The 72089-nt window shown below is 39.1% G+C and overlaps 3 protein-coding genes across 3 annotated transcripts; 1 reads left to right on the forward strand and 2 right to left on the reverse strand.

Moving 5' to 3' along the window:
* Positions 1-20993: 20993 nt before the first annotated feature.
* Positions 20994-23404, reverse strand: LOC147631508 (autophagy-related protein 18c-like). The gene is made up of 4 exons (XM_086809906.1): positions 22462-23404; positions 21666-21870; positions 21455-21581; positions 20994-21368 (listed from the first exon to the last, which is right to left on the reverse strand). Exons 1-4 carry the CDS (start codon positions 23302-23304, stop codon positions 21275-21277), a joined length of 1269 nt encoding a protein of 422 aa, XP_086666032.1. The 5' UTR covers positions 23305-23404; the 3' UTR covers positions 20994-21274.
* Positions 23405-26026: 2622 nt separating this feature from the next.
* Positions 26027-27163, forward strand: LOC147631509 (uncharacterized). The gene is made up of 2 exons (XM_086809199.1): positions 26027-26505; positions 26720-27163. Exons 1-2 carry the CDS (start codon positions 26095-26097, stop codon positions 27161-27163), a joined length of 855 nt encoding a protein of 284 aa, XP_086665325.1. The 5' UTR covers positions 26027-26094.
* A 2303-nt stretch (positions 27164-29466) lies between these two features.
* LOC147631510 (uncharacterized) lies at positions 29467-32297 on the reverse strand. The gene is made up of 10 exons (XM_086809200.1): positions 31809-32297; positions 31593-31721; positions 31423-31509; positions 30755-30906; positions 30532-30660; positions 30309-30453; positions 30053-30192; positions 29873-29966; positions 29661-29762; positions 29467-29553 (listed from the first exon to the last, which is right to left on the reverse strand). The coding sequence occupies exons 1-10, from the start codon at positions 32295-32297 to the stop codon at positions 29467-29469; spliced, it is 1554 nt and encodes a 517-aa protein (XP_086665326.1).
* Positions 32298-72089: the final 39792 nt, after the last annotated feature.

Genomic DNA, 72089 nt, shown 5'->3' on the forward strand with positions numbered 1-72089 from the left:
GATCTATCCCAGTGCCTACCATGACACAAGAGGGGGTTACACTTCAGCGTGCTGCGGACCTCCGAGCTAGATGGAGACAGCACTAGGCTACCAGGCTCCCAGACTACATCAGAGGGAGATCACAGAGATACGGGCTCGACATCAGCACCATATCCACCAGGAGCAGCTAGCTCACTCACACTCACACCCGAAGATCATGCTCCGAGGTATTTTTGCCTCGCCATTGCCTATGTATCACATATTACACCCCCATTATGATACTAGGTGGAGCTAAATAGATCTGCATTTCATTCTTGTATACCCTACGCATATAGGTTACTGAGCCTCTAGTAGTAGTGCTCCATCCATCACACCCCCCCACTAGCTTAGCACTTTCATAGTTTATTTCATGTTCATTTTGTCCTTTTTTTTTCTGGACATCCAGAGGACATTGACAGTTGTACATTGATTTGTCTCATAGGTCGAGTTCGGCCTCTAGTAGACGTTAATACAACTTTCTCTCTCTCTCTCTCTCTCCCCTCTTTCTCCATCCCACCTCGTCCTATTGGGGCAGATCATACATACTTGGCATTTTCACTATAGCCGGATCCACCAGCCCCCCACATACCGACGCCACACACTACCATCTACTTCACACATGACATGGCAGACATATACACTGGCAGAGTAGAGGATGGGCTCCTACTCATGGATCCCCTGGCACCTATGGATACCATTACAGCAGCAGCTGGCATCACTCCTACACATGGCTGCACTACATAGCTTCCCACATCGTGTCCACTCAAGAGAGCCTGCGAGATCTAGGACTATGCCCTAGAATAAATGGTATGATGATGAGTGCAGAGCCCTAGCCTTGGGAGCCATCACACAGAGCAGTAGTCGAGGAGAGAGATGAGGAGACTTACTCGCCGCAAAAGGCAGGCCTTCGTAGAGATATAGGAGCTAGAGATCTTCCATTTCTTCATGAGTAGAGATAGCCCTATCTCATGGTGGCACTTCAGAGAGCCCCGGACACCGAATTGTTGCAGACCCACAGACATGGTACACATATGCAGAGGGCCTATACCATGCCCCACAGCAGCCACCTATACCTCAGCCACCACAGGAGCCTTGACCTACCACAGCTAGCTTCTTTACCCACTTGATGATGGTAAAGGAAGCTATCCGCTGCCTATAGCATGGACGGGCCGCTGACCACCATATGGGCCTACAAGGTGAGCATCTCATATATGCAGTAGATTCTTTGGCTCCTTTTCTTTTCTTGCACACCTATTTAACAGGGCACTAGCAAAGGGTTTGCCTGCGGAGTGGACGATGCACACCATTGTGCCGATCCATAAAACAAGGGATATGCTCGATCCGAGGAGCAACTACAGAGGACAGTTATGGTTGGCCACGTGAACTCTATGGTGCAGTGTTGGAGCAAGAGCTTAGCTTATATGCCGAGCGAGCAAGTTTATGCTCATCAGGGCAGGTAGGCTTCAGGAGAGCTTTCTCTACCACTGACCATGTATTCACTTTGAGATGTATGATTGATCAGGCCAGAGTGAGGAAGAGAAAGCTCTATTGCTGCTTTGTGGATTTTTGCAAGGCATTTAACACAATACCATGAGAGAGGCTCTTTCAATGCCTGCAGTCTCTTGGCATACCAGCAGATATGACATGGGGCATCTATGCATTATATGAGCAGGTTTTTTGGGAGTCAGATGCCTAGGAGGTAAGTCCGAGACTATTGCTAGCACCATTGGTGTGAAGCAAGGATGCCCACTTTCCCCCATGCTATTTGGGTTATACATTGATGAGGTGGCTGACTTCATTACACGGGGAGGCAGAGATGGAGTTGATCTAGCAGGTACCTCAGTACATATTATGCTTTATGCTGATGATATTATATTAGTGTCTGAGTCTCTACAGCAGGATCTACATGCACTCGATGATTTCTACACAAAGAGGGGTCTTACTCTGTGAACCTTGGGAAAACCAAGGTTATGGTCTTTCATACATCGAGACAGGGCAGGAGAGTCAGCTGACATTTACTCTCGCAAGATTCTAGGTGGAGGTGGTGCCATCATACATGTACCTAAGGGTTACCTTCTCTGCACAGCAGAGCAGCAGCCATGTGCATCAACAGGTTCAGCAGAGCCAGACCCAAATTGACACGTGTTGGGGTAGACGAGAGAGAGAGAGAGAGAGAGAGAGAGAGAGAGAGAGAGAGAGAGAGAGAGAGAGAGAGAGAGAGAGAGAGAGAGAGAGAGAGAGAGAGAGAGAGAAGGGGGGGAGAGTGGAGGCCACATATCAAGGAAGGGGAGAGACACGAGTGCAAGGGTATGTTGAGAGAAGGAATTTTAAATAAATCATATAATATAAAAATTTAAAGTAAGGATATTAAATAACTCTATATATTAAATCTATACTAATATAATATAATATAATATTACATATATATATATAATACATAATTATAAATAAAAAATTAAAGACATATATATAGAGTAAATATATAATAATATTATATTAAAATATTATATATAAACACATTTACACACACATATGTACGCATACACACAGCCACACGTGCATGTGGTGAGAGAGAGAGAGAGAGAGAGAGAGAGAGAGAGAGAGAGAGTTTCTATGTGTGTGAGAGTGTGTAGACGGGTGTGAGAAGAGAGAGAGAGTGCATGTGCAGTGTCAGATAGAGAGAGAGAGAGAGAGAGAGAGAGAGAGAGAGATGGATATGCATCTATGTGAGAGAGTCGGGCATAAACACATGCACACATGCATATACAAACACATACCACATAAACTCCCACACGCACATACACTCATTCACCCTCACTTGTACACACATACGTATGTACCATAGATGCATACACACAAATGTACTTGTGTATGCATAAACATGCACATATGCATACAAGGAAAAACTTTATGTCACCTACTTGTATATATTATATAAAGGAAGCTTCCATGTGGGCAAGAATTTGGAGGTTTGAGATGCAGTTTGGAGGTTAGAGGAAGAGTAACCCCTATTACTCTAGGAATTTGAAAAATATTAAGTTGGGAGTTATATACGTGTGAAGCATGGGCCAGCCACCACTAGTTATCATTTGTATAAAAGGAGGACAATGGGGTAATTGGAACTTTCTAGTATTTGTTTCTTCTTTGCCTACCCATCCACCATGACCCCATGTCACCGTTTTTGGTGACTAATCTACTATTTTTATTACAACCCGAATATGTTGGTAACAACATGCACCCATCATTCGGCAAGTTACAAGGATGTCTCCACCGTAGCCATTGAGATTTGGACCCATAACCTTGGGGAATAACACAAATTCTCTATACACTGAACAAGAAAACAATTACTACTATTTTTTAAAATTTTGAAAGAGATACTTTTCCTTCTCCTCTCAAGATGAGGTGGATTTTTCATTTGTTAAGGCTCTAGGATGAAGTGAACCAAGCATCCTTTTTAAGCACTAATGGGCATCCTCATTGTCAAGTGAAGATTTCACACCTTGTGTGCACAATAATCAAAAGTTGGGTGGTGGACTTGGGCTGTAGCTATGTAAAAACTAAGATAAAAAATTGTATTATGAATAGGGTTTAACCTCCTTAAAAAAATATCGTGCACTAAATTCTAGGCGAAAGTGACAACCAAAGTGGAATCATAGACTATCCTAAACCCTAGCACCAAGACTTCTATGTGTCATTGGGTTTAACGTCCTCAAAAAATATCATGCCCTAAATTCTATGCGAGAGTGACAACAAAAGTGGAATCATAGATAACACTAAACCCTAGCACCAAGACTTCTATATGCCATTGGGTTACTACTTGTGCCATTTAGCATAGTGGCTGTATTGTATTGTACATGCCCCAACTCACATCAATGTGTATTGTTACTACATATACTATATAGCACAAAAGATCTACTATATTACATATATACTACTTTATATGTACTATATAGCATACTAGTAGTACTATATTACACATGCACTAACTCATATCAATGTATGGATCACTACATGTGCTATATTACACATGTATAAACTCATATCAATGTATGGCTTACTACACATACTATATAGCATAGTAGTTATGATATATTGCACATGTACTTTCTCACATCATTGTGTGGGTTACTACATGTGCTATATAAAGGCTGAAAAGTGTGACATATTGTATATGTACTAACTCACCTTAATGTGTGTCTTACTATATGTGCATTATAGTAGACTAGTAGTGCTATATTGTATACAAGCTTAGTGACACTAATATATTGCATATGTAATCATTGAGTGGATTGTTATAGCATAGCAATTATGGTATATTGCACGTGCCAAACTATTGAACTAGGTCCATACCTAAGAGTCATCAAGCATATGTACTAAGTGCTCCACATAAAGCTTACGACCAATCCGTTGGTGAAAAACCTCTTTTTTGTTAGGGGGCAGGCACCCTACTCTCCTTTGTCCAAAAAGTAACCACCGGCTCTTTGATTTCAGAAGTAGCCACATGATTTTCTTCAACATTGCTCAAAATACATTTGGCTTGATAAACCATCACTCTGAACTCTATCCAATGCCATGTATAGATTCCTTAGGTGTATGTGAAGAAGCAACTTTGATGCTTTTAGAATGCTTACATCTTGTTGGTCACCTAGCCTATTCACAAGTATTGCTAAAATGTTTCACTTTACAAAAAGCCCATCATTAGATCTGGGATTTTTCAACATGTGCAATGAACTTTTAGGCGTAGAAATGACACATGTATACATTTGGTTGCTCTCCTTGTCACATGCCAAAACACGCTTACATATCTCCTTGACACATTTTATCATTCAAAACATCTTGCATCACTTTAGTCTTTCCTGGCTTGCCAAATTGCTTACGCACTCCCAATATATACACTATACCATTCTCCACACTTTCCCGCTTCAATGCATCATTATGCCTAGAGTCTTGTGCTTCTTGTACCAATTTGATTCTCTTTCTTTTCTAGCTTCATACTTCCTTGATGCTTCTACCTCTTGTTCATTCATGAAGGCCACAGGTCGAACTATTGCTGCATTGTAATACCTCTTCATGCAACTCCATAAGCTTACAAAATGCACTTCTATAGGTGGTTATACAAACCACTTCCTAGTGAGCATCAAGCATGCAAAAAGAACCTGTAGGCTTGCCTCAAATACACCCTTCTTTGTTGTTGAAAGCCTTAAAAAGAACCTGTAGGCTTGCCTCAAATACACCCCTATTTGTTGAAAGCCTTAAAAACTTGTAAAGAGCACTTGTAGGCTTTTCTTAAACCTATATAGGGACCCTTCTCTATTTAATACATGCAAAAAACACTTCTCCTAGCTTGCCTTAAACCTCGGAAATGTGTCGCTTCATACATTGGAGATTATCATGTTGTCAACCTCTTGGAGCCTTCTTGAGAGAGAGAGAGAGAGAGAGAGAGAGAGAGAGAGAGAGAGAGACTCTTGAGAGGGAGGAAAGGAGAGAGATTGCAGTACTGGTGGAGATTATTCATGCTGTCAACCTCTTGGAGCCTTCCTTAGAGAGAGAGAGAGAGAGAGAGAGAGAGAGAGAGACTCTTGAGAGGGAGGAAAGGAGAGAGAGAGAGAGATTGCAGTACTGGAAGTGCCTCTCATCAAAGAGAATAGGGATTGTTAGAGAGACCGAGGTGGTGGGTTATAGCCTACTTAACTAGCTCTTTATTAAAATATACTAACTTAAATAGGGATTGTGAGAGAGACCGAGGTGGTGGGTTGTAGCCTACTAACTAGCTCTTTATTAAAATATACTAATTTAAAAAGGCATATAAAGGTTTCAAATTTTAGGGCATAGCTTCCCCAGCCCTTCAGGAGCAATTCTGATGCATTGGATGATAAATAATGTATTTTTACACATGATTAAAGGTATTCTTATCTTGTAAATTACTGTTTTTCGTTATAAATGTACTCAACTTCATTATAAATGCATCAAAAATAATCTTGAGTGGTTGGGGAAGCAGTGCCAAAACAGTGCGAATTTTAAGCTTGCACTTGTAGAGCCTAAATTTGCACTGTTCTGGCATAGCTTTCCCAGTCCTCTAGGAGCAATTCTGATGCATTGGATGACAAACAATGTATTTTTACACATTGATTAAAGGTGTTTTTATCTTATAAACTACTGTTTCTTATCACAATTGGATGACAAACAATGTATGATTAAAGGTGTTTTTATCTTATAAACTACTGTTTGTTATCACAATTAGTGCTCAACTTCATTATAAATGCATCAATGTACTCAACTTTATTATAAATGCATCAGAAATGATCCTGAGTGGCTAGGGGAGAAGCACCAAAATAGTGTGAATTTTTAGCCTACATCGCTGTTACAGAGACCAAATTAGCACTGTTGTTCTGGCACAGCTTCCTTAGTCCCTCCAGGAGCATTTCTAATGCCTTGGGTGTGACAAACTGGCACATGATAGACACTCCATGTTCAACAAACATGATAGACACTCCATGTTCAACAAACATGATGACACCGAGACATTGTAAGAGAAACTTAAAATTTAAATTATCAGAAGGTTACAAATAAAATCCAAATAGGCTTGTTACAAAGGGGGGTTTGAAACAAAAGAGTTGCTTCAAAAAGCAGGTTAACATCTCAGATCTCTAGATCGTGTCTTGCTCGCCTCGAATACGCCAAGCTAGTAGCATGTTCTTGGAAGAAATGGTAATCCTCTTTGTATGTATTGCAAGGAGGTTGGTGTCTTCAAAAATCCCAACAAGGTAAGCCTTGGTGGCTTCTTGCAATGCTTTAAGGGCAATCCCCTACACATGGAACTCTGTTCTATATCGTTGGAGAATCTCCTTCACTGTGCGAACGAAAGGGGCTCTTCTTATCAGCAACTCAGTGTTCCTGTGATAAAACTTGATTTCTTGTAGAGCCCTATGCCCTTGGCACATCCTTCTCCTTGGAGCTCTCTATGTTGTGTTGGTGTGTTGGTGAGGTTGGGATTTCCTTGGCTTCAAGAGCTCGACCTTTCTATGCTTGCGTGCACTTGCAGGAACCTCCCCTTCATCTCTCTCATAGTCTGAATCCTCCTCCTCCTCCTGTTGTGGTACCTGTGTGGTATCAAGTTCCTCTCAGGTATGTAGGGGACCCTGTCCTGGTAGTAGGGTCTTGCCACATGTGGTGCTACGCAATGTAGGAATGTTTTCACCAACCCAATCAAACTGCTCATCATTGGCCTCTCTGTCTTGATCTTTGGGGTGGCTGCATTGTGGGGTCTTCTTCACGTGCTTGCTCCCACTAGAAGGGCCTACATGTGTGTGCATTGTTGTTGTTGTGGGAGGGTTGGACTCTGGTGATCCCATTGGACGTGTCCTAGAATCCAAGGGGTCACTCTCTTCCGTGGTGTCGCCAGTATTTGGTCGTTGGGTGCCTTGCATTGTGTTTTGTGTGAAGGCATGGTAACACGTGCGGTGTTCTTGGTGCGTGCCATATCCATACACGATTATGCCTATTGTGCTAATGTAGTGATGTGTTGGTGTCCTTACGTGGTACCTACATAGATCTTGAGCTCAAGCTAAAAAAGTAAAATGAAAATGAAGTGAGAGAAGGAACTATTAATAGTTTTTTTTAAGGGCCAAAAAAAACATAACTAAACTTATTTCTTAGCCTTATTACATCTAGATTTGTGCTGGTGCATGCACAACCCAACACCTCCCTTGTCTCCTCATTCGTGCACACCAAGCACCATGCCTATGGGGAGCATTGGTCTGCAACCATTCAAGCCAAGCATGACTTTTTGCATCCTTGCATGCCTCTTGCGCAAGCTTTGATTGTTGGGCCCGCTCCCTAACCAATACCCTTCCAAAGGTTGTGCGATAAAACCAATTGAACATCTCTTGTAGATAGTTTGTACGTGTTCCTCCTGCAGAAGCTCCACCTCCATGTCTTGTATTTTTGAAATAAACCCCTCTTGCTTTATAATGTGATTTCTCCATCCCTTGGGTACTCCACATGTCGAGCGATCCATACTTGTTCGTGAAATATACACCATGCGCATAAACTATGTGCTGTACACATGACAATAGAATTTAATTAGAAAAATTCTAGGTTAAAACACCAGTTTATTTTTTTATTGTACAACTTACCATATAGTGTGTTACTTTACTCTCTCCCCAAGCACCTAGCACACTTTTGGTGAATTCTACGATATGTTGTTGGAATGATGTTCTTGGACAGTTGTGCTACTTTGATTCATAATGCAAACCATGTTATTGAAATTTATCCAAAGCTGTTCGCGCATATTTACAAGAGCTGGCATTGGATAATCCACATTTGTGGTGATTGCATACAAGTCTCTCCAGAGTCCCCAAGTCTTCTTTGAATTCTCTATGTTTGCTGGCTTCTCCAAAAATCTCCTTGCCTTTGCTCCAGTCATGGGTGGAGACCTTTTGAGCAACCTCATATGACATACCAGAGGCCTGTTTATTCACTTCAATTTTCACGTTTTCGCCATGGCAGCCCCCCAGAGAATTCAAAAGATGCTCTAATTTACCAAGGGCTGCAACTTCCTCTCTGTAGGCATTGTGAGTGCATAATCGATATGGCACTTAAGCAATCGATCGAAGATTGTCATGAATGCATGAAGTGTACAAAAGTGAATATTCTTTAGTGGAAAATTAATGATGGGGCTCCAATTTGAATTCCTGTTTGGTTCTCCTAGCATATCAAGAGACATGACACTTTCTTCCACCCATCTTGCATTTGGTTTTTCCTCATCTTCATCATCTCATCAGTTGTTGACTCGGTTGGATTTACTGCATCTTCTTGTTTCTTCTTCCCTTTCTTGGGATCTTTCGAGGCATCCTTCCCAACAAAACCAACCTTCTGCATACCTTTTCCATTTGTCTTTTTCTGCCTAGGAATATCAATCTGAGCATTGCAGTATGGACAAGGCCATCTTGATGTCGCGCCTTGAGCACAACCCATCATGCATTTACTTGTCTTCAAATCTCCCCCAAGATGCCAATTCACCTTGAACTTTCCTATGTTTTCTACATCTAAAAGTTGACCATCAATTTGCTTTTTTATTATCCAGGGAGTCCTTTCAAACATCCATGTCAATACCTCATGTGTCTCCTTCGGTGCCTCGAATGCATCAAGCCACCATACCTCTTTCTCAGATTGCACACTAAAACTTGGTTTGGTAGTATTTTCCCATACACATATCATGGCCTCATTTATGAGCATAATGCTCATACGTTCCAGCTTCCGACCTTTCATAATTTGGCACTCATCTAGCTTGAGCACAAATGAAAGTGTGCTCCCCAAAACTGCAAATAAACGGTAATTTACAATATTCAAAACAAAATAATCATCTTCATTTTCTACTGAAAAACACGAATAGTAGCAATTGCAAGTTCTCACCTTCTGGTGAAAGACCATAGAACTTCACCATAGCTTGTTGTAGTCTCTCAATATGAACAAAGATTTTATTGTAAACATCATAGTGAAATTCTGTACTTGTTGTCTTGATTTTCTTTATGCTCGACCCTGTGTCTAATGTTAGTGTGCCCTCAACGTGATAAAACTGTCCCACATCTCGCTGCACATCATCATTATTGATATGCTTGACATTTTGAATCACCTTGAGTGTAGGAAATAAAGTGCCAGTGACTCCTTGTCTTAGAAATGCATCTTTTACAACCTAACGGATTGCTTGGTACCCTTTCATGCTGATTCTAGCCGCATCACAAGCATGTTGAATTACTAAAGAATCGATGGAGGTGGTAATCTCGCTCACCACATTGCTAACAACAGCTTGGCATATTTTAGGACTGAGAGAATATCCTTGGTATTTAGAATTTGGTATTCAGAATGGCTTTGACCAAATCATTCCATCCCTCTTCGTTAACCACACACCAAGATGCTCGTAGAAGAGTACAACTATATATCTAAAAGATAAGAGTACATATATAAAGGAAAAGTACTCTCCTACAACAACATACAAAATAGTTAGTCTATAGTGTGAACCTGACTATATGATGTGGTGCTATAACTATGCCATAACCCTAGTACTCCAAAGTGGTTGTCACATAGCCTGTCATCCACTAGCGGCATATCGACCATAATATCACCAACCATGCTAGTGACATAAGTGTGGAAGCTATCACCCAAGCGGGTCATCAATGTCTATCGTAGCACTAGTTGAGTTTGATATCTTAACATGCCTCTAAAGGTAAACCCCATTGATCATGGAAAGATTCAGACCATGTCCATTGTTAAACCCCTAGAGCCTATCCACTCCGCCACCCTCTGTGTGGCACCCATAACACATCATCTCCCTTTGCCAGTGCCCCCTCCATGGACCCTAAACCAATTGTGCACGGCATCAATGCACCCACAACGAAACCACCTCTCGAGTGTTTCCTCTGCCAAGGACCCCATAGAGTGGCTAAAGGCCCTCAAAAGAAAAGCCTGTCAACGACACCACAATGCAACAGCTGTGGGATTGATCATTACTTCAAGGATTTTCCTTTGTAATCGGTTTCTCACTCCATAGTTGAAGGCATTCCATCCCTCAACGTGTTGTGCATTCAACATGGGAAGATATCCACTATCCCATTGAATGTCATCACACGGTTGTAGGCACGATTGCAGGCCAAGCTAAAGAAGGCTACATCCCAAACAAAACAACGCTCTAAACACATTGGCTAAGGTGACAATCGAGCGAGCATCTGCACTGGCTTAACAAAGACCACATCCTCCTCCTCCTCCGGGAGTGATGATTGTGCCAAAATGCCACTCTCCCATGTAGGCCCCCAAAAACTCACCAAACGGCAAAAATGGATGGCCGCATATCCCAATGCCATCCTTGAGAAGCAACATCTTAAGGAGGCTCAAGCACTGGTAGAGCACTACTAGGCTCAACTTGAACCGCTGCCTGTTTTTGTGACCTTTGACGCAATACTTGAGTGCGCTTTGCCCCCCATACCTACTCAATGTCCAGCTCAAGAACCTAAACTTCCGCATCAGGTAGGGTAGGAGCCCCCGCTTATGCTCAAGGCTGAGGAAGATCCGTTGACAAATGAAGATCTTGCCCCTCATGTGCCTCCTAATCCTTCAGTGCCTATTCCACAATGCCTGTTTGAACAATTCAATGTGAACAGTGACACAGAGTCTAACAGAGACTCACGAGGTTCCCACACAATTTGTTGAGGCCTTTTACCCTCCTACAGCACCCAAATCTCAACCTCCACCCCTATCGAATAAGGACCAAATTGAACTTCCATATACCATTACTGTTCCACCTTATCAAGGCCCTGCACTTTGCAGAATCTCCTCATCAATGCAACCTTGTCGACCTCTCAGCCTTCCTTTCTTCCCAAATCCAAATGCCCATTGGAACCTTGTTCAAAGGTAGTCTAAACTTATGGAATGACCTTCGAGATTGGATGGAACAAAAACTATAGGCTTCTGTGGAGGAGATAGCCAACTCAAATTCCTCGAATGAATCTAACCCCCATTATCCTAAACTACTCCATCACCACAACCCAAAAACTAAAGGCGCACTGATAATTTGAGTAAATGCATTAGGTCACTACATTGAAGGTGATGACAGAAACACAGCCTTGCCCATTTCCTATAATGGACATGGTCAAAGGCATCCTAGATGGAGGTGCTATCATAAGCATCCTCACAAGAAGATGTTAGGAAAACTGGGGCCAACCATGCCTTCATCCCACGACATTGGTGATAAAGCATACGAATGGGAAATCTGTACGACCCCTAGGCCTACTAGTGCATGACCTCAAGGTAAAAGTCTATGACATGACCTTCAACCTTATGTTTGTAGTTATGGACTTTTGTAACGCTGCCTATGACAGCATCTTGGGCAGACCCTTTATATACAACAAACACATCTGATCCATGACTGGGACATACATCATGCCTACCTCCACAAAGGGACTCAAACACTCAAAGTAAATTTATATACTTGGCACTCACATCTCGTGGCCAAAGGTCCCTTTGTCGAAGACTTTTTGACCACTTCCAAAAGCGATGATCTCTTTGTTTGTGATGCCCATTATCAATCCCTTGATGATGCGTGGGTGCCATACACGGTTGTTTCGGTCAATAGTGACGAAGTCGATCAAACGGATAGATAAAAATTCTTGCTACACTTGATACCCTCCCAGATCACAAACTTGGCACGTAATTCTTGCTACACTTGATACCCTCCCAGATCACAAACTTGGCACGTAATTCGTGCTCACCAATGGCTAGTCCCTTCATGAACCCTACAAGGCCCCCCCTCACCTCGCTTAACACCCTGAGTGTAAGCATAGCTCCCCAATACGAAACGATCACCCTTCGGGTATGGCTTGATTTTCCCTTTGGTAGAAATATGCAACAAAAACATGCCTTACTATCGCCCCCAGGTAGCCACAATCTTTTGCCATGGGAAACATGGGTCTCCCTAGGCAAGCCATCTCTTAACAGTGCCCATGCTAAAATTCAATTGTCTACTAGTGGACAACATATACAAAGCCTTGGGTCTTTTACACGGGTCTTTTACACAAAGTGTACATACTATCTCTAACCCATTGGGTTGTAAGTTTTATATGTGGTTCCCATAGGTGAGACCAATGAAGTAGCCATCCTTAGAGGAAGCTGGGTCCAAAACGCTCCAAGTATAATCAACTCCACTGACAACACAGCTACTCTCAAGCTTCCCAAGGTAAGGTAATGATGATCCTCTAGGACGGGGAGTACATCGAATCCGATCCCTTGCTCGCCCCAACTGCTTCTACAACAACGAATACTCTCTCACCCCCAACAATAACTGGTAAGTCTTCCATCGCCCTTGAACTTCCACCAGAACTAAACCCACCAAGAATATGGGTTGGATTCCCGACTATAAGAACGGTCTACAAGGGGCAAGCCCACATCTACCCTATGGTTCACAACAATCTCATATTCTTGGATGGAAAACTCTTGGAAAACCCACACTTACCCTAGAAAACACTTACATTCAAATTTCACATGAAATCTGTTTAATGAGTGTTGGGTATTTTATGCCTAAAATTTCTATAGGAAATGACCAATTGGAGTGCAGATTCCATGCAAGAGCACTTCAAGGCTGGATAATCATTGGAAAAGAGTGGATTGATGCCACTCACTCTGCCAAATAAATTGGCACAAAGAAATGGCCACCATGGACATCAAAGGCAGAAAAACCATCATCCTCTTGTGTCCCCCAACCAAGAGGACATCATACGCACACCCTCACCCTCGACTACCCTTTCCCCTCATGCCCCATCCTCAACATTAGCAGTCTCCCCTATTCCCCCACCCCATGCCTCACTAGAGCCGATGGAAAGGACAATGTTGACACCCTCTAACAATGACAATCAAGCCTCGTCTCATTGACATTCCCCCTCAACCCCCCACACTGCAAGCACCCTGACCTCATACCTTTACCAATCAATGGTGGGTGCCCAAGAATCTTCTTACTTCTTAAGGTTTTTACGATGGCTACATAGAACTATGGATCCCTAAATGGCCATCTCTGAAACCCAAGCGCAAGAAGCCAACAAAGCCAACCAAAACCAACCCTAATCCAAAGCTTCAACATTGGCTGGCCCGACCACCCATTACAAAGCACAAGGCTACTAGGAAGGAAACACTCACCTTTGGCTACCCAAAAATGCCGCTTGTGCTCATCCACCACCACCACAATAACTCCCTGAAGGAAGCTGCGACAAAAGACCCCATGGACACAGGTTAAGCAACCCCAAGCACAACAAAGCCACCAACGCTACTATGTACCTACCAACAAGTAAATGCATGACATACTCTTCAAGAATACGAATGTGTAAATCAACCTTCCGTTTTCTAGCTTCACAAGGGGCTACACACACAGCTTGCAAGGACTCCATAGCTAAGCAGAGGAAGAAGCTAAAGTAGAGAGATCCTCAGAGGGGGAGAGAGAGAGAGACAGAGAGAGGGGGGGGGGAGAGAGAGAGAGAGAGAGAGAGAGAGAGAGAGAGAGAGAGTGTGTTAAAACTTTGCTGTTTGAGGTTTAACACAAATCCATTTTTCTAAGTAGAAAATGATATTTTTGATATACAAATATACTAATATGAAGTTTTTCATCAATAAATTACATTTATGAGAAATTAAAAAATAATAATTTTTTGGGTCCCCACAATTTTGGGATCTCATGGATGTAGTGGTTCCTGACAGTTAGTTATGTTTATGGGGTTGTGGGGACCTGACAATTAGTCATGGATGTACTGGCTCCTGACAGGCTTCTGACGTGACCCTTGAATTACAAGCTTTTTGGAGGAAAAAAAGTATTTTCATCATACATATTGGTTGGGTGGTGTTTTTTCCACCTCAAAATGTAAAAAAAATTTTAAAAAGTATTTTCATCATACATATTGGTTGGGTGGTGTTTTTCCACCTCAAAATGTAAAAAAATTAAAAATTAAAATTTTTCACTTTTTGGGGCCCACCTAAATACGAGAATGTTTTGCTGATGTGGAAGGAAGATATGGTGGGAGTTAATGAGGAAGGAGATTTCAAACTGACAAGAAAGATTCAATTTGTAGAGAGTGAAGATAAAAAATTCAAAAAGTAAGAGAGAAAGTATGAGAAAAGTCAAAAAGTAAGAGAGAGAGTATGAGAATATTCCCTTTAAAAAGTGAAACTAGGAGGGTATGGCTGATGTGGCAAGGCAAAAAATAGGGGTCATCATAGCCTTTGTCTCCCTTAAGCCCAGCTTTTTAAGCTCTAATCCCTTAAAATTAGGAATCCTTAAGAGGCTCTTTTTGGGTCCAAAAAATTCCTAATGGGGTCAGGTTTGGGGGAGAGGTGATTAGGTTACAAAAATCAATTATCTAATATAACTCAAGAATTAAATAAATAATATAAAATATAACCATTAATTGATCCAAGAAGTAATACTCGGATTGTATCTCTTGAAAAGGTATGAATGTGTAGTTCTCTACAAAATTGACTTCAGAGACAACCACACCAATAGGAAACTTCGCCCAACATGCTTGGAGCTGATGATCCTGCCACTTAGCACAGTGAATGTGCTATATGTAGGGGTAGATTTCCTCCCTAAATATCACGTGAAGTGACAATGTGGTGTATGTTTTTCCATGAGCTGCAACTTCTTGGACTATCCACCACTCTCTATAGTAGCTGACACATACATAGAGCCATGATGTCACTACCTCTTGGTCACTTACATCAAGATCTACCATCTGTAGCCGTGTAAGTGAACCACATAATGTGAAACTTTTCTCCACACAAGGAATCATATGGTAATGATGCATGCATATAAAAGAGATTGGATAAAATTATGAGCGAAACAACTCTCTATGCCCACTAAGAGAACGGAACACATCATAAATAGTTGAAACTCAACATGGTAATGACAATAACATGTGTCACATTATTGTGAGTGCCTCACGAACCAAGGCTTACACCCCTCAAATGACATGTGCCTAATTTTAAGGTCTAAAAATGATGCCACAAACTGAGAATACAACTCGGTTTGAAACATTTTAAGAAAACAAGCATTGTACTCAATGAACATTCCTCTTGTGACTTTCTTGCGCAAACTTCTTGAAAACTAGTGAGGTGCATCAATTCTCCTCCAAAAACCTTTTTATTAAGGCTCTAGTGGTTTCGTCTAGTAGGCGACCATGCCTAGCTACATGACCTATAAAAAGGATGCAAGATGTGACACTCACCATACCTTTTTGGAAGCTACTTATGGTCGCAATAGCTTGTCGAATAACCAAAGCATTTGCATAGTTCCCCTTCTTGATAAACCGCAAACGATGAACACTTTATAGCACCACCATGCCAACTCTCCTCTCTCTTCGACCTCCAATGTTAGATAGCACCTTGCACTCTCCCATGTTAGGATAATCGATCAAAGCATCAAGAACACATGGCTGTGATGAAGGCATGAGGTCTTTGAAATAGGATTAAAAGATTACATTGGCACGGCATTGCACCCTCGACTTTGATAGTTCTTTCCTATCCACACTATGGCACCTAGAGGAGGAGGTGGGTTCTTGTAGAAGAGAAGCGAGGGTTCTTGGAAACGAGGAAGGGATGGTTCATGTGGATTATCTAAACTAAGGGATAGTGGAGAAGAGAGGAGAGAGAGAGAGAGAGAGGAAAAGGAGTGACAAGGCTTAGATTATCCCCAAAAGTATCTCTTGCTCGTTAACATGCTCTCCACTCTCTCATTTTCACGAGCTATCTTTTTTGTCTCTTCCTCTTGAGCTTGTTGGTGGCCGCCCGGTGGAAAGTCTAGCCTATCATGTTTTCGACTCCTATGACTTTGAGAACCCATTCTCAAGAAAGCTAAAAGAGAAAAAATTATGAGGGCTCAATGATGGGATAGTACTAGAAATGTGTGCGTATATAGAAAAGTTACCTTATTCACTTTACAGTTTATTGGATTTCTTATCTAAATAGTACATGATTGATTTAATAATTAAGATAACATATAGATAAAAAGAAACTTGTTATTAAAATAAATATTTATAAATATATATATTTATCACATATATATATATATATAATTCTTTTCTTTGAAAATATAACTATATTTTCTTCTTTTATAAATTTTGTTCAGAGTTTTTTCCTATAAAAAATAATATTTTAAATTGAAAAAACTACTTTTGAATTTAAAATAACATGAAATTTAAAAAATACTATTTTTAAAATTTAAAAATATAGTCCTTTAAAATTATTTATTTTAAAACTTTAATATATTTATAAATTAAATATTTTATTCTTTAAAATTTTATATTTTCTTTTGAAGATAACATCATACATGAGAAATATACATAGAAAGAATATATACATGTACATGTGTGTGTGTGTGTGTGTGTGTGTGTGTGTGTGTGTGTGTGTGTGTGTGTGTGTGTGTGTATAATTAATTAAAATTTAAAATATTAAAAATAATTTTTCAATATAAAAAATTAATGAGAAGGGGGGGCGGTACCATGTGGCAGGCGTACATGCCACGTCCTCCCACATGGCATCACTATGGCTGATGTGGCTACTCCCCATGTCTACATGTGTGGAGGATAATGTAGAAGGGTGCATGACATGGAATTACATGATGTGACATGCCATGTCACTAAGTGTGAGGTGACATGCAAAGGTGGTAAGATGATGTGGCATTAATGATGACTAGGATGATGATTTGGATAGTCAACTAGGTTGACCATGTTGACCATGGAGGGTGGAGGTGGCATGGTGCTTATGTGGATCCTCTCAAAGCTAATATGGACACAGAGTGGCATGTATATGTAGGATTTGTGCCCACCTAAGGCTCACACATCACATGATCTCTAGGCTTTGTAGATTACGAAACCTAGATTTTTAAACCTAACTAGGATTGGTTTTAGACTTGGAAAGGGAAAAGTGGACACAATATAAGGTTTTTTCCTTGGGAGAAGTGAAAATGGATCTTCTTGTACTCAAATTAAGCCATTTTTAAAATAAAGTCATGGTAACAAGTATAGTAATCCCTAGAGTTTTTAGATAAAATGATTTAATATTTGATTTTTTAGAATTAAATTACAATAACTGAGCCTTTGACAATAATTTTATCTTAGATCCACATTCTAGTAATCTTTTCTAATCCAATAGACACAAATTGCTTATTTTAAATGGTAGATGTGGTGGGATGTCAAAAATAGTATATTTTTTAATAATTTTAATATATTTAAAATAATATAAAAAATAAGAAAACACATCAAAAAATACTTGATAAATCAAGTTAAGCTCTATGTCATGTGAATTTGTGTTATGAAAAGTGGGAACATCAAATAAGTAATGATGTAAAAGTTATAAGCAATTTACTCTCATTTAGTCTACCTTTCCAAACCTAGGATAGGACCTACACACAGATTTTATACCCAAATGAAAGGAGCTTTGCCATTATTAGATATTCGATCGAATTATAATTTTAGGTGTCGGCCCAACTTTGCATGTGGTGCTTCATTTAAAAGCCCTTGATGTGAAATTCATTGGCTAATGAGGAGAGATTGACCATTCTTTATGAAAAAATACTTATTTATAGGCTGGCCCGTCTTGCCACTAAACAAAACTAGATAACTTATCTTGCAACCACCCATCATGTTTAAGGATTAAAAAGTGTTTAAAAAAGTGAAAGAGTATTGAAGTGTCTTTACCTACAATTTATTAATGTACGATCCTAAACTTTGTGCTAATTAGCTTTACATACCTCAGTCTATTCCTTTACCTTAAAGGTATTCTTTTTAAAAAAACATTGGTTTTATGTATTTATTACGCTGGCACACGGGACAATGTCAAAATGGCAGATGAGAGTAAGAGAAATGAAGACTAGAATATTTTATGATTCCAAAGAGCCTAATGTTGATGTTTAAAGTAATCGACCAAAGAAGAGTTAGGGTAGGCCTAAGAAGTTATCAAATGTTAACAATATTACAAAAAGAACAAATGTTTACATAATTTGAGTGTGACAATATCAATAGGTGGAAGTGATATTGATGAAGCATTAATAATTAATCTTAATGAATTTCTCACAAAAGAATAATGTGTCGTTAGGCTCACTGGAAAGAGGAGGTATAGTTTTCCATTTACACTATCAAATGGTTATTGGAATTAAACCAAAGTCAATCAATGCAGTTTACTAAACTGATCAAAAAAGTAACTTGGATGGGATAAGAAGGCTCTTGTTGGTGGAATCGTAATGTGTAGAGCTTCAAAGCAAAAGAACATGCACAATTTCATGGGATGGTGCATTAGGTAGATGCTAACCCTATGTTTCATCTACATGACAGCACACCATTGTTTATTGCATGAAAGATCCGGATAAGCCTTATTAGAAGAATATTTCACATAATATTAGTACGAAAGATATTACTTTAGGAATAGAAATTTACATGCAATATGGTGCATATGAGTGAAAGAACGAAGTATGCCTCACTCCTACGAAATATTTTGATAGGGCATTGATGTTTTGGAAGTTGAACTTAAAGCATCCTTTAGGCAATAATCTTTGTTCTAAAATTCACAAAATGATCGATAGAAAAATAGTATCCATCTTCTTCTAATTGGGTAACACCATACCAAGATAGAGGGATGGAGCTAAGAAAAAAATATGCTTTATGTATCCACAACAACAATGGAAGATATCTATGATATTTTTATTAGTAATCAAAATTTTGATGCTTCACATCTAAGGTTAGATTGGTTTATCAATAGATGGAAAAGATAGGCAAATAAAGTTGATGATGTAAGGGATGCATATGAATTTGATGAAATAGTAGAGAATGTGAACAGAGCTACAAAAGAAACAATTTAAATAATAGAGCAAGCGCAAACACACAGACCTAGAAAAGAGAAAAAAAATCATTAATATAAAAAGTGAAGATAATGGGACTAACAATGAAGTCAATATCCATAAGTTACTTATATGTCCAAAATGTGACCTAAAGATATGGTAAAGAAAATACTTCCGTATTGGGTTCGAGTCCCCCTTGTGCAAGCGATGGCACGTGTGTTTGTTCTTTCAAAATTTCCAACTCAAAAAAAAATTGGGACCATCAAAAAAATAGTCTCTCAAAAAATACATCCCCTTAAACCTCCCTCCAAAAATACATAAAGCACGAAATTAGTGAACATGAAAAAAATGAGCAAAATTTCTCCTTGCATGCTTGTTGATTGGGCCCATGTGCAAGGTCTTGCTAAAGGCTGTGAAGAAATGGTTGTCCTTAAAATACTAGAACATACATGTGAAAAATAAAAAAAGATAGTTAAGCTTATTGGTAATCTTTTTAATTCGAAAATGATAAAGGCTTTGACAAATGGATGCTTTGTTTTTTAAGAACATATTTTTTTGATAAAAAAGATAAATGAAGCTAACTAACAATCTTTTAAAATTAATGATAAATGTTCTAATGGACAACTCTTTTAACTCCAAGAAGACAACTAAGGCACTACCACAAGACGCCTAGTAACTTTTTTTACAGTTCCTAAGCTACAGCTTGCAATGCAATTCAAGTTTAAGTTAGAAAAGCTTGATCCTCAAACAATTAAATATCTTTTTAAATACATCTCATCAAGACCATATACAACAAGGTAGATGGCTTTGAGGCACGGCTTTTAAAAACATTAGAATGGGGAGCTAATGTCTAGAATGTGCAGCACCTCTACAACATTTTTCTTAAAACATTTTTATTGCTTCATGATAGGAATGTTATCACTTTGTGGGGGGAAAAAAATTCTACTTATTTTGAATTGGGAAAAACAAATCATAAATCTTCCTTAAATGTAGAGAAGAAATAGGCAACCTAAAACCCCATAAATTGAATGTTCCAAGAGTTGTTCGGCCATGTGATAAGAGGCATTTTGACAATGAATGGGCACATAGCCTAACAATGAGGGTTTGTGACTTGAGCAAGGGAGGTCTCTAGTTAAAAAAGGGGTATCCCCTTCCATTGTAATAAGCCTCCAAGAAACTCCTTATAGAAAGCGTCTCCCCCATCTTTGGTTGTTAACACCAAAACCCTCCCTCGCGACCAAAAGGGGAGTTGTATGCCTTGGATCCCATGATAAGCTCATTTTCAACATCCAAACTTTCCTACAAAAACCTCCTCTAAAGTAATCTGCTTCACCTGAATCACCAAAATAAGGAATGTGATTGACTAAGACGAACGTGTAACGTGTTACTAGGTCCAGCGCTCAATCTTAGCCCTTTGATAGGTTGCAAACTTATCCCTTGCTACTGCTTACACATAGAAGATGCCCTTCAAGCATAAGTCGGCAAAAATACAAAATGAGTAAATTGGGAGCATAGTTCAGTCATGACAGTGTGAGTGAAGATAGCTTGTTGGAAGCTTAGTCAGCCAATAATTTGCAATGAAAAAAGTATTCACATGAGCTTGGTCAGCCAATAATTTGCAATGAAAAAAGGATTCACATGAGTTTTAATTGGAGGTCGGATCCCTCCAGAAATAGAAGGTTGGATATTTTACAAAGAAAAGAGGCTAAATATATTGGGCTAGTGGTAGAAGTGCAGAAACTTCTTAGTGTGAGCTCAAAGCCTTAAAAAAATCGGCTAGTACTGAAGCCTTTACATTCAGAACATACTTCTGTACAAAAACTTATGAACAAATAAGGCCAACCCCACACTGCATATACACACACTTATGGACAAAAGATGTAAATGTGCCTTCCATCAGCATGTTTCATTTCTTAGCTTCATGAACTTTATGTACTCCTTCTGAACCATCTCTCCTCCATGTATAGGATCAAAGGCACACTTGTAAAAGCTGTTAGTGCACAGGCGAGGCATAGTTAGCCCAGAACCAAGTAAAGTAGCACAAAATAAACCAAAGAAAACCATACCGTATCTTACCTTCCATCAGAACCCACAATATAAATGATATGCTTTTCAGGTGCAAATGCAACAATGGACTTGATCTCCTCCGGTAGCCTAAACTGAGCATAGGACCACTCTGAACTAAAGTATTTGGGTAGCACACCTGCAAATCCAAAATAAAAATTGTAAGTCCCTTGGCAAATAAGCATCTGACACGCAGCCTCGAGTGCCTGAATGTGAACATTACCTCTCATGAATGAAAATGTCGATCCAGGGTTCGCGTTAACCGTGGCCGACACTACATTCTTGCTGTTGGTCCTGTTTGTCCTGCTATTCCCATTGCTAAGACCGAAGAGATGAACAGTGCCCTTGTCACTTGAAACGGCCAACCAATGTGCATTAACTGAAAATGCGATGCTGTAAATTTCTGCTCTGTCAGCACCTCGCCGAAGCTGAAAAAATAAACAGTCACATGAATCAGCTCCTCAATGCACTACTAGTTAGGGTAACTGTTTGACATAAGTTCTTAAATCATGCTGAGAGCACGAATTAGAACAGGACAAAGGAAGCTATGAAGAGGATACACAGCAGCAGGCTGCCTACAAAGTGCGAACGCAATCGATGCAACTAATAGATCAACTTATTGGTGGTCTGTTATGTCCCTCAAAAGGGATAACTATTAGATAAGGAGCTAATCTAATGTGGCCTTTCTTTTGGACGGCAGGCCACAGGCCAACTTAGGCCTTCCTTCTGCAAAAGCAAACTATATCACTATGTCTACCTTTGCAATGCAGGCCACAAGTAAAAGATTGAAGACATGGCAAAAACCTTTGAATACGTCTAATGCTGGTTTCACATGGATCCCCACCCCCATGGCATGAACAGGGGAGGGGGGCTCGGGGTTAAGATCGCCCTCACGGCGGCCACTCTCATATGCTGGGTCGGCATGGCCTTCATGTGTGTAACCAGCCTAAGCTTGAAGACGTTGCAAAAACCTTTGAATAAGTACAAGGTCGAAGACACTGCAAAAGAAAAGTGACTACCTCCCGCAAATGTGTACCATCGAATGTGCTGAAAACCCTGATGAGGGTCCCTTTGTTGCTTGCTGTGGCGAGGAGGCGCCCATCGACGCTCAGGGCAATGCAAGCAAGGTGTGAATCGTGAGCGGCAATCATGGTAGTGTCCCTAGTGAGCTTCTTTTCCAGGTTAGGGCGGAACCGCTCAATTCTAACTTCTCCTTTCTGAAGGCCAGGGCAGGCGAACACAAAGGGCGCAGCGGTGGCACCTGAGAGCGCACAGAGTCCCTTGGGGTTTGATAGGGTTTCTGCGTCAAAAATAAGGTTGAGGGTTTCAAATTCATACACAAACATCTTCTTTTCCAGCACCACTACCAGTTTGTCAAACCGGAGCTTGACAGCGCGCACAGAGGATCGGAAGGAGAGCTCTCCAGTACAGCGGCCCTGGTTAAAATCCCACATCATGACCTTGTGGGGAGGGTACTTGGGCCTGGTGCCCCCTCCTACGATCGCCGTGAAGTTGCGGTCGTACATGAGCTCCACGATGGCGATGCCCCCATTCATGAAGGGCTCCCAATTGGCGCACTCCTGCATGGTGGGGCCAAAGCCGTACACCCTGAAACCCTTCTCTGTGCCGCAGGCCAAGCGGCTGCTGTCCTGGTTGAATCCTAGAAACAGAGGGGGCCTTTCATCATCTTCATGGTGGTAGCGGTAGCCATGGTGGTGTCGATCTGATGCAGCAAGGATGGTTGGACTGTTCTGCTGCTTCTTCTGGTGATGGTGTTGCTGAGGATGGTGGTTATGGTGATCTCCATCTCGAGGGTCTCGTAGAAGAGGAGAGTCGTTGGACGCAGGGGACACCATGGCCATAGCACACTTCGGCAGTTCTACCTTGGAAGGTAATTGCCAGTGGCTATGATGTATTTATACGACCAAAAGCAGAAAGACGGACGACTCCACACAAGTCGTTCCCCCCAAAAAATAAAAAATAAAAAAAATAAAAAAAATAAACAATCGTCGCTTTATCGCACGGTGCCTTTAAGAGGCGCCTCAGGTGGGATCGACGGCTGAGATGAGCGCGCGATCATCGGCCGTCGGATCACTCCCTCGAAAAAACTAAACTAGGACGAGCGCAGGTAAACTGGGAGAAAAAGGATCCGACGTCTGAGATGTACGCGCGATTCGTCTGAGATGTACGCGCGATCATCGGCCGTCGGATCACTCCCTCGAAAAAACTAAACTAGGACGAGCGCAGGTAAACTGGGAATCGATCTCAGCCGTCGGATCAAGCTAAACTGGCAATCGCGGATCGTACGTCTGAGTTGAGCGCGCGATTCGTGGCCGTCGATCAACACCTGTAAAACCTAGCTGGTGAGGGAACGGCTGTTTTGGAGACGGAGGAGTCTGAATGACAAAGCGTAACAAGCACTCGGCCGTCGTAGAGGTATGTGAAAAAACATTCTTATGTTTTGTTCGCCAATGGTCATTAGAGACAATGCGTTGGTTTACATAACTAGAGATAATTAACATTTCAAAGGCATAAACTTGGAGTTTATTGACAATGCAACAACTCCTCCAAACGCATATGCCAAGTTGCCAACAATGATGATTTTATGGATTGACTTTCAATAGTGTGTCCTTTGTATAGCATGATATATGGCATTTTTTGTATTGGATCAATTGAGACAAGTTAAGATAAACATTGTAGGTGCCAAAACAACCAAACCTCTATTGGGTTTAGAGATTTTTGAATCTTAATCATTTTTCAAGATTTTCTTCTTAAGAAATATATTGGTTGCATGTAGCGTTCAATTAATCAGGTTTGAGCGTCTTTCATTGTCATTCAAAAAATGCCCGCTTCCACCTTGTCATATGTTCCTTCCACCACCCCTTTTGATCCCTTTTACTCAAAGAAGCTTGCTTAACATTCAAGGTAATTTGCTCTCTCTCTCTCTCTCTCTCTCTCTCTCTATATATATATATATATTTGATATGTGGTAGGAAAATAAAAAACAAGGTCTGCGCAGTAAACTAAGAAAAGTAAGGAAAGTAGGACTGTGTAGTAAACTAGGACTGTGAGCAAACTACGACAGTCTAGCATTATATTAAGAAAATTTTTTCGCGTTCTCAAACATGATAACTTTCTAAATATGTCCATGTGTGTGTAGGATGAGCTTGTGGATTGAAGATCGTGGGATTGAAGATGGCCCAAGTGAGCAAACTACGATCGAAGAATACTTGGTGCCTGATACAAGTAGCCAAGAATCTAGTTGGAGTCAAGAAGAGGATGGTTTCTTTGCACAAAGGGTTGAAAGCAAAGAAATTGAAGAAAGTGCCAAAGAGTCACTTAATCCACTGCGTTATCTATCGCCTATATATTTCTCCTTTGATAGGAGAAGTTATGATGTGATGGTCAGTGTTATTCAAGGGAATTTGTCGATGACCATTGAGAGTCTTAAGACGTTCGATTCTAGAGGAATCCTTGATCTGAAGAAATGGAGGCGAATGAAGGAAAACCTTTGCTTGGATCAGAATCAAGATGGCTCCCTTGTGCTTTGCTTAAAGTCATTTCCAAATTTAAGGATATCATGCATAGAGGAATGGGAAAATATTGTCATGACATGTCATAATATATTGGAGTGTGGAGATCATAGAGGGATAAAGGAAACCCTTGAAACCATTAAAGAAACATGGTGTGTTGACATTCGTCAACATGGAATCCCTATTTCTTATGTAAAGGACTTCATTAATTCTTGTGCTTGCAGAAACATGGTAAAAGGAGTTGATGGAGATTCTATTCCACGTTGGCTTCAAAAGAACCCAAAAAGAGAACCCACTACCATTTTGAATATTGATAGCTCCAATGTGGAGAGGCATTTGATAGAGATAATGATAGAGCACAAAGTGAGGCTTGTGAAAGTTCGCTCAACAAAAAACCAAGGGCCATCAAAGAGGGTTGTTGATTACTTGTGCCATAGAGGTGGAGAACCTAGTCAAAAGGGGACACTAAGGAGATTGAGGACCTCAAAGAAGTGTCGCTGTCCATTTAAGGTACAAGTGGAGTATTTGAATACAAAAGACAAAGCAATTATTTCATTATATGCTTCTCATAAGGGACATGTTCCTGGCACTCAAAATGATCTATATCATTTGCCAGTCCATCCTATTGTCATTGAGCGTTGTATAGAGGATTTGTTTGACATTGGTAGCTCTCGCCATGTGGCAAGGATGTCACTCTCAAAAGAGAGATTGCATATGGAGAAATCTTCAGACCTAGATCGCACGATCTTTAGGTTTTTCATGATTCCAAAAGAGGTCTCCATGTTGTCATACCAAGTACGCAATCAAGGTAGAATTCTAATACTCATTGACATTCGTGGTTTCTTTTCTATGTGAATAGATATTCTTGACATTCATGTTATTGCAGACAAAGCTACAGAAGATGATTGGGCATTGATGTACATGGAATGCTTGAAACTAAAGACACAAAACAAGGTAAGTTTGGTGGTTTTTCTTGACATCATTGGAGTTCCTTTATTTCTTACCATACATTCTTAATTACAAGTTTCGTGGATATAGGTGCTATATTGTCAGCCCTACAATCCTCAAGCGAAGGAAGACAAAGACAAACCATTCATTCTTATTATTCAAGATACGTGGATGTTACAAATGGCACTTCGATTCTCCTTGCATAACTCATGGGCTATTGATAGTACTTTCAAGACAAATAAATTTGGCCTACCATTATATGCAGCTGTGCTACCAAACCAACTTGGAGTTGGCATTCCAGTGTGGTGTATGATGTGCACTAATGACCCAGGCTCTCATCAAGAGAGCATTGCCTTGGAGATTACTATGAAAATGGTTTTTTCAAGAATGGGAGATATTCGTCCTACAGCTCTAGTCATTGACAAGTGTCCACAAGAACTACAGCCATTGCTTAAGGTGGTTGACGAAGATCCCCATTGTTGGGTTCAACAAGAGCAAGAAACTCGCCAACAAGTTGCATGCCATGTCATCCTATGTTGGTTCCATGCTAAGAAAGCTTGGGTTGAGAATTTGTTACCACAAGTAAGAGATTGCAATATTTCAAGGCTATGGACTGTGGGTATACAGTTAACTAGGACTGGATAGTAAACTAGGACTATGCATTAACTAGGACTGTGCAGTAAACTAGGACTGTGCAGTAACCTAGGAGCAAACCATTGAGAGTAGCTTAGGATATTTGATTTAATATGAGTTTTGGGTTATAATTTAACCTCTAAAAAAAATGTGAAAAATGCAGGTTTCCAAAGAACTACAAGATGAGATCTACACATCAATATCAAATCTCATGCACTCGGCCACAGAAATGGAATTCGAACAGAAGTATCAACATTTCTTACAATGTTACAATGCCCATGACAATATCATTCGATATGTAACAAATGGTTGGTGTGGGTCGACTTGTGTTTGGCGAAGGCGATGGCCAAAATTTGGCCGATTGTTCTCTTATGGGAATGTTGATACTACTAACTTGGTGGAGCGCCTATGGCAGTACATAAAATACACTCTCTTGGATGCACAAATCAACCGGTCCATGCTTGAACTTATACATGCTCTTGTGGGCGATTCAAAGACTGGCAGGCGCATGGGTGGAACTATGCTTGAGTTCTACAAGCAAAAGCAAGAAATAGGTAATATCACTAGTTCTTTAACATTTTTGCGGTATTCATTTAAAGTATCTTAAATCCTCTTCTTGACATTTGTATTTCTTGATCTAGCCGATTCTGGGCGCTTTAGTATTCGTGGATCGTCAAAGATGCACACTTCAAGGTTGTCTGCTAGGGAGAGAATATTACAACGGTTTGAAAGTGACCCCTCATCGTTGAAAGTTATCAATGAAATGGCCTTGTCGTTCAAGATTCAAAGCACCTCTTCTTCAAGCCAATGGTATCATGTGAGTATGCAATCTAATTATTGTGATTGCCCCGATTGGACAAGTGACTGCAAGCACTTATATGGCATAAGATTGATAATGAGGCATCACTTTCCTGAGTTATACAAGTTTCTTCCCATTATTGACAATGCACGCACCTTGGGAATGGTTTCTATGGATCATGAGATTTGTGAGACTTCTGCAAGCCCTTGTAATCAGATGGACATGAAAGAGGCCAACACAAGTGAAGACATTCATCTCTGCATTGAGGAATTTAGAAGAATTTTAAGTCAAATAGAGGAAGAATTGGACACAAAGGACTCTACAGAAAAAGAATTATGCTTGACACAGCTACAAACCTCAAAGGAGTACCTTTCAAATCTTATCAAGCCAAAGGAGATTGACATGCCTAGAAGAGGGAGTGTTCGTCAAATTCAAGCACATGTGACGACAACTAGGCTTGGCCATGGAAGGCCAAGAGAGCCTTTCAATACCATTCCAACTTCATTTCAGGAAGCTGAATTGTGTCCCCCCAACAAACGAGCTCATGTATCCGGTGTATTGAGAAGAAAACATCAACGTGGTAGACATCGTATTCAATTTGATAAAAGACCACGTATTTGGTGCCCACATTGCTGCACAAAAACATTGTTGGTAGACCCCCTTTCTACCCTCTCTTGTCACACTTGCCATGGTTTATTGCCTTTAACTGAAAGACATGCTCCCATCGGTGTTGAAGGCATCCTCATAAACAAGTATGTGCTATTATGCGATGGATTACAAAGCTTGCAATGTAAGATCATGTCTTGTTTGTATGGTGATTGTAAGGATGAGGAGAGACACTTTTCTTTGACTCTTCCAAGTGGACAAGTCTTCGAAAAGATATACGCATCGCGCGTTAGACTTATGTTATTGTACACTTGATATATGAGGATGGTGGCAAGTACTGTGTTATTTTTCAGTTTTTGTGTGGCATTGGATGTATGTATGATGTCTCTCATTAGTAAGCCTTTCCACATAAACTAGGACTGTGCAGTAAACTAGGTCTATGCAAAAACTAGGACAAGCCGAGGAACAAATGTTGTGAAATGGTGGCAAGTACTGTGTTATTTTTCAGTATTTGTGTGGCATTGGTTCTATGTATGGTCTCTCTCATTGGTAAGCCTTTCCACAAAAACTAGGACTGTGCAGTAAACTAGGTCTATGCAAAAACTAGGACAAGCCGAAGTACAAATGTTGTGAAATTGTGGCAAGTACTGTGTTATTTTTCTGTATTTGTGTGGCATTGGATCTATGTATGGTCTCTCTCATTGGTAAGCCTTTCCACAAAAACTAGGACTGTGCAGTAAACTAGGTCTATGCAAAAACTAGGACAAGCCGAAGTACAAATGTTGTGAAATGGTGGCAAGTACTGTGTTATTTTTATGTATTTGCGTGGCATTGGATCTGTGTGACATAAACTAGGACTGTGTAGTAAACTAGGACTGTGCAAAAACTAGGACAAGCCGAAGTACAAATGGAAGTATTTGTGTGGCATTGGATGTGTGTATGATCTCTCTCATTGGTGAGTGTTTATGATCTCTCATTGGTAAGCATTTGGATGATCTCTCTCATTGTTTATATGGTGATTGTAAGGACTTTGTAGTAAAGTAGGACTGTGTAGTAAACTAAGACTGCAAAAACTAGGACTGTGCAATAAACTAGGACTATGCAAAAACTAGGACTGTGCAGTAAACTAGGACTTTGCCTTTGAATTTGCCAATGGATGATATTGAAGACTCATAAAGCCAATAAGGTTTGCAAGCAGCGCACATTTGCATAAAGTAAAAACCAAGGAGCAAACCAAAAATAACTACTGCATTGACACATGTATTGAACTCATCCAATACAAAATTTTTACAACCAAAACATTTAGCATTCCATGGAAGTGTAGCCTTTCAAGAAGTGCACATCTTATCTCAAAATGTAATTTTGTACCAACTATAAAATCCCAAAGTAAGACTTATCTTCACTATCGTGGAGACATACAATGTCATATATCATAAAATGGCATAAGCCATCCATTGATTAAGTGCCCAAAAAAACTAACATAGCAAACTAAGGTGGTCACGATGCTAAGGGCAGATGCTCATCCTAAGCCCAGAACTGAACTCATCCTTCAACTTCATGACATATCCATGGTCGAACCACTTCTTTGATAGCTACACAAGGAAAAAAGCAATGTTAGAGTTTATAACACCAAATTCACATTTAGCTCATACATAGCAAGAGATTTCGTAAGGAAGCTTTTTAATAAGCATGTGGATACCCAATGCTTTGGAGGTGTATGTATAAGGCTCCCATCGATTAGTTTCTTGATAAATGCCATTACATAAAATCCGCAATCAATTGCGTTTGGTTGTTTTGGCACCTACAATATTTACATACATATGTCTCAATTGATCGAATCCAAAAAATGCCATATATCATGCTATATATATCATGTCTCAATATTGAAAGCCAAAATTAATTTTCACATACCTCTATACACTTCAACTCAAACCCAGTGGATGGGCATGCAAGAGACTCTTGTAATGGTCCATGTGTGCAACTTGAAGAAATTGACTCAAGAACTCTAATAGTATATAGATGTAAAATGTTAGCTAGCATTTACCCAAGCATTATGGATTCATGAACTTCAAAGTAAAGCTCTTGTCTTACCGTTGCACAATGGAAACATACTCGCCCGAATTCCCTACATGCAGTGAGTCTAGGTGTAGGAGAATATTTTTTCTCGATGACAAGCCTCTCACCTTCATGCTGTGGGAATTATAGACCACAAAAAGAGTCCAGTGTGGTGCCTGAGAAACATGAAGTTGTAAGTGCTTTGTCTACTCATGACAAAACCAAGAACACATGCATCAATATGAGTAAAGTATTGACTTTACCTATGTACTAGAGGTAGAAACAAGAACACATGCTTGCTCAGATCAATATGTCCAAAGAAATTTTGCAAGGAAGTATTCCTCGTTAGACGCCGTGAAGCCACATAGTCATACCACAAACTATCCACGAATGAAACCTTCTCCAGAGCATCTACAGGTAGGGTTTTTTCCATCCACCTACAAAATGAACATGCTTTACGCATCTTTGAGCTGCAAATCCAAAAGCTATATTTCAGAATTAAAAAATTTACCGACATGGCAAATAGGTTAAGCACACGAGTAGACGCTTCCACATGCATGATTGACTTGGCTAATTGCACATCCACCTCGGCAATGAATCCCCAACGTGTAGAGTGTAAGTGAATAGTCACTCCGTGTTGAAGTCTACATAACCAAAAAATCAATCCTTGCGTAACTTAAAACCATGCATATGATAAGATAATTCAATATTCAAGCCATAGAGTTATATAAAGTATACCTTTCATAGACCGCACTTAGATCTTTTACCTTGCCCAAGACATTGTGCGTCTTAATCTCACTAGTGGATATTGTTATTAATACATTTGAAGGCTTCCTCTCACTCGGAGAGCTAATATCAAAATAAGGTGCATTTACATTGCAAGCCATCCCCTTCAAGTTCAAACAAACAAGAGTTGACATAAGGAGCCATGGTATGTAAAATAAAGCCTACTCTTAAATTGTGTACGAAGAGACATCTTCCACCCCTTACCTTCTTCCGTTTCTTACTTTTTTTTAGAGAGCCCTACATGAGCCTCCTTGTTGACAATTTTCTCCTAAAGTGAGGAAACAAGAAATAAAGCATATTTATGTATATTAGTGTAAGGAAAACAACCTCAAAGTAGTACAAAGGTTGAAGAGTAGTATTTTCATACCATTGTAAGGGAGGCTTTTCCCTCGAATTCCACATTTCTCATCGACACTTCCTCATCGATATTTTTGTTTCCATGTGAGGAGCCTTCACTATCATGGATTTGAACATTTTTCTTTGATCGAGTCTTTTGAATTGGAAGATTACGAAGTTTCATGGTAAATACAATGTAAGGTTAGTACCATGTTTACAAAGAAGCCCTCTTACTAACTAGTACATCAGAAGCCCTCAGACCAACTAGTACATCCATCTCTTACCTTCAAAGGAGAAAAAACAACACACTTTTGTCTCTTCTTCTCTTGAGATGGAGCCACATGCTCATGGTTCGCCTCATCAATGATTTCCTTCAAGAGAGTGGCATGTTATGAAAGTAAAGATAACAAACAACAAACAAGTTAAAAAAATCAAAAAATCATATCTTGCATACCAAAGGAGGAGACTCTTTTTGATTTTCATCCTTGCCGCTTGTCAATATGTCCTCATCGAGGTTTTCCATCCGTTGAGAACCCACTTCACCATCATCATTGTCACAATCATCACTTTCTTTTTGGCGTCGCTACAAGATGCAAAATGAGAGCTTAATAATATTCATGGTATATATATATTTCACAATTAAGGTTAATAGGACAAGAGAAAATCTCACATGTTTGGAATATCCCTCTTTAATGCGCCGTTCAATCCCTTGAATGCGTTTCTCCTTGTTCTCCATGTATTGTTCCATGCCCTTGGCAACAAATCCCTCGATGAATGCTTCCTTTTGCATGTTATAGGCTCTCTTAGACAAGTTGGTAGGAGCTTTCTTTTCCCAAGCATCTTCAGCCAAAAGTCTTTGTTTCTTTTCATTGTTTTTCATGTTTATTTGAAATTTACGTTTTGCATCTAGAAACCTAGTCTGTGATTGATTTGCAGGACTCTTTGAAGCTCCTTGCATTCCACCACCCAAGGGGCATCCTATCTTTTGAAGTGGGATATCCACCTCTAAGCCATGGTCGACTTTCAAGTGGCGAATCATATGAATTCTCTTGATATAGTTCGTGTTCCATCTAGGACACGTATCCGAGACTCGACATTGCCGAGCAAGTTTCCCAGAAGGAAGAATTATCTCCTCATAAGGAGGGTTTGCAAGTGGCATCTAATAGCAATGAGTACCAAAGAACCATCAATATAAAGAGGTGACATACACAAATTGGTACCACATACTTTTAGCAAAAAGAAAGACTACAAGAAGTAGTGCACAAGGGTTAAACTAGGTTGAAGCTTTAATTGTGTCATGTATGCATGATTACATATTACTAAAACACATGCATGACAAGAAGACATTAATCATGGCAATAAGTGAACCCAAGCATGGCTATAAGCATGCATGCAATAAGCACCATCGTTAAAAGAAGGCTGATTTTCAAACTGGGTCTGTCTGTATAGTAAACTAGGGATAGCGCAGGTCTGTGTACTAAACTACGCAAAAGCTGTAAGTGTGACATGCATGACAAGAAGACATACTACTGCATGCATTAAGCATAGCAACAAGCACCCTACTATGTCTCCAAACAAATTAAAAAAAAACGTCAAGGTACTATGTCTCCAAAGAAATTAAAAAAAACGTCAAGGAAGAATGCAAGAAGAAGGCACCGTGTGATATAGCGTTTGTTTACTCGTTGATTGACGGCTGAGGGAGGGAGGACGTGCACGTCAGTCGTTGTATCACCGCCGGCACTTGGACTTCTGTGAGACGGAGGACGTTACAGCCGACTTGCACGTCTGGCGGACGTGCAGGTCATCGTTCGAGGGTTCCTTGTGGACTGGGGCGGTTGCAGGATAGCGACAGGGTCTTAGCGGTGTTATCCGACGGCCAAGAATCGCGCGTACATCTCAGACGTCGGATCCTTTTTCTCCCAGTTTACCTGCGCTCGTCCTAGTTTAGTTTTTTCGAGGGAGTGATCCGACGGCCGATGATCGCGCGCTCATCTCAGCCGTCGATCCCACCTGAGGCGCCTCTTAAAGGCACTGTGCGATATAGCGACGAGGATAACTATACTTACTTAAACAATTACTTTTCATCAAAACATACCTACACACCACACCAAATCCAAATTTCTCAATAACAAAATTGCAAAACCCTTGGATGCTCTTTGATTATTAAGTTTTTTTTGTAAACAATAACTATAATTAGTAAATTATAACTAGTGCAACAAACCGTACTACTTCAAACTCACCTAGCCTTTGGTCCTATTAAATGACCAGTGCTCAGCATAGTGCTTCGTGTTATTAAGAAGGCAAGACTCCTTAAACCTACCTAAAGGGCGAGGAGCTGTGGGAAGAAATGAGCCAACTAAATTGCAGACGTGAGTGGAGGAACCTTAAACTAGAGAGACACCACATTCCTCCAAGCCTTAGATTTGCTAAAAGAAGCTCAGTATAATAAGTGCGATAAACTTCGTGAAAAGGGCACTGAATTATCCCATTTTTGGATAAAGCTCTAGTGAGGGAGTGAGAGCAAGACCAACACCATTATGGTTCACTCCAACCAAGAGTGCTCAAACCATGTCAAATGCTACGCTTTTTCAAACTTTTGGTGTCAACCTTCCTAAGACCATTATGGTTCACTCCAACCAAGAGTGCTCAAATATTAGTCATAACCTCTATGGAGGTGCCCATTATTTTATTTCAAGGTATTTGATTTTAGATACGCCTTTTATTTATATCATCTACTAGCATTAATGTGTTTAATTAGTTGTGTGCGTTTGTATGATATAGTCAGGACCTTTATGACACTTGGAGAAGAAACTCTAATTCTCAAGCACAAAAATTAGAGCATAGCATAGGCTTACACAAATTAAAAGCATAAACCTTAATAAACAAAATTAAATAAACAAGGGAGATGGAGAAAATAGGAAGAATTCACCGTTGACACAAGATTGGCTCTTGTACCACTCACCCATATTTATATATATTAGAAAGCTTGCCTTTTAAAAAGATAACTATAAAAATAAAGCATAAGTTCTTTTGAGTTTTTGATCGTAAACGCTCTACAAAAATATAGCAAGCTACAAATATAAAGTCTTGGGCCTACCAAAAGTATTAAACAAGTGTTTGTACATCATGGTTTATCAAAGATTATTGTTTCAGGGATAGAGATAGAGAGTTTTGTAGTACTTTGTTTAATAATCTTGGAACAAAACTTGATTTCTCTACTGCTTTTCATCCTAAATCAGATAGACAAACCAAAGTAACAAATAGTACAATTCTTGACTTGCTTAGATTATATGTCTCATCTCAGCCTAAGAAGTGGGATAAGTATTTACATATAATAACTATCCTCGTACTGCTACTAAGAAAGTAGCATTTGAGATAGTCTATGGTAAGGCTTTACCAACTCCTACCAGTAGACTTTCACATTCTATAGAGGTTGTAGATTCTTTTGTTAGAGACTTTGACCAAATGCATGGGTTAGTAAAATTTAGTATTCAAAAAGCTCAAGAGAAATACATGAAGTACGTAAATCGTAAAACGGAAACATGTCATCTTCAATGAAGGCGATTATGTACTTCTTCATATCGAGAAAAGGAGACTTAAAGTCTGCAGAGTAAATGCTACTTAAAACATATCTACACCAAATTTAAAAAATATAAAAAATAAAAAATTATAAATAAACCTCCACCCTTGGATCACTTGACAAATAACCCCAATAACTTTGACCAAACAATTTTCTCCCATTTCTCACAACGTCTTGCTTAAGGCAAGACCAAAAAATCTTTCAAGACATTAGTTGTTGTTTTGCTAATGTGAAGTGTAACGTAGGCCCTTTCTCATTTGAGAGCTCTCTCTCTCTCTCTCTCTCTCTCTCTCTCTCTCTCTCTCTCTCTCTCTCACACACACACACACACACACACACACACACACACACACATAAATACACAATTTTGCTATTTCATATTCATGTAGCGTGCTTTTTTCTTATCTCAATTTGGAGTGTAAGTGAATTTAAGATATCTTACAAGTATATATATAAAGAAATACATGAAGAAATGCATTTATATGTATAAAGAAATGAATGAAGGTGAGTTATTCACACTCTTGGTGTAACTACTCTTGAAGTCAAAACCATTAAAGAAGCTAATGAAAGAATTTACTCGACTTACGAGGCTAATGGAAACCTTCTTCACTTTTCTTATCTCATGAATCAATCGATGATGAGTGAGATCTATCAATCGATGATGAGTGATAGATCAGCCAACTTTTTTCTAGGATAATATCTCATATGGAGATACTTTGCTTTGGCAATGTAGTCTCGCATGGTCTTCTTCACTAGTCTTATCATGAAACCAATCGATGAGTGATAATATCCATGGCAACCCACCCCCCTTCCCATTTCAAATGCTATCCCTAGCATGTCTTCTACATATTCAAGCGACAGTGAAGGAACGTAGTAAGGGAAAGGTTACACAAAATCCTGTATGTTTGGGTTTAGAGTTTCATGCTCTATAGGGTTGGGTTGTGCGATTTCCAATAGCACTTATGGTCCTATGCCTAGCTCTGAGCTGTAGAGCTAAGGAAACATGTGCCCTTGTGGATTCCATGTTCCTTATCCTAATAGAAAGAAACTAGAACTTGGTTCCATGGTGAAGAAACTTCCAAAATGGGCTCCTTTAAGAGGTGGTATTCCTTCTGGTGCAAAGGGGGAGAACAACTCACATATCTCACGCCATAAAGGTCTATAATGCATACCCAGTGTCCAAAGGCACGTCGAGCCATATTGGATTACGCTTGTACGTAATGACCTGTGACACTTGCAAAAACCATTATTATGGTGGAGGAAATGTTTAAGAGGGATCTGGATGAGTGTCTTACCATTGAAATAATGCATGTTCCTCTGGAGATATATGCTTGGAGTTCTCCCAGTGGGTAGTGCTCCTACACTTGTGATGTATCTGTGCCTCGTCATGCCACCACTATGGTATGTATACAGACTGAGACAGTGTCGCACCTTCTTTGGACCCGTCCACATTCTAGACTCTTCCTACATAGGGTTTCATCTTGCTTGCGCATTAGATTTTCCCCACTCTTTTGGAAAACAGTTCTGGATATTTGGAGTGCTGACAGTTGTGCTCTGGATATTTGGAGTGCTGACAGTTGTGCTCTGGCCTTATGCTGCGTTCTTTTCATGGGTACGGTTCTGGGCTATGTGGACAATTTGGAGTAGCCAGAATCGATTCATGTTCGGACAGCATATGTCAGACACCTTCTCCTCCTTCAGGCTCTCCTTGCGACGATAGACACTGCACTGTTGTTATGCGAGCCAGAATGTTAATTTGCAGACTTTCTCACTTTTCTTTGATTGTTTTTTAGGAACTCTAGTATGGGTCCTTTTGGGACTCTCCATATCATGGGAGTGAGATTTTTCAGAATATTTTATCATGGGAGTGAATCCAATTAATTATGTGTGATGTATGGTTCATGTGTGAAGCATGGTAGTGAATGATTTCCATTTGTTATAATTATTTTTGTGAGTGATTCCAAAGTAATTGTGATCTAACATTGTGGATTATGTTGAGTATAGATCAGGAGTTCGAGACAACCAAGGTGGACATTGGATGAGATTATCTAGCTAAGCACATGTGTGCTAAATATTTAATTTTGTATGGTTTGTCCCATTGTACATATGTTGGGTAAGGTTTATTTTTTATGAGATGCTTTAAAAGCATTGGACTAAGGTTCAATTTTGTAAAAGCCCAATTTTGGAAAAGCTATGCTATTTATGGCTCCAAGGGCTAAATTCATTAATATGATTTAAATACCTCGTGTGGGAGTGGAGCCACACACGGCGGGGGGGAGATTGCACCCAGTCTTGTGTTCTTGATCTTTCATGTTCTTGATTTATGCTATGATGATATGGTTAATTTCTTTTATTATTTAATTTTGTGGAATAATCTAATCTCCATGTACCATGGTCCTGTATAATGGTCAAGATAGTGTGATGATTAATATGTACTTTCTATATGTGGAAGAAAATACATATTAGACCATTCACTATCAAGACTTGAGTGAACTAATAATGATGCACATATGTTTTTCGACTGATCACCGCGCGAAGAATGCATGATACTTATTGTTATTTCACATTCAACCTTTAAACTTTAACACCTCATTTAAAACACTTTCTTCAAATTATTCTCTTTCTATTTTCAAATAAGGTTAACCAAGTGTCTGTGAAAGATACTTGTGTTGGTATCTTATGTCCGCGAGATGGATAATCTAAGTAATATTGATCTGTGATGGTGGATAATTTATCACAATCTAGTGTTGAGAGGGATTCTATCTGTGATAGATATTATATTCTCACTCTCTTCACTTGCTAATTAAATATGCAACTGAGGTTGCAACCCAAACAAGAGGGAATGTTACGGTAATTAATTTATTAGGTGATCCAATAAGTTTAAGAAAAGAATATCTTGGGTGACCCAAGTGATTAAGGTTGTGAGCGAATCCAACCAACTATGACATATGTGACGCATGTAAGAAATGTGTGAGTTTGATTGTGAGTGAATCCAATGAACTCTTTTAAATTAATGAGGGTGACCCTAGTTGGTTGTGAGTGAGTCCAACCAGCTGTGACACATGTGAAATGTGTGGTATACTTTTTGAATACATGTGACGCGTATGAAAACATTGTGAGTGAATCCAATGTAGGAGTTTGATTGTGAGTGAGTCCGATCAACTCTAAGACATGTGCAAAGGTTCTATGAATTTGATCGTGAGTGAGTCCGATCAACTCTAAGCACGTGTGATGCATGTGAAGACATGTGGGAGTGAATCCACTTAAATACATAATGACATTGTGAGGGAATCCAATGTGGGAACAATTAATGTGTTTGATCACTCGTGTGTGCTGTGATAGTTACAACTGAGGATGGTTGTTTTCTCTCAAACGAGAGGACTATCCACGGGAGTGAGATTTTTCAGAATATTTTATCATGGGAGTGAATCCAATTAATTATATGTGATGCATGGTTCATGTGTGAAGCATAGTAGTGAATGATTTCCATTTGTTATAATTATTTTTGTTAGTGATTCCAAAGTAATTGTGATCTAACATTGTGGATTATGTTGAGTATAGATTAGGAGTTCGAGACAACCAAGGTGGACATTGGATGAGATTATCTAGCTAAGCACATGTGTGCTAAATATTTAATTTTGTATGGTTTGGCCCATTGTACATATGTTGGGCAAGGTTTATTTTTTGTGAGATGCTTTAAAAGCATTGGACTAAGGTTCAATTTTGTAAAAGCCCAATTTTGGAAAAGCTATGCTATTCATGACTCCAAGGGCTAAATTTATTAATATGATTTAAATACCAACGGGTGGGAGTGGAGCCACGCATGTCGGGGAGGAGATTACACCCAGTCTTGTGTTCTTTGATCTTTCATGTTCTTGATTTATGTTATGATGATATGTTTAATTTCTTTTATTATTTAATTTTGTGGAATAATCTAATCCCCATGTACCATGGTCCTATAACACTCCATTGTACAAAGTATATTCCTTCGCGGGTTTTCACCTCGCACACTGAGGTTTTCCACTAGTAATATCATTACTAAAAGTGTGAGTGTGTGTGAGTGTGTGTGTGTGTGTGTGTGTGAGAGAGAGAGAGAGAGAGAGAGAGAGAGAGAGAGAGAGAGAGAGAGTTTTTTATAAAGATATAAACATATATATATATATATATATATATATATAGAGAGAGAGAGAGGGAGAGAGAGAGAGAGAGAGAGAGAGAGAGAGAGTTTTTTTTATAATATATATATATATATATATATATATATATATATATATATATAGAGAGAGAGAGAGAGAGAGAGAGAGAGAGAGAGAGAGAGAGAGAGAGAGAGAATGTGTGTGTGTGTTTCTCACATACACACAAACACATTTGATTTAGAGAGAGGAGAATGAGTCAATGACACAGAGAGAGAGAGAGAGAGAGAGAGAGAGAGAGAGAGAGAGAGGTATGTATCTATGCATGCATGTGTATGAATATATGTATACATCTATACATGCATGCTTACATGCATGCATGTATGTATATATGTATGTGTAGAGAGAGGTAAAACCTAGAGAGAGAATAAGAGTAAACCTAGAAAGAGAATGAGAGATTGAGATTTTAGAAAATCGCTTCACTACTTTCGCTAAAACATATCCCCCCCAACCTTGAATTAAGTTTACCAACCTTCTCATAAGTCATATTTTTGCTTGTGCTATGTATGTAATCATGCTTTATCTCTATTCCTGTTTAGTATGTGTGAAGTGTCTTGATAATTCAAATAAAATGTTTTACTAAGAAAATAAGCAAAGCATATGTAAATGCACATAAAAATCAAGTTTAGTCTTGCAGATGCACTACATATTTTTTGTGATAATGTTAAAAATACAGAATTTATAAATAACAAAAATAAAGTTTAATGATCAAGATAAAATTATTATTGAATGATTATACCAAATACATTATATTGTATCTATTATTATAAAAATAACTTGAATTAATATGAGGCATACCAAATTATTAATTTAATACTTATTATATTAACAAATACTTATAATATTTAATTTTGTAAGAAGTATTCTAATTTTTGTTAAATATTTATATTTATATTTATGGAATGAGCACGAGAGAGAGAGAGAGAGAGAGAGAGAGAGAGAGAGAGAGAGAGAGAGAGAGAGAGAGAGAGAGAGAGAGAGAGAGAGAGAGAGAGAGAGAGAGAGAGAGAGAGAGAGAGAGAGAACCTCTATACTCCCGCCGCCAAGCTAATTCCTTTCAGACAGAGATTCTGGCTACATCACGTGTGATCACATGGTCTGACAACTAGGAAATCTGCCCCAAATTCAACCGCATGGCCAGATTGGGTGTGGTGTGTTTGTCTGACATTATGCTTGCCTCTTTCATGTCCCACGTGGTTATAGGTATATTTGGGATCAGCTGCTACAGAGTTGCATGGCTTCTTTTGATCCCATTCCAGATCTACATTAGTCAAGTCCATGGGAGGATTGGGCATTATTGGGACGTGTGACTCTTTTGCATGCTTCCGCAAATGATGTTTATCACATGCAGATCAAAAAGAAATCGTGGATGTATCAGCATGCAAATAAAACGTGGCATTTACGAAAAACAGTTTCTTCGTGGAAAACGACAATGTTTCGGGGATGGCACTCAGCCCTTCCCTTCAAAGCCAAGGTCTTCATCTGGCAGGTGATGATTGGTGGGCTGCCATTAGTGGATGCTCTTCATAAACGACACATCTCTGATGGTACATGCTTCTTCTACACTACCTCCCTAGAGAATGGTTGCCATAGGTTCCTCATGTGTCTAGTGGCCAGACATATTTAGACATATCTTTCAGCTATTTGGAGATCCATGACATCTGTTACACTAACTTCACGACGTCAGTGGGTTTTTGGGTAGCAACACGGCCACCATCCTCAACACTTCTACATGCTCTTTGATTTCATGAGATTCTGGGTTTATGGCATAATTGGACGATGAGGAATGCTTTCATCTTTAATGCTGAGCATGGATTTCATGGCCATGTAGGCCGTCTACGAGGGTTACTTTTATGGTAGATTTCATCTTTGGTGTTGGGGCCGATCATCTCACTAGGGAGCATGTTGATCCTTGGTGTGCAGCTATGCGTACAATGTTATTGCCTCCTCGTCGACAAAGAGCTTGAGAGGCTTGCTCTTGTGGTAGCTCTTTTCCTTGGTGTTTGATGGATGTCTTACCAGGGGGGAGCAGGCTGATCCTTGGTCTGTGTGTTGGGCACCTTGCCCTAGGCTTTTAATGTGCTCATTATACTTTGTACCTTATCACAATAGAGTACTTTTCCAGTAGCTCTCTCTCTCTCTCTCTCTCTCTCTCTCTCTCTCTCTCTCTCTCTCTCTCTCTCTCGTGTTTCCTTGTTCAAGCTCACTGTGTGTGTGTGTGTGTGTGTGTGTGTGTGTGTGTGTGTACAGGTAAGCTCTCCCCAACCCCAACATTGGTATCAGAGCACGATTAGGGTTAGGGTTTTGCCCTTTTGCTCTACCTTACTCAACTAGTCGAACATTGTTGTGCGCCGCCTGCTATTGCCTTGCGATGCCTACTGCCCTGCGCTGCCATACTGAGCGCCACCGCCTGTACCTGCTGCTCTGCTTACTTGCTCTGCCCCACAGTACTTGTCATGTAGTCCCTGCTGCTGCTGACTTGCTTTGCCCGAGCTTTGCTGGTGTGTTTTATGAGAGCCAATCAGATATACACCTATCATTTTAGGAACTTTTAGATTAAATTTTAAAAATTTAGAACCATGTTTATTACTATAGAACAAGAGACTAGTTCATGCATTTTTAACCATCCCATAAGGCTTTAAGTGGAATATCTAGTCATTTTATATAATAGTAAACATTGTTGTCATATGTTTCTCACTAGTTGATCCAAATATAAGTAAGGGTTCATATACCCTGTTCTATTATCAATGCAGTTTTGAAAGTTGAGACCATCACCTTGTTTTTTAACTAGATTAAACAGCTATATGTACGGCATCCTTACCACTCCGAGTTGCACGTTCTTGTTTGGTGGCCATGCGGCCTGATTTTGTACATGTTTCTTAGTGGTCATGCAACCTTCTGTATGTTGTTTTTTTGTAATTAATATATATTACCCATTACGAAGAGAGAGAGAGAGAGAGAGAGAGAGAGAGAGAGAGAGAGAGAGAGATCTCATCCCTTGGTACCTTATTTTCCTCAATTGATCTTCCCCCCTTGCACTAGTCATGTGTGGTGTTGCTTAAAGTGCTCTCCATAATCGTGCTTCACAAAATGCAAGTCACAAGTGGAGATAGTCTTCCAAAGGGGGATTCTTTGTTGAAAAAAAGGAGAGAGAGAGAGAGAGAGAGAGAGAGAGAGAGAGAGAGAGAGAGAGAGAGAGAGAGAGAGAGAGAGAGAGAGAGAGAGAGAGAGAGAGAGAAAGAGAAATAAAATAGAGTTGCTTTAAAAAACATTATTTTTTCCAACACCAAAAAGTAGTAATTTCTTGGCTAGAGGCCATGTGATGATAGATGCTGGAGCCAAAGCAATAGGGGATATAAACCTATGACCCATGAGCTAGTAGGTTTAGGCTAATTTGATAATTGCATGAGGTAGTGCAGCAACACATAACTTGAGAGTGTGCTTTTTATGAGTATTATTGGCTTCTTTAGTGTTATTGGCTAATTATAAGATTTTAACCTTAAAGCCTTAGCAAAGGAAGTCAAGGCCTTTGTGGCTACCCCCGTTGCATGTAATACAAGAGAGACGAATCTTTCTAGCACCTAGGGGCCATGTTGTGTCACTTGGAATGGAAGGAAGAGTAAGAGAGAACATTGACAATAAGATGAGAATGTAGTAAAAAGTAGTGGGTTGTTTTATGTCACTTGTAGGGTTGATTGAAGGAAGAGTAAGAGTTGACATTAGAAGAATGTGTACAACAAGTCGAGATGTAAAGATTAGTGGCCAAGAATGAGACCCTATAATTTTAAAAAAATTAATAGCTTTTCTTTAATTATAAAAAATGCTCAAGCTAATTTAAAAATTATTAGTTTTTTCTTTAGATTCGAAAATGCTTAACTTAATTTTAAAATAGTAATTTCTCTTCAGATTTAGAACTGCTCAACTTAATTTTAAATTAGTAGTTTTTCTTAAGTTCAAAAAACGCTCAACTTAATTTAAAATTTTAATTGGGAAATTTGACTAGACATGGAAAAACTTGCTTACTTACAGTGTCCAAGTAACTAGAACACTTGGGCAGTTGTGCTTGCGGTTTCATGTGTACATTGAAATGTGATATGAGGGAGATGTAGATATTTGAGAGTACATGAACGTATAATTATTTTGATTGCTCATCTCAACTTGGAAACAAGGATGCTATTATAAGTGCACCCATAAGAATTTTGGTAGCAATCGTCAAGAATGAGGCTAATGCTATAATTGTTGAAATATAAGTGGAGGGAAAAAAAGAAAGAAAAATAAAATATTTTAGAATATGCACATACAATGAAAATGAGAAATGGAAATTTAACCTTATAGAAACAAGAAGAAAAATCCTCTCATAACTTAGGATTTTGCTTATATATTATCACGAGTGAGATTTTTTGATATTTTATTACCCAATTTTTGTAAAAGAAATCGTGTAAAGCAAGCATGGGCACAAATAGCCTTGTAATCTATTTTTGGAAATAATAAAAACTATAAATACTCAAGTGAGGATGCTTTTGGCACATGCTTGGGGGGCAATTGGTACCCAATTCTCTTGTGCTTGGATGCTTCTTGAGGTCTGTTCTTTTCCATCACAGTCGTATCAAAGCCTGGCTACGCTTCGTCACAGGACCTACCAAACCGTATGTCCTTCATTAGACAAAAGGGGTGTGTTTGGGGCAGTTAGACAGTCCAGTGTGGGACCAACGGTCCTTTGTGTGAAGGTGACAAAACAACGGCACGAAGCCCAAGAGCCAAGTGCAGACAAGCGACGCCAAAGTACATATACCACACACGTCAAAGCATCGACAACAAGGGCAGTCGGCATAGTAAACATTGGCTCAACAACACACGTGTCAAAGCACCGACGACCAGGGCAGCCCGTAATAGTGAACATCGGCACAGGCCAGGTGCACACCACATGGTATCATAGCAGTGGGATACGCACAACAATAGACTAATGAAGTAGGAGGTAGCCGTTACTCACACGGCCAGCATGAGTGACGAACATCAGACAACACCGGTGTCTCCATAGGAGACGAAAGAAATGGATGCATTCCTTTCCTATTAATACCCTTTTTTGCATGCTTGTAAATGAGATATAGGATAAAAGAGAGCCGCGTGGCAACTCTACATGAGCCCATGAGGAGGAGGAGGAGGAGGAGGAGGAGAAGAAGAAGAAGAAGAAGAAGAAGAAGAAGAAGAAGAAGAAGAAGAAGAGGGAGAAAAAAGAAGAAGAGGAAGAAGAAGAAGAAGAAGAAGAAGAAGAAGAAGAAGAAGAAGAAGAGAAGAAAAAGAAGGAGAAGAATAAGAGGGAGAAAAAGAAGAAGAAGAAGAAGAAGAAGAGGGAGAAGAAGAAGAGAAGAAAAAGGACAAGAAGAAGAGAGAGAAAAAGATGAAGAAGAAGAAGGAAAGAAGAAGAAGAAAAAGAAGAAGAAGAAGAAGGTGAAGAAGAAGAAGAAGAGAGGAGGAGAAGACAATATCTTGGTGCAACACACAATTTTCTCACCTATGCATTAGTAAAAATAATTAAACTTTCTGACACCAAGAGTGACCATCGTCATATGGTATATTTAGCAAATGGTCATGACCAAATTGTTTGGATTTATTAATGATTTTAGATGTGCCATTAGTTATGCAAGGATTCACAAAAACAACCTGGGCAAATTTTCAGATAATGCACCTAACTCAAGGCCAACGTTATTCTAGGCTGTGTGGTTATTCCACTCAAGCAATTTATTTCGTAATCATGAAGACAATAGTCTTCAGGTTAAGCATAGAGGGTAGGCATGTTGTTATCCATGGTGAAAGCATGATGTCCAGGTTCTACTGATGATGATTGCTTCCATGGAGTTACATTTAGCTTTTACTAAGGATGCTATTGAGCAGTTGTTTAAGACCATCGTTATATTCCAACAATTATTAGCTCGACTTACCCACAATAATACTCATCTTTACCTAATGATTACATTTTTTATTATTTGTGACATGTTTTAAATTTTCTATTTTTCCTAACCATTCCATTTTGTAGCCAGCAATTCATCAATGTAAGATTTATGCTTGTTTTTCTAGTCTTGATTTATTTTTATTAGAACCTTGGGAAAACAAAATTTATATTCAAAATTTACAATTATTGATGAATTTGAACTAACTTATTAATATCTTGATCTTAGTGTTGCAATTTATTTTGTAGAAACAAATTGAATCCTGGATTTATTTGATTGGATTCGGGTGTTACTCATTAGTCTCTGATATTCCATGTCCATGAGAACCTCTGAGCCATGCCTAATCAGCCTTTGAGCCATGTTCGTACCTCTGAGTTTACTTCACACACCATGCCAATTTTGGCCCAAACTGGGGTTAATTGTTAACTATGTTAATCGACTGTGTGTGCTGACATATTTTGGTTTAAACCAGGGTTAACGGTGTGTTAACCAGTTGTGTGCGCTGGTATATTATCAAGATTAACTGTGTGTTAATCGGATGTGTGTGCTGACATTTCAAAAGGGAATGTTAGTCATAACCTCTTTGGTCAAATGGGGACGCCTATATGATCATTTCTTACACATGGGAACGATTAATGTGTTTAATCACCTGTGTGTGATATTTACAACCGAGGATGGTTGTCTTCTCAACTAGGAGGACTATCACGGGAGTGAGATTTTTGATATTTTATTTCCCAATTTTTGTAAAAGAAAGCTTGTAGAGCAAGCATGGGTAGAAATAGCATTATAATCTATTTTTGGAAATAGTAAAAACTATAAATACTCAAGCAGGGATGCTTTTGGCACACACTTGGGGGAGCAGTTGGTACCCAATTCTCTTGTGCTTGTACTTTTTGTCCTGTATGCTTCCTGAGGTCTGTTGTTTTCCATCACATATATGTAAACATGCTTAATCTCTTTATTCATCATCATTATTATCTATAAAGTATGTTGTGAGTTCTAATGCAAAAAACAGAGTGATTACATGTAAAATCAATGTTTTTAATAACAGCACCAAAAATTCAGAGTACTGTGTAATGAACTATGAGCATCAATAAAAAAGAGAAGATACATATTAAGACTTTTACTCCTTGTTAATGTCACCAAGGCTATCATGCATGATTTGATGTACGTAATCATTCACCGAAGTACTTGTGGCATTATATGGTAGTGACGTAGGCGTAGGCTAATAATGGGTCGGGCCACTTTTTTCCTCTTTAGGAGGTTTTTTTCCTTGAGTGTATATACACACCATTATGAGTGTGTAAGTGACCTCATCATGTCACTTCACTTGTACTTCACTCATTTTTATCAATCTACTTTTAAGTGATGTGCTTCCATGTTAGTCATAACCTCTATGGGGACACCCATTATTTTATTTTAGGATATTTTATTTGGATGCACTTTTTATTTATATAATTTATTAGGATTATTGTGTTTAATTAGTTGTGTACGCTAGTATGATATGGTCAGGATTAATGTGTTTAACCAGCTGTGTGCACTGAATAATATTATTTTGGATGTAGGCAATGATTGAGTGGCAGATTATTTGTTAATTGGCGGGTGGAACATGTGTTGGACCACTATGGGGTATTTTGGAAGATATGTGAACACCTTTTATGGTTTCATATTTAGGGATCAATATTTTTGTAAGGCTAAGGCCTCATACCTTTGTACATACCAAATAGTATTTTATACTTTTGGTAGGCCCAAGACTTTATATTATTGCTTGCTATATTCTTGTAAAGCTTTTACACTCATAAACTCAAAAGTAGTTGTGCTTTGTTTTTGGAAGTTATCTTTTTGAAAAGCAATCTTTTTCTAATACATATAATGGGTGAGTAATATAAGGGCCACACTCATCCCAGGGTAGATTCAACCTACTCTTGTGTCGACAGTGACCTCTACTCTATTCTCTATCTCTATTTATTTAATGTTATTTTTTTAGGTTTCTTCTTTTAATTTAAGTATATTTTATGCTCTAAATTTTGTGATTAAGAATTAGAGTTCCTTGTCCAAGTTTCCATAAAGATCTTGAAAATTGGATCAGAGCTTTGGGGACCACTCAGGGAGCAGGATTTTTGAAGAAAAATTAAAAACAAGGTTTACACAATTTATTTGGTGCAAAGAAGGCCAAAGGTTTGATTTTTGGAAATTATTAAAGCTTCAAAAAATCAAAGGAGAATTATCATAGGAAAAATAAAGGCCTACAAAATCCTACACAAGGGTACAAGTATCTTGAACAAACATAGGAGCTCACAAAAACCCAAAAGACAAAGAAAGCAAAGCTCTAGAAACCTTTGGGAAAATGGATAGGAATTTTCTGAGCCATTGGATTGTTATCTAGATAAAGAGCTTCAAATCCTTGTCACCTTTCTCTAAAAACCACTTTCCAAATATTGATAAAATGTGCAACGGAAGAAGGGAAAGTGGAAACACATGAGAGAGAGTGAGAGAGAGAGATGGAGAGGAAACACATGTGAGAACCTGCTCTCACTATCATCATAAAAAGGAATACATGTCCTGAGCAAGAGGGGAGAAAACCTTGTATGTGAGGGACTGTAGACAATGCTAAGCAAGCACTAAGAAATGAGGGAGGCAAGCGAGCTATATATATGCCCAAAAGTAGGTAGCCGACTAGGGAATAAATCCTCCATGACTGGGAAAAATACTCAAGACTCCATAAAATGGGGAATAATATGGGAAAACATATGTGAGGGGTGACCAGCCCCTCTAGCTAGCATGGTCAGCCCTAGAGGCTAAAATAGGACACCAAACAGGAAGCCAGCACAAGAAGGGGATACTGTCTAACACCCCCTCTCAGCACCGGATGATGCTGAGTAAACTCTAAGAAGCCAGAGATGCAGTCCTCGATCAAAGATGAAAGACTGTAGAAACAGGTACCAAGAAAGCTCCACAAGCAATCTCCTCAGCAACTCGGCTACAAAAAACAACAGAACAAGCTACCAAGTACACGGCTCCTCTGGAAGAAAACAACCATGTAGGTTGCGAAAAGATGCTCCAAATAATGGTTCCAAACCCAAGTGTAAGAACACTCCCCGAAGTCAAATGTCATGTATCCAGCCCAGAGAAGGTATGAAAAACCTCAAAACCAACCAAGATCAGATCTTGTAGATAATCAATCCTGGGAGAAGCAAACTGCTCCTCACTGGAACCCTCAAAAGAAATAGAGTCAATCTGATCCAACTATGTACTAAGAGTAGCCAAATGCTGTACAAAAGCATCCCCTGAAAAGGTCGGCATTGCAAAGATGTAAAGACTCTGTAGAAAAGATGGGATCCATCTGCTCAAACTCCGTACCATGAGTTGCCCAATGCTGTACATAAGTACATGCCACTGAGGTGGGCATCGCAAGATGAGGACTCCACATCCCCCTATGAAAAAAAATGTTGTCGGACTAACCTGATTCTGATCCAAATCCAAAAAACTATAGAAGTACCACTGTGCCCCAGGCACAGTTAGCAACCACAGAGCCAAAGCATCCCACTGGGTCTAAAAAGCCATCCTCCAAAACAACAAACCTGCAGAACTGGCAGGGGGAGGGGCATCCTCAGAAGGATCACAAAGAGAGGCAGAGGTAGACTCCTCACAATGAGGAAGGCAAGCAGGAATATAAACCGCAGTGGTAACAAAGTCCTCAAGAGCATCACTGAGAGCAGAAGGCTGTTCCAAAAGTAGAATCAATAGGCACTAGTTTATACATTGGTTGAGGAGCACTTGGGCACGGTAGGACAAGTGGTTGCTTTGGGTGTCGAGAGCATAGTTTGTGATCAAGGGTTTCCTTGGTACTAACATTGGGTTGTATCGTGGTTCCCACAGCTCTGGTAATGAGCCCAATATTATTATTGCGTCTAGGCCTCAGTTTTGGCACACTAAACCATATTTCTTCGTGGAAATAAATTTCCTTCTTGAGGAACTCGTTAGGGTTGGCTTGGGGTTCCCTTGAGGCTAAATGGTTGAGCAGATTATCTACTAACTCATCCATCCTCATGTCCTTGACCAAGACTCTAGCGGGTGCTGGTTGGGCTCTCACCCTTAGATATTGAGGCTTTGGCATTAGGAGTTTTTTGGACCCAAAAAGGGCCTCCTAAGGATTCCTAATTTTAAGAGATTAGAGCTTAAAAAGCTAGGCTTAAGGGAGACAAAGGCTATGATGACCCCTATTTTTTTGCCTTGCCACATCAGCCATACCCCCCTAGTTTCACTTTTTAAAGGGAATATTCTCATGCTCTCTCTTACTTTTTGACTTTTCTCGTACTTTTTGAATTTTTTATCTTCACTCTCTACAAATTGAATCTTTCTTGTCAGTTTGAAATCTCCTTTCTCATTAACTCCCACCGTATCTCCCTTCCACATCAGCAAAACATTCTCGTATTTAGGTGGGTCCCAAAAAGTGAAATTTTTTTATTTTTTATTTATTATTTTTTTTACATTTTGAGGTGGAAAAAACACCACCCAACCAATATGTATGATGAAAATAAATTTTTCCCTCCAAAAAGCTTGTAATTCAAGGGTCACGTCAGAAGCCTGTCAGGAGCCAGTACATCCATAACTAACTGCCACCACAACCCCATAAACATAACTAATTGTCAGGAACCACTATATCCATGAGATCCCGAAATTGTGGGGACCCCAAAAATTATTATTTTTTAATTTGTCATAAATGTAATTTATTGAAAAACTCCATGTTAGTATATTTGTATATCAAAAATATCATTTTTTACTTAGAAAAACAGATTTGTGTTAAACCTACAACAGCAACACTCTCTCACTCACTCCCCCCCCTCTCTCTCTCTCTCCCTATGAGGATCTCTGCTTTAGCTTCTTCCTCTGCTTAGCTATGGAGCCTTTGCAAGCTGTGTGTGTAGCCCCTTGTGAAGCTAAAAAACGGAAGGTTGATTTACACATTCGTATTCCTGAAGAATATGGCAGCTCTAAAAAAACCCATCCTACTGATGCACAATCTGTCCAAGCTCGTAAGATAGCTAAGGAGAAAAATGTAGATCTTTGGGTTGATGGGCATCTCTATCCAGTTGACCCTCCATTAAGAGCAAACTCTCCTTTCCGTAATTTATCATCTTTCATGCAATTTGTTGGTGAAGGAGAGCTTGGCTTGTTAGGATACTGCAGAAGATTGACTACAAGTGGAGCTTGGCAAACCCATATTCTCCATGTGGAGTACCCAAGGGATGGAGAAGTCACATTATAAAGAAAGAGGGATTTATTTCAAAAATACAAGACACGGAGGTGGAGCTTCTACAGGAGGAACACGTACAAACTATCTACAAGAGATGTTCAATTCATTTTATCGCACAACCTTTGGAAGGGTATTAGTTAGGGAGCGGGCCCAACAATCTAAGCTTGCGCAAGAGGCACGCAAGGCTGCAAAAAGTCATGCTCGGCTTTAATAGTTATAGACCAATGCTCCCAATAGGCATGGTGCTTTGGCATGCACGAAATGAGGAGACAAGGGAGGCATTGGGTTGTGCACGCAGCACCAGCATAAATCTAGAAGCAATAAGGCTAAGAAAATAAGTTTAGCTAGGTTTTTTTTTTTGCTCTTAAAAAAAACTATTAATAGTTCCTTCTCTCACTTCATTTTCATTTCACTTTTTTAGAGAGCTTGAGCTCAAGATTTACGTAGACACCCACGTAAGGTCACCAGCACATCACCACATTAGCATAGTCGTACATGGATATGGCACGCACCGAGAACACCGCACATGTTACCATGCCCTCACAAAACACAGTGCAAGGCACCCAACAACCACATACTGGTGACACCACGAAAGAGAGTGACCCCTTGGATTCTAGGACACGCCGAATGGGATCACCAGAGTCCACCAACCCTCCTCCCACAGCAACACCAGCACACACACATGCAGGCCCTTCTAGTGGGAGCAAGCGTGTGAAGAAGACCCCACAATGCAGCCACCCCAGAGATCAAGTCAGAGAGGCTGATGATGAGCAGTTTGACTAGGTTGGTGAAAACATTCCTACATTACGCAACACCATAGGTGGCAAGACCCTACTACCAGGACACGACGGTCCCCTACCTAGCCGGGAGGAACTTGATACACAGGTACCACAGCAACAGGAGGAGGAGGATTCAGACTATGAGAGAGAGACCAAGAGGAGGTTCCTACAAGTGCGCACAAGCGTAGAAAGGTCAAGCTCTTCAAGCCAAGGAAGTCCCATCCTCGCCAACGCACTAACATAACAAAGAGAGCTCCAAGGAGAAGGATGCGCCAAGGGCATAGGGCTCTACAAGAAATCAAGTTTTATCAAAGGAACACTGAGTTGCTAATAAGAAGAGCCCCTTTCGCTCACACAGTGAAGGAGATTCTCCAACGATATAGAACATAGTTCCGTGTGTAGGGGATTGCCCTTGAAGCATTGCAAGAAGCCTCTGAGGCTTACCTTGTTGGGCTTTTTGAAGACACCAACCTCCTTGCAATACATGCAAATGTTGAAATATACAAGTGAATAGGGTGTGTGCGAGAACAAGCCCTTGGTTAGAGGCTGTAAAAGAGAATGTGTAAATGTGAGAGAACCTGTGAAAAGGTAAGAAGAATCTACTGGGAGAGAATAAAGGGTAGCATGAGGAGATTTAGGAGGTGTGGAGATATTCTAGGAGAGGTGGAGAGAATCAAGCAAAAGAGGTGGAGTGAGAATCAAGGAGAAATCAGTGGGATTAGATGCTTGGATGTAAACTCTATAAATTGAGGCATTGGCCTAATGAGAACTTGCTGGTTTTTTATTATCCATGCTTACATTAAGCTATCAATTAATTGCTCACTAATCACATCTTAATTATCATCTAATCTCTTTGTTAATGATGTTGATTCTAGCATTTGATCCACCATAGCTCATCACATTGCTGTAATTTTAACATGGTATTAGAGCCTAGCTTAGAATCCATCAAATTTATGAGCTCATTATCTTGCTAATCACCCAATTAATTAGGATTAGTAGATAATCAAATTTTAAAGTCATTTTTCAACAAGCCTCCTGTACCTAAAGCTGGTGGAGGAGCTCTCTCTCCCTTCACACATAACCATTGCCCAAGCCCTTTTAGAGACTCATACTAGACTCAAGGGCCTACACACGACTCAAAGGAATCGGGGGAATTTAGCGTAGAACGGCGGCGGCGGCAATGTGATTTACAGGCGCCAAAATATTTAAAAAAAAAGCTCCATGAGATGTACTCGCTTCAAATTGGTCTAATTCCAGCTAGGCCTGGGGTTTTTCAAGCATGCTCTACAAGCTGGTGAAGACAGTTTTTTATTTCATCAAGTCTATAGGGAGATCCAAGCTCTATATCAAATCTACAGGTGACTTTGGTAAAACAGAGATTAAGCATTCAATGGTTGGTCAAATCTTATGTTTCTTGGCTTAATCCTCTACTAGACTAATTGCTATTGATGGCCTTGAAAGGATTTGAGCTCATTTGAACTCTAAGGCCTCAGATCCGGGCTCCCCGCATACTCTGTTTTTCTACACAGATCATTTGAACTCTAAGGCCTCAGATCTGGGCTCCCCGCATACTTTGTTTTTTTGCACACAAAATAGAGGATTAATTTGCTAATCAATGATTAATCAATATTAATCACTATTTTTTTGGTACAATTGAGGGTTCAAATTAACCATTAGGTATCTGATACAGATCCCTATAACTTCAAATTGCAATTCGGAGATGGTTTGATACTCCAACCATTCCGTACAAATTGGTTACCTTTGAATTTAATGTAATTTCTGGTGATTTTATGCTGATAAATCTGTTGTAATCATCTCCTAAACACCAGATTGAGTTGTAAAAGGGTAGACACTGCCCTTGAATCTTGAAATTGGATCAAGAGGTAAGACCCCCTTCACATCATCATGAGTACGGCACAAGAAATAGCCAAATTGAATGGAGAGCAGTTTTACACATGGCAGACAAAAACCATGTATCTTCCATGAGGAAAAATCTGTGGGGGCTAGTTGAGGGAAGAGATAAATGCCCAAAGGTGAGAGGGGAAAGTGAGTGGAAGAGCAAGAATGAAAAAGCATTGGGACTTATCGCACTCAGTTTAAATGATGAAATCATTCATCACATCACAGGGATACAATGGGCAAAAGATGCATGGGATGAACTCAATAAATTATTTGGCACACAAGCTAAAAATTCAAAGATAAATCTGTTAATGCAATTCTACAAATTGGATATGAAGGAAAGTGAACCTTTAATCACACACTTGAACAGATATAAAAGCATTAAGCAACAACTGGCAGCTCCTCTATGCCTATGCTTCTGGCTATACCTATATGAGCAAGAAGCTTACCCCTAAATCCAGAACCAAAAACATCGAAGGCAAGGGATTTTTTAATCAGAACTATACATTTGGTGCTCTGTGCGATAGAGGCTACATAGAGCACCTTAGAGAGGGCTTTCAAAAAGAAGAGAGTGAAGGCAGATTGATGGGTGTAGTCCCTGTGGATAATGGCGATGCCATCCACAGGAAGTCGACCAAGATAGTGCGCCAACGTAGCATCATGTCCATGGACCTTGGCCTGGTCTCTTCTGCCGTCGCCTCTCCCAGCAAATGTGTCAATTTCAACCACCCTCTGTAATCAAAGGAAAAATCAAAATATTTTCCTATACATAATTACAAATGTTTCTAGGTTGTAAAAGGTCGATTATTACCTCTTGCTCAATGTCTTCTTTTGCCAAAGTGCTAGTGGGGGCGGAGAGGTCAATCGAGGACTTAGCCTCATCCTTTTTTGGTGCTTTGGTCTCCTCCATCACTCCAGCAGCAAGGGTATCCTTTTCAGCCTCTAGCTTGTCTTGTAAGGTTGTGAATTCCTCCTCTGGAACTAGGGCTTGCTCCGCGGTCTCAACCACAGTTTCCTTGACCAAAGCAAATGTCTCTGCGATAGATTCTCCAAGGGGTAATATAGCACTATCTAGGTGAGGATCGAGGTTGGACGTATCAAGGTCCACCTCACATCGCGTGCATATAATGCCCAAGCATTCATCCATTCTCAAGCCAGCTGCCTTTTCAAAGTCATGAAAAAATAAGTATTCTTCACCTTCCACCACAATGGTGCTCAAGAGATTGATCTCAAGCTCTGGCAGCACCTTGCTCTCCTCGTGTGGGGAAGATAGCCCCGCATCTTCTACTACAGTGGGCTGTTCAGTTGTAGATTGTGCACCCTCTGGAAAGTGCTCTGGCTGCTCTTCCACACTAGCACTCGTTCCTACTGCCTTCACTTCCTTGGTCATCCCTCAAATACCCTGCCAACTGCAATGCAGGCATCTCTACCTCCTCATCCGAATCCTCATCTTGCTAATGAGGAACGCAAAAGTGGCAAGCCACGAGAGGAACCTAGTTCCTAAATTTCCCTTTCCCAACCTCTTCACCTCCTGCTTATTGAAGGTACAGTAAGCTCTTGCGGGGATGCAGATGTCGATGAAGCATTCAAGGCGCTGGATGTAGGGGCGGGCATATTGTTGAATGTACTGAAGCAGCTCAACAAGCACCCATCGATCATTGGGAAATGGGGAAAGGAGATGGACTGGGGAGCCAAGTATTGCTCCATGTATGCAATCCGCGTCTCATAATGTTGGGATGCAAGGGCGAGCGACTTTTCAAAGTCAAATTGGCGAGAGAACATGACAAAGAGCTCGCTCTTGCCCGCCCACGGGGTGGTGGAGAGGAACTCACAGAAGTTGTCAAAGTGGGTAGCCATGTGAATGCAAAGAGATAGTGTGAGCTCGTGCTTGGTTTCTATCGCGTGAAAATGAGAAAGAAGGCACCTTTGGCTATTTATAGTTAAAATTTAAAGTTTGGCCTTTTCACACTAGACCACTAGACAAAAAAGCCTTTTCATGTGGTTTTAGAGACTTGAACCACTGGCCTACTTTGCTTTCAAGGTAAATACAAAGTCTGAACAAACAAATCGTGGTGGGATCATCAATCCTTCTCATGGCTTCACAAATTAAATCAAACTTCTCTAGATATACTGAACAAGATGACTTTTTTTTCCCCAACTCTAAGCCTCTAGGCATTATTTTTGTGGCAGCCCCTCAAATGCCATCATTCATAGAGAAAACAACATTTGAAGGCTTGCCTATATAAGGCACTTTCTCTCAATTTGAGATGGATGTTTGTGCAACTCATATAAAACAACATGTGAAGGCTTTTTTGCATAAGCCACTTTTCTCTCAATCTCAGATGGATGTTTGTGCATCTCATGCTTGTTATATGAGGATTTGATCTTAGGTTGAGCCATATTACAGTCTTAACCTATCTACCAAGATTAGCCCATGAGAGAGAAGCCCTTCCCAGAGGCTACTGTATCATAGGGTGATCATAAATGCATGATCTATGCCTCTATAGTTTGGGTTCAACCCCTGAGTGATTCTTGCTCAGATTTATTACTCTAGGTTGGAAGTAAATTAATGAATGATTCCTTACCCACTCCATTGACTGATCTCTTACCCATTCCAAAGATTGATCCCTTACCCATTCCATCAATTGATCCCTTACCTATTCCATTGATTAATCCTTTACCCATTCTATTGATTGATCCCTTACCCACTTTATTAAAACAAATTCTTCAACATCCTATAATTATTGTAGGTTGATCTTAGGTTAAGAACTAGCCTTTGGAGTTGATCTTAGATTAGTCCCAAAGTTGGAACTTTATAATATCATACTACCCTTCTCTATATTTTGATTGTCACCCATGTTTAACAACCTATGGCACTCAAGAGAATTACTTATAAACTTTTTTGCTAATAGCTCTTAGACAAGCACATCAATTAAAATTTCTATTTATATAATCAGGTTTCACACATTCAAAACAACAGCATTGTTTGTGAAACAAAACATACATAAACCAAAGAAAAGGTTATTATGTATACTTGGGAGTGAGTTGCTCAACAATGGCTACTATTTTGGAATAATGCTTCAAAAATTCTTAATCTTATTGTTACACATGAGGTAATTCAATGAGGTAATTCAAATGTACTTTCATTGAATTCTTATTTTTCTTCAATGTATTTTCTCAAAAGGGGGCTCAAATATGGTTTCTAAAAAAGCAGCTTCATTTCACTATGATCTGATGTTTGAGAGGTGACAATCCTTATATCAAAAGGGGCTAAAATATGGTTTCTAAAAAATAGGTTCGCTATATTTTGAGGTTTAAGAGGTGACAATCCCTATATCATTTCCATTCTCTTGAAACTTAAAGAACGGACATAAAAAGATGATAAAGGAAAATGGTCTTATGTTTTTAAATTTTAAATCTATATTTACTACCTGATACTCAATTTTATGCATTTTATGCTAGAGGGAATAACGGGTAAGAAGAAGAATGCAATTGATCATGTTGGAGGAATAAAGAGTAAGAAGATGTAATGTTCAAGGTAATAAAGGGTAAGCTCATTATAGTACATCATGTAACATTTCAACCACTCCACACAATCCCCCAACCACAAGAGTCTAGTCTCCTTAATCTAATAGGAACACTTCACATTAAAGGGTTTGACTTTAGAGCCAGATAGGGACGTAAAGGCTTACAGTCTAAATGTTGTCTAAATGTAGAGTTTCTATAGTAAATGCGAAGAAGATGCGAAGAAGAGGATCTTACTAACATAGAGGCTTATACATCCAAAGACCTCTATGTGGGACTATCAAAGTCAAGAAATGATACATAATCCTTATTGATTATGATTTAAATTTTTGAGAAAGGAGTCATGAATCAATGCATCTTTATTGTGGTCCCAACATCTTTTTTGTATGATACAACTCTTTAACAACATATTGTTTATTATTTATTTGTACCTACATAATGCTTATTAATGAATATGCAACATTCTAAGTTGTTGACAATAGCGACCCTCTTTATATTATAAATTTTGTCTATTATTTCTTTGTACATACATAACTCTTATCAACAAATTAAGTTGTTGACAATAGCTACTCTCTTCATATTTTAAATTTTGTAAGTTCTCAGGGTAGGTTGTGGTTTGATTTGAGAACCTATTGTTTTAGACATAGTGGCCATTGTGTGTGTGTACAAAGTACTTGCAACAAGTAGTGCTACATTTACATCTCCAAATAGGTCTCATTAAATCATGTGAAATGTGTAACACTTATCTATCACTCTTAGATTTTGCCACAGATAAAGAAACAATGACACTATAGAGTTTGAATATTTATACATAATATCAATATGTAATGCATTTGGATGCATAAAGACCCAATTAATGGGTGACAAACATTCAAACCACAAGCTTCTTGTTCCATCCATTTGGAATGTTAAAATGTCCACATAAAGGAACTGAAAAGGAATTTTAAACTAAGATAGGCCAAGTGGGGTTAGTTATTCCAATGGACTCATGATCAAGATAAGTTGGTAGGAGTGTGTATAGGGATAACATTTGAGTTACGAGGTCAAGTTTGCAAAACATGTAATGGCTAAAATAATTTGATGAAAGTATTAAAATATTGAAAGTAGCTTTATGAAAGTAGCTAAAATAATTTGATGAAAGTATTAAAATATTGAAAGTAGCTTTATGTGGTAGACTGCTACAATTTTATGTGATAGAACTTAAAAGTATTGAAATAAAAAGTACCTTAACATTGTAGAGGGCTACAACTTTGAGGGGAAGGGTATGAGAGGGTAGGCAAGGAAGAAGGGGGTGGATGTGAGGGGAATTGGTTTAGGGGAGGAGGGACTATTGCGGGATTTGGCCTAGTAAATGTTGATCAAAGCTATTAACTTGGGTTTCACCAAATTTAAACTCCATACTCTCTAGCTTTAAGAGTTTCATTTAATATAGCTACCTGGACTTGTTGCTTTTACATGCAAGAATTCACCATGGACACAACAAAAAACATTTTTTCTTAATTTGCAAACATGAGGTTTTCATATGTAAGAATTCACCATGGACAGAACAAAAAACAAATTTTCTCCACTAGCAACCCTTCAACAAATTTTCTCCACTAGCAACCCTTCAACAAATTTTCTCCACTAGGAACCCTTCATCTATATACTGTTATTCCACATTTTTTGTACTAAGTGTCATAGTACTACTTCCTACATCTTCTAAAATAGATACCAACCTTTAACATTCCCAAAAGTAGATATCAACCTTTAACATTCCCAAGCTCTACTCAAAAGACCAAAGTGCTATAGTACTATTTGCTATATCTCCTAAAATAGATATCAACCTTTAACATTCCTAAACTCTAATCAAAAGACAAACCTTATTAATGTCCTGTTATTCCACCTCTCTTACACACACTCAATAGCCCTTTACTAATCCATGACACATTACCCCTCAATTACCCAACCCCTTGACGTCTAGTTGTATGAGCCTAAAAGCCTCTTGTTCATCTTCTATACTACTATTAAAGAAATAGAGAGAAGCCACATGGTGTTTCTTCGTGGACTCTTTGTTCCTATTTATGAGCAAGGCGTTGTATGTAGGGTGATGTCTCATGCTTTTATATGCATCAATATTGTGGTTTTGATTGTCTTTCATATGACTCTTGAGCAATATATGTTCTCATATAAGTGCAGATATCTTACTAGTTGTAAGAAATAGCAAAGCTTTTTTGAAAACTTTAGATTTTATTGGGGTAGGTTGTGTGTCAAGTCAAGAACCTATACCTTTAGAGATATTGGTCAATTCGTAGTGTACTTATAAGTGGTGCTACATTTACGCTACACAAGATGTCTCATCAATCATGTGATATGCTATTAAGCACTTGTTTATTACAAGAAAATTTTACCATGAAGAAAGAAGGCTTCCCACATTCTACAATTTCAATATTCATATGCAATGTCAATGGATAGATATGATGGAGAGATCCTTTGATGTATACCAACTCAAGCCATGGGGATTAAGGTCATTGAGTTTTCTATTCCTGAACCTTATTGCTCTTGCAATGTTTGGCCTTCTCTTTTTAGGAAGCTAGTGTGCTAATTCCTTGAAAGACATTCTAGGTACAAGTTTATCGCATGCTCGTGTATTGCTTTAATATATGGTGAAATGAGTAGCATGGTAAGAGTGATCCATCCATTTGAAGATTTAAATTGGAATAATGGGATTTTCCAACTAAAGGAGGCCAAGTGGTTAATTATACTAAGGTGGGAGTGTTTATAATTAATGCACTAAATTCTGAGTGTGTAGGGAAATTGTTCTCATTACAAGATCTAAGTTGTAATTTATGTAACAACAACCTAAGGAACATACCCACCCTCGCATCACATGCGTATGTGTTAGGGACTAGTGCATGCATGTGCACACACACACACACACACACACACACGCATGCATGCATGCACATGCAACACTCACGCACGCATGTGAAAATTATTTTTACTTGAAAGTGTTTGTATTGTTTGGTAAATTGTTGTAACTTGAAATTGACTGGATGGATATGCACTTTGAAAGTTGAAGTATACAGTGGTCTAACTCATAGTACAACCATAACCATGCTTCTAGTGACGCTAATTATGCCATAAGGAGCAATGCAAGATGCCTATGCTAGGTTTTATGTAAACCCTTTATCATGCTTATGCCAATTAATTTAGAGAAAGGCATATAGAGGTTGTTTTCACATAGGCCAATGGTGGCCTTAGTGCGGTCACACTGCCGATTTTTGGATCCGCTCGCCCAACGTGAGGGCATTAGTGTGATGGCCACGCCACTTCCTAAAGGCCAACGTGTGCACAACCTCATAGCAATTAACTTTTTTAGAGCCTTGGAGCTCTCTTCTCCTCAATGTTGGTGGTGGTGGTGGTGGTGGGCTTAGAGCCTTGGAACTTTCTCTTCTCCTCGATGTTGGTGGTGGTGGGCGTTCTTTTTGTTATGTGACTTAGTAGCGCCTACCAAGAACCTTGACTCGCAAAAAGACCGCGTGTCAACCTTTCATAACGTACCAGCATACTGGGAGAAGAAATACGGAATTATAGAAATTCAAAAACTATTTTTTTCTCTTCAGATATATTTTCTGTTTTTTTTTTAATAAATATGATGGGCCCACCTCTTTTTGCATGCACTGATTTTGGCGCGTAGAGTCTTAAAAATAATAAAAAATAATAAAATCCAAAAATTGCAAATTCTGAATTGCGCTAAGGAAAAAGCATGGTTGAGTGACTAAAAAACTATCAGCAACATTTTTCAAAAGAAAACTAACAGTAAAGGCTCAAATGGAAAATGACAAATAATAATAAAAGAGACACAGAAAATGAGTAATATAGTAAGTTTGAATCGATCAAAAATCTAGAGCTTTTTTCCGAAAGAAAATTAACAAAAAGATGCAAAATAATAATAATTATTCAATAATAAAAGAGGAACTGAAAATCAGTAAGTTTGGATCGATAAAAAATCTAGAGCAACATGTACGCATAAAAGTCAGACCTCGGAAACTGCATTTCACTCTATTTTTATTCTAATAATTAAGCTGCATGCCATCTTCTGCTCCAAATACAGCACATGGGCTGCAAGCTTCTGAGATTGGGTACGCGGGCGCCCACGCGCATTATTTATTATGTTGTCCATGCAAGGAAACCCCCTATATATGGTATAGAATAGCATGTTTCTCTGTAATCGAGTGTGTAGCCCGTGATTAGCTCAAACTAAGCTCTCTGAATGCTGCTAAACATGTTGCTAAACAACCCAGCTGTCATCACTAACCACGGGGGATTAAGCAGGGCTTATCTGCTTGCAATTGTGCTCTTGCTGTAAGGTGAAAGGTTTATCTACTTGCACAACAGAGCTTTTGCTGTAGTTACATATGGTTTTCAATCATGGGTTCTGCAGGGACCAGAGTAGTGCCTGAGGACGCCAGCAAATTGGGTGCTACAAATTTAGCCATTATTGCTGCTTCTGATCATGAAGATGAAGGCCCAAAACCTCTTCCAATCTGGGCTACTAAACCAGACTACCCACCATCACCAAAGCATGATCTGTTCCCAACAGCGAGGGAGAGCTATGTGAAGAGCAACTCCTCCTCATCATCTTCATACAGCAGCAGGCTGCCGAGGGTATTAGAAGAGAGTGAGTGTTTCTCCCATGGAGAAACTAGTGCATTGGATGCATTCAAGAGCTCCTCCAATGCTTCTTCTACCTCTTCATCTCAGGCTTTTCTCCTCCGTAGAGGGCTATCAGAGGGCGCTTACGGCGGTAATGGCAAGAGAGTCAAGCAGAAGAAAGCCTGCAAGAGGAGATCATTAATTTCTCTGCTGTTGTGGCCCTTGAAGAAGGTGAGGGATGGGTATGAGAGCTGCATGATGAGCATGGAGGGGGCAGGTGATCTCTCTGGTATAGCCCAAGGGGCCACCTTTGCTACATCAAGCAAATACTTTGCTGACTTGCCATTGTCTAAAACAGACTCCAAGAACCATGGGTAGCATGGTGCATTACATCGTCCATCATCCATGATGATCTATGGAAGTGCTCCTCACATCAGTACATCATTCATCAGTGATGACTCACGCAAAATCCTCCTTGGATGATGGTTGGATTAGCCAGGATTGATGGGTGGATTAGCTAGGATTGATGGTCCCTTATCTCTTCATCAGTGGTGGTGTGTTATTGGTTGCATACAGATTTATGCTTATTCAATTTACTACTTGAAGGTGAGAAATACTCCCTCTTTGTCATCCTTATATCTTACAATGCTAGGTTTTCTATGTGTTACTTATGGCTTTCTGGTTGCCCCATCACTACTTCAAAGCGTTATCAAGCTAGTGATGGACAAAAAATTAATCAAGCTAGTGATGGGCCATTAATCAAGCCGATGATGGACAAAAGAAAAACAGGCTGCTGATTGAGCTATGGGGACCTTCAACAACCCTACAAGGGTTGATTTTATCATTCCAAAGGGTTATATAATGACTAATTAATTAGCCACTATATATTATGTATCAAAGTGATCTTCAGTAGTTTTTGGATTGTACAAGCATGAGGACCTCTGCAAGCAAGCCTGTTGTGTTGTTTTCCTCAATCCAAGGCCCCTCATGGTTGTCTGGATGGCCCATGTGTGAAGTAATTAGTGGAATGTGCTTTTGATCTATGGTATTGCAGTCTCTTAATTAGAGACCTGTAAGCAAGATTTGAACAAGCAACCGCTTCACAAGTTGCTAGAAAGGTAGTGAAGCCTTTTAGGAGGCATGACCATTGACGAGATGCCCGTCCCCTCCTCTTGTGAAGAACCCTCAGTAAGTATTCCACGTAATTGATTGCGGCTTGGTAATCTACTTATAATGTGACGTATTATTAACCTAGTGTATTCAATTATCCTATTTTTTACATAATCTTTAATTTTCATATAATGGGTTGTAAATTGTAATTAGACCCCCTCGTGCAATGTGCAAACTATACACATACATGCAAGGGGACTTGCAGGACCGATTTTTATTTTTCATGTGTACATTTCAAAAAATAGGTAAAACTTTACAATTAGGTTCAAAAGTTTACAAGTCCTCAAGATTGTCTTGTTGAAATTTGTAGTCATAAGGTCAAGAAAAATGTTTGCTCTAAAAAAAAAAACCAGTAGTTTTATAGCATGCTATCACTACCCACCATGCGAGTGGGTAGGTTCAAATCTTAAACCACTCTTTCAAGAGGCAAGGGGCATGAGGAAAAAATGAAACACAAAGAAACATTCATTCTTTTCTTTCAATAAAATAATCCAAGGTTTTAGCATTTAATAGAGGAAATCTTTGATTAGGTCTCTCTCTCTCTTTGGGTTCAACTTTGTGAATAGGGTTCTTTTTTTAGCAACCATTTACTCACACCCTTTTTAATCCACCCTTGGTGTAACTAGTTCTCTCTCTCTCTCTCTCTCTCTCTCTCTCTAATACACCAATATAAAGTCAAATCTTGCAAATAAAAGACTTATTGTGAATTATTAATACACCAATATAAAGTCAAATCTTGCAAATAAAAAGACTTATTGTGAATTATCATACATAATCCAATGGTGAAAATTTTATATTTTCTTTCTACAATACATATCTTGCACCTTCTCAAAATGTATTGTATAATTTTGAATAAAACCCCAATTGGAAATCAAAGTAAGGAATTCAATAGTGAAGTACTTTTATCTTTTCTTTTTGGAATACAAATCTTGCATCTTTTCAACATGTATTATACAATTTTGAATACAACCTCCCCAACATAACTTTTTACATCCCTTTTGCCTACTGGCATCGCAACCACCTTGCAAATTTTTACATCCCTGTTCTACTTGCCCACCCTACAACCACCTTGCACATACCCCTCCTGTTCATGGAAAGCAACCACCACTCCTTTTTCATGGCATGGTGTTAAGGCCCTTTGAGTCAAATGGTTTAAAATTTTTAATAGTGCTTTTTTTTTGGTTAAAAGGCAATCCTTGTTATTTATGAGCTGATATACTATAAGGAAATGTAGACTTATAGTATGTGCAAGTGTAAAAAGAAATGTTGATAATTTAACCCAACACAAATTCATGGGACCCTCAAGCATAATAGAGATTTATAGCATGTGCAAGTGTTAATCTAGTCATAATAGAGATTTATAAGATGTACACGTGCCAAAGCCATAATCGAGTCAACAAGAGTCAATGTCGAGAGTCAATGCAAGTAAAAAATAACTAGGAAAGCAGTCACCAACGATGCCAAGAATGCAAGCACAACTAATTGTGTTAGGAGAATATTTGACAATGGCTATGAGAGTGACGTTGTTTCGGCGCCATTAAGACACTTGACTGTCAAGCTGTGAGAGTGAACACTCGTTCCCTCACAAATGAATGTTCGTTCCTCCCCGAGTGAATGATATAATTCCAAAACGAACTGGACCAAGAGTTTCCCACGGCAAAAGGGCAAGAGATTACATCTCTTTACATGCTAAGTGCCGCATACATGCTTGACACTGCGGAAAACAAACCCATGAGCATAGAAGAGGTAAGGTTGTTACAAGAGAAACCTACTTGTAAGACCCATAGAATTAGAGGTAGACCCATATAATTAGAGGTTTTAAGGAAGAAGAGGCTTATATCTTCTCAATAGAATCTATAGAACACTGGATGAGGTATGTTGAGGCTATTAATGTACATTCAGAATTTTGGTGAATCTGTTAAAAGAAGCTTGATGAGTTCTCCATTTCGGTTAACAAGGTAACCACTAAAGGGGAAGAGTCATCGAACACACAATCAAAACCCCAAAAACTCTCTCGCTCTGGTCGTAGAACACGAAACAAAAAGCTTGTGCAAGCTGAGAGAGAAGCCAAAAAAGAATGGATGAGGAAAGCGCTAAAGCGGAGGAGACCAAATATTCTCGAACATTTCAAAATATACAATGTGGGCGATCGTTTTGTACACTATGAGAAGGCTAAAAGATCCCATGATGGAAAGCTTGGAACATCTTACGATGGTCGGGATGAGGCTAAGGAGATCAACCTAGTAGGTCTAGGTGAGGATCCAAAACATGTCTATATCACGAAAGGCCTCTCCATAGAAGAAGAGAGAGACCGTACTGACCTGTTGTGGTGGCTAAATTCCAAGACTACTTTACTTTGAAGTACACTGATATTATTAAAGGTGTACCTCATGTAGTGGTCAAACATACCATCCTCATGGTGGAAGGGGCAAGGCCAATAAAACAAAGAGCGTATCCTATGAATCCTAAATACTCTAAGATGGTCCGTGAGGGTTTGATCAACTTATAAATGCCAAATTCATTTATGAAATAGAGTACACTGAATGGGTATCATTCATTGTAATAGTACCGAAGAAAAATGGAAAAGTTAGAGTGTGTGTGGACCTCAAAAAGGTCAATGTAACCATGATACGGTATCGCTATCCGTTACCATTCACAAAGCATGTAGCAAGAAAGTAGGCCTACAGCTTCCTTGATGGATATTAAGGCTATGATCAAGTGCTCATAGACCCAAAAGATTAGCATAAAACGGCTTTCGCCCCACAGAATGGGGCACATATGTATACAACGTCATGCCATTTGGTTTAACCAATGCCCTAGGAATTTCCCAATTCCTGATATGCACAGCCTACGAGGAGTATCTACCAAAATTTCTTGAAGTCTTTATGGATGACTTGTGTGTCAACTCTAAATAGAAAGCACATATATAGTGTTTGAAAAAAGTGCTAGAGAGATGCAAACTCTATAGAACCTCTCTTAATCCTTGGAAATGCTAGTTTTGTGTTTGACATGGAGTGACCTTGGGACACATTATCTCAGAACAAGGCATTTCCCACTGATGAAAGCAAGGTGCGACTCATTCTCAAGTTACCACCTCCTACCTACCAGCTTCAAGGGAGTCCAGTGGGCATGTCGGTTATTACCAACATTTCATCTTCATATATGCCGACATAGCTCGTCCTCTTTTACTCACAAGCCTAATGTGGGTTAGCCTCCTAGTATATGCACACATAATGTGCATATAACATACTTCCCCTCTCTCAAAACATTGCACTCTTACAATGAAAAGAAGAAGAACTGCATTGAACAATATCAATCGACTCCCAAGTCGAATCCTCTATTTCCCTATCTTTCCACCTAATTTTAACCTCAGGGATTAGTCAACTACAAAGTTTCCTTTCCCTGAATTCAAGTACCTTATCAGGTTCATGTTGTGTAACATAGGATAAATCTTCGACTTCAACGAGTTCTTGAGGAGTAACTATGTTATCCTCACCTCCCAGTTTCCCTTTCAATCTGTTGATATGAAAGACTGGATGAACTCTAACATGTGGAGTTAGTTTTAAGTTCAAACCTCGGGGGGGTCACTATATGTAAATCCTCTATATCACGTGCGTTCAAGGCCTATTTAAAAAGTCCCTTATCTGTGAATTTTTTAGTGAATATAATGTATCCTTTTCTATTCAAATCTGTAATTTTTTTTAAAATACAATAAATAAATCCCCTCTGTAAATATATTTCTGTAAGTTTTAAATATTTAAAATGTCCTTCTGTTGAACCCACGTGATACTTACATATTTATACGAGTGACCCCCCCGAGGTTCAAACGCAACCGTGCCAATTCGATGTATAACTCGAAAATGGACCATGATATCTAGGAGATAAATTCGAGCATTTTTCTATTGACAAAGTCTGAGAATCTTTAGGATCATTAAAATATACCAACGCTCTTGGTTCAAAAGACTAAGATGAGCGTCCCCTATTAGTATAAAATCATACTCTATCCTGAGCACTCCATATAGAATCCCGAGCTTCGATCAGCATTTCCTGCATATCATGTAAGAAATCCCTTGATGCATCAAGCTCGATGTCCTTAAGACCAATATCAATAGGTGCCCTGGGTTAATACCCATACATAAGCATGAACGGACTAAAACCAATAGCCGTATGTTTAAAACTGTTTATAGGCAAATCCCATCATTGGAAGATATTTTTCCCAATTTGATGATTTTCTAGAGACATATGCACAAAGCTTATACTCTACAATCTGATTCATACACTCTGCTTTCCCACTAGACTATTGCAACGGATGATCAGAGCAATTCACATTCAAAGTAACTTCCTCATTGTAAACCATTCAGAATAAAGTAGGAACATGGCATTATAAACAACAGAAACCAGGGATTCATCGGCACCCCGACATACCCACATCTGCACATGGAATAATTGATGTCCCGAGTTATTCATATCAACATAGAGAGTCATCAACGTCCATCCGTAAACAATTAGGTTGACTGTACAAATCACCCAAAGTACGGAACTAGAGAAAGAAATGCCAACAAAGGAAGAATCCAAATTTTCTTATCCGAACACAACAAGATAAACTTGTTTGAACTCTAAAGAAAGAGATTTCAACAAGTGAAAATGCCGACGAGATTACCCTCATCAAAACATGCAGGCTATAGATAAAATAAGTTTATTTAGAGAATGCGCATAGTATAACTTCTAGTGAATTTAGAAAATGAGATTGTCTTTGAATGTTGAGGTCAACATGCTAAGTGATGTAAGCAAAGCAACAATCTTGAGCCCAAATTATCCCATAAGATAATATATGTGAGGGATCACTAGCGTCCCATACCACCATGATACCACCCATACATACCTTAACAATTTGAAACTCCCTAGTATGCCGTCTAGGAAAATATGAATAAAATCCTGTATAAAAGGAATAAGATGACCTTATCTAGACTTTCACGTACTAAAACATGTCTCTATATACCTGAGACTACATCAAGGAATAACCCTTATCGAGTACATCATTTAGAAAAGAATTTTGAATTATTGGCGCCTTTCTAATGATAACTACCCAAAAAACACAATAAAGTTAGGATAAAAAAATAACTCACCGAGTTGGAATATGTACAAGAGTACAAGGAACGTAGTCCAAAATTACGTGCAAAAAACGAAGGCAAATGCTACCTTCAAAGCATATGATATTATCCAAAAGATCAAAAGATCCTTCTAAAACCATGGTGGATAAAAGCATAGAAGCTCCTTGAATCCATAAAAACCATAGTTAATCATAAAAATCAATGCATACCATCTAATGGACATTAATCATGCCAAAAGAAGCATTAAAATTGGTGGCTAACTCATCAATTCGGAGAATATGAACATAGTGTCGTTCAAATAAAACTCCAAAGTAAGTAAGTGAAACACATGTGTGTAGCACTCAATAAGAAAACCCTAGACACAAGTGATCTAGGCAAAACCTGATGAGTCCATATAAAACTTGGAAAACATCCAATAAAATCCTCCAAAACAAACCGATCAACTGACCCATGATAGAATTTGTCTTAGGCTTAGAAAATTAAGCATATACCACACTTAAACAAGTGTAAAATAAATTATCATGAAAAAGTGTCAAAGGTGAGACACACTTTGAATGCAGATTCTAGCTATAAAAAATATGGAGCATGTCTAAAAAGACTGGCTAAACAATGGCAAAAAATCATGAAAACATCGTTTAGAATTAATCCAAACAAAAATAATTACTAATACGAGGTACAATTATATTAATAATATGCGAATAACCCGCATCTATCTAATGTTAGCACGAGAAAACGTACTTCAACATTAAATAACCCTTGAAAATATTAAATTCTCGAGAAAAAGAATTATCATGATTTTTCTCAAAATTTTCCTAATTTTATAGGGCCTCAAAATACGATAATTTTGAATTCCTTCAAACCTATTTTATGGCATTTCAAACTTATATTTTTTCAAAAAAAAAATAGCAATTTAATTTGCCAAAATACCATTGATATTTTATAAATACCAAATTTTAGGATTTCTAAAAATAATTTCTAGAAAATTCCTAATTTTTCTTGAGAATCCCATCATTCACAAAATTTCCAATTCTGCCTACTTAAATCCAAAGAAAATTTATAATTTTTATGGATTTTCTAATTTTCTATGTCAAAAAATATAATTTTAAAGGAATTTGAATGGTCACGGGTGTCCGAATGGACACACCACATGCCAAACACTAACCCCACATTTTCTTGAAATTTAACATAACCTTTGTCTAATTTTTCACTAATTTTTGGGAATTTTTTAAAAATTTTAAATTACCTCGAACGCATTTAGAATATGAACTGTCAAAAAATTTCGGAATTCCAACGGTTTTCCCGGAATACGGAAAGCCAAAAGTTTCGAGAAAATGAAAAGACAAAAAAAATTGGAATGTGAAAGGTCAAAAGTTTCTGGAATACGGAAGGTCAAAAGATTTTCTGGAATTCGAAAAGCCAAAAGGTTTCCCGGGAATGCGGAAAGACAAGAGTTTTCAAGAAAATAAATTCCAAAAATTTTCTGAGATTTTTTTTCAAAATTCAGATATTCCTCTCTTTTATGGGCTTTTTTCCAAGCTTTTTTGAAATGCCCTTTTTTGGGAAATAAAAACTCTTTTTTATGTATATTTTAAAAGTTTTTTTTAAAAACTTTTTAAACTAAGGTTTTTTTTAAAACCTTATAAACTGATTTTTTTTTTGGGGGGGGGGATGGGTGTGGCGATTTTCACCGTCCGCCTGCAGGGATCCCCCCCCGGCAGCACCCCCGCACACCGCGTGCGCCAAAAGTCTGAGAGATGAGAGAGATATCTCCTCTCCATCTCCACTCCTTCTCTCCTCCATCTTCTCCACTCAATTCCCCCTCCATCTCTCTCTCTCTCTCTTAACAGAGAGGTTAACTTTAATCTTTTGATTAAAGTTTTTAATTAAATCTTTTCTTAATCATAATTAACATTAATTATGATTAATATTTAATTAAAAAAATCATTTTTAAGAGAAATTCACACGGGAAAATTAGAATTGAGAGGCAGAGAGGATCCCATGCATATGGGAGAGCATTTTATGCCTCAACATGCTGTCCCCTACTGCATTTCAGCAAAAAATCGACAGAAATTTGATCACATATCCGCGGCGAAAAAACCTGCAAAAATGTATAAAAAATATATTTTTAATCGTAAAAATGCTAAAAAATTCTTAAAAATTCTAAAAATTTAGGGAATCCATTCTACCAAAAATATCCATAGTAAAATATGTGGTATTTTTATAAAAATTTTCATTAATGCTTATTTTAAACCAAAAAAATAGAGAAAGATTGCATTAAACTCACGGAATTCCCCCGCAACGTCGATTCGTCCATTGGAATAGTAGTAACACGCATTCCAATCGCCATATCGACGATCCACGTGCAAATCAACACAAATCAACAAAATAACATTTTTATTAGTAAATATATTTACTTCAAAGAAATGCCAAAAATTGCAAAGAAAAATCAACAACAATTAACTAGAGATTGCTCTGATACCACTATTAAAACCCTTGTTATGCATAAACATGCATAAATCAGGCATAAACTCAACCGACCACCCCCTAGCCCAAGGGTTGCACACATGGAACATAATGAAATACATCATACCTCTACCTTGATGTCCCATACCATCAAGAGGTATAACTCCAATCCAATAGCATGTAACTATAGTGTGAAATGGTAGGTAAGTAGATATGGATCTCTACACACAAGAGAGCATAACATAGCCTTGGCCTCACAAGCCCAAGCCTCCAAGCCCCCTTTGAGTGTGCCCCATGCCCCTATTATATAGGAGGGCCCTCAAGTGACTCTTGACTCTCCATTTCCCATGTGTGATCCTTGGATGCCTGACCCTAACCTTAACCCTTAAGGTTAATCCTAACCCATGCTTCACTAAAGCTTGTTCCCATGCTCCCATGCTCACAAGTCTAATGTGGGTTAGCCTTATGCACACATAATGTGCATATAACCGCTGACCGCATGTCACACATTTCTAATGGAGAACCACCGATGGGGATTGATGTGATGACTTGCTAGACGCTCCTCTATTCCAACTATGCTTGATTCCAGAATGGGGAGAGGAAGTTGCACATTTCTTGGCTAATGGCCCACCCACACTGAAGCGCCGATTGAGCAAGACACCTTATTAAGAAGGTGGCCCCCCTATCAATTGATAGCAGGACAATTGTACAAACAAGCAAAGGATGGAGTGATGAGAGGAGGAGACTGTGAGGATAAGTACATCTCTATCTTGGAACAGGACCACTCTAGGATTGTAGGTGGACACTTTGCATACCACTACTCGAAAGGTTCTCTTGGCAAACTTGGTCAAATAAATTAAGTGATGTCATGAATGTCAACGATCTGTAATCTTGCATGATAAGGACACAATGCCCCCATAATGCCCTTGTAACCATTCGAGAAATGGGACATTGATTTTGTTGGTCCCATTAGTTCAGCTGCTTAAAACACCCAAGCTAGGTATATCATAACAACAGACTACTACAGTAAATGGGTGGAAGCTAGAGCCACAAGAAAGGACGATGCAAGATCCATGGCAAAATTACTTTACGAGTGTGTGATCACTAGATTTGGACGTCCTCTTCAGCTTGTCAGTGATAGAGGCACCCACTTTATCAATGAAGTAGTGCAATTCTTGCTGCAAGAATTCTTGGTCACACATTGTAAATATTCACCTTATTACCCCCAAGATAATGACCAAGAAGTGAGTACTAACAACACAATATGTGCCATCTTAGCCAAGACATGGAGGCAAGTTGCAAAACGGCTAGGAACAGAAGTTGTCAACAACTGCACTTTGGGCTTATAGGATGACATACAAAGTGGCCATTAACACAACACCCTTCAGATTAGCGTATGGAACTGAAGCAGTCATGCTCATGGAATTCTTGGTGCCAAGCCTAAGGGTTGCGGTGCAAGAAAGGCTCATTGGGAACATCTTAAGCGACTGACTCTTTGAGCTAGAGAAATTAGATGAAATGCGCCTAAGAGCTGTGTATGGCATGATTGTAGAAAAACTAAGGTGTAAACAACGGTTTGACCAACCACCTCTCTCAAGGACAAGGAGATGAGTGAGGGAGATATGGTCCTTCTTTACAGTATGCAAAATCACAAAAAGAAGCTTAAATACAGAGGACTAGGACCCTTCCTAGTAACTGAAATAACTCCATGGGGGAATGTACTCATTGAAACACCTGATGGCATAAAATGGCAGGTTATTTCAATGGTAGCAAATTACAATGCTACTACGGGCCACTCACGCAATCACCTCAAAAAGGAGAAAAAACAGAAAACAAAATGAAATGAAAAAGGCATGACAAAAAGACGCCAAGGAAAGACAAGAGAAACTTAGAGAGAAAAAAATCTCTGTGAACATGGCTCAAGTAGTTGACCTTGAGGAAGAGAACTGGGAAGTCAAACCTGCCCGTTTATGGTTGGGAATGAATACACCAACAAGCTTTACCCAAAAGATATCACTTGTAGACACAAGTGCTAATCATAACCTGATGTCCTATGACACGTGGGACTCTCTAGGTCAACCTACTTTACTCCACACCTATGCCACAGTCACCACAATGACTTCAAAATTGTGTTAAATACCTAGGTGTTATTATAGTTCCATTTCAAATTAGGAATAACCCCCTGGAAGGGAAGTTCTATGTCATGCCTACATGGACGATGCAAGAAGTAATCCTCCTTGGAAGAGGATGGATGGGCCAGAACAAGAGTCACATAGACTGGGATGCAAGAACATCCACACTACAAGTTGTCTCGGTATAGGTTACCATCCTTATGATAGACAAAGAGCCGAAACCACAAAATCTACAACACAACAGGGCATATCATCCTGA

This window comes from Cibotium barometz, chromosome 15 (assembly GCF_041138505.1).
Source record: "Cibotium barometz isolate CiBa-2024 chromosome 15, ASM4113850v1, whole genome shotgun sequence".
Classification (NCBI taxonomy): Eukaryota; Viridiplantae; Streptophyta; class Polypodiopsida; order Cyatheales; family Cibotiaceae; genus Cibotium; species Cibotium barometz.

What these genes read in the sequence shown, in the direction of transcription:
- LOC147631510 (XM_086809200.1), bottom strand. Translation starts at nt 32,297, where the DNA reads ATGCCACTTGCAAACCCTCCTTATGAGGAGATAATTCTTCCTTCTGGG. An exon ending in AAAAAGAGTCTCCTCCTTTG is followed by an intron (nt 31,510 to 31,592) that starts GTATGCAAGATA and finishes ACTCTCTTGAAG; the next exon opens with GAAATCATTGATGAGGCGAA. An exon ending in GTGCTTAACCTATTTGCCAT is followed by an intron (nt 30,454 to 30,531) that starts GTCGGTAAATTT and finishes TTCATTTTGTAG; the next exon opens with GTGGATGGAAAAAACCCTAC.
- LOC147631508 (XM_086809906.1), bottom strand. Translation starts at nt 23,304, where the DNA reads ATGGCCATGGTGTCCCCTGCGTCCAACGACTCTCCTCTTCTACGAGAC. An exon ending in ATGGTACACATTTGCGGGAG is followed by an intron (nt 21,871 to 22,461) that starts GTAGTCACTTTT and finishes TTATTTTTTCAG; the next exon opens with CTTCGGCGAGGTGCTGACAG. An exon ending in ATTGTGGGTTCTGATGGAAG is followed by an intron (nt 21,369 to 21,454) that starts GTAAGATACGGT and finishes GTGCACTAACAG; the next exon opens with CTTTTACAAGTGTGCCTTTG.
- LOC147631509 (XM_086809199.1), top strand. Translation starts at nt 26,095, where the DNA reads ATGTTACAAATGGCACTTCGATTCTCCTTGCATAACTCATGGGCTATT. An exon ending in TTGAGAATTTGTTACCACAA is followed by an intron (nt 26,506 to 26,719) that starts GTAAGAGATTGC and finishes TGAAAAATGCAG; the next exon opens with GTTTCCAAAGAACTACAAGA.